Below are 72089 nucleotides of genomic sequence, written 5' to 3'. Positions count from 1 at the left end.
CATTAACCATCTACTACTTGTAGAACTTTCAAATACTTGATGCTTCAGGAAATAAGGAGAACAAGTGTCCTCTGTTTCAAGGTGCTGACTACTGAAAGTCTTTGTTTCATACATCATTAATGCTGGCATAAATTGGTAGTGCCACCAAAAGAAGTGACCCATGCATTCCACTCGCCCTCCTCCTCCCATGTGACCAAGAATGCAGAACTGATGTAGGTTAAAAGTATCTGTTGTCCTGGTCGCCAGCTGATTAATCAGGGACAGTCATGGTTGTCTGGGCTGTTTCAGATACCATGTTTAGGGAAAAGATATAAATGTGAAATACCTCCCACCCCTCAAGAAAGGCATAGTTTATTTTCCTGATAGCAATTACTGAAGAAATGCAGGCTGATGGAAACCAGGATTAATGTACCTCTCCAGCTGAGCTGGAGTTTCTGTGTGCACAGTAGGGAGATTTGGGCAGCAGTGGGCTTTTGTGGCTAGTGTAAATTAATGAAGTTTACCTTCTTCTGACTTGGCAATCTGTAGTTTACGTAAGACAAGTGAGTTGACCCACTTCTCCCTTACCTTTTTATTGCAGGTAAAGGGCAATAAAACAAGCAAACTGGCTACTGAGAACAATCTAGAGTAAGCAGACTTTTAGCCTCAGGCCACCTGGCTCATTGAAGCTCCCTAGGAAGTCACCAAATGAATACATGATTTTAAAAAGTGCACAATTAATCCTTCCTTCCATAAGGAAAACAGTCCTGACCTCCCTCTTCAGCAGCATTTTTCACAACAGGAGCTGGACTTTTTCCCTGGGAGTTCCACATTGGCAGAAGGGAATCAAGGAGTTACCTGACTCCTAACCCTTCCTTAGTGCTCTTCCATCCCTTCTTCATAATAGCCAGAGGGTCTCAGCAGCGGATGCTTTTATGGAACAGCAGGGAGGAGGTAGTTCTGATTTTGTTTCTTTGTGAAAACTTTCCCTGTCACAATTCCCTGGATGGTACACAGTGTTCTGAGCTTCTGCCTGCACAATAGCTCGTTTTAAACATTTCTGTTTAATCAAGAGTGAAGTAAATGTCAGAGATTCAATGTTCTAGATCAGCAGTTTCCAACACTGATATATCTTAATCAAGCAATTAGGTGCCTTTTTTGTTATTGTTTGGTGTTTTCCACATTGGAGAAGGGAACAGATTTGCTGCTTTGCTCTGATGACTGCTAGCAGCAGTGTTTGTTGTTAACAGAGACATGTACACCTAACCACCAGTTGGCAGGTGTTAACACTTTGTTACTTGCTATTCCCACATGCTGAGGATTGTGGGAAAGCTGTCAAGCTCTCTGTCTTGTGTAAACGCTTAGCTTTTACAACAACAACAACAAGAAGCTCTGAACAAATGCAGAAGCTCTGCAGGAATGCAGCGCTAGCAAGAGGAACAATAGGATGGATTCTCAAGGCCTCTGGCTTCAATGGGAGGTAGCATGAGGCTTTGTGGAAAGTTTGAGATATTTCCTTATCTTGGTTTGGAAGGGGGAAGATGGAGTTCAAGTGCCTTTTATATATATATATATATATATATATATATATATAATTTTAATTGGTGATGTGGTCTGATCTTTAGAAGAAAGAAGATGTACTGTGTGTGCCCCAACATTTCTAGTTTGCTTCTGACATTCATACTCATTTGTATTCAGGGAAAAAGGTATGAATACAGCATACAATCTGAGAAAATAACACAGAAAGAGGTTAGGAATGCTTTGATTTGTTTGGGGGTAATTGGCAAGCAAGAAGTAAGATTTTCTATTCATACAGCCCTCCTGGAGATCTCAAGACATGGCCAGGAAAAAAAGACCCTATTTGAACTATGGCAAATACATGCACAAAAATACTTCTTTCTCTTTTGCTTGTTGTCTTCCATGCACTCACACATACTCTGCCTTTGCAGGCACAAGGTCATTGTTCTATAGTTGAGTGATCCAAGTGATTGGTTTTGTTACTGATGAAGTGAGGGTTGATTGATTTTTTTATTTACATGAAGACAGTAAAGAAGGAGGAGTGGGAGGTGCAAGGCAGCTTGTAGAGTCAAGTGCAAAGCAGAAACTCTCTAGAGCAAGTGGGCCAAACACTGCAATCACTTAAATCAGTGATCGATCTATATGGCTGATTATAATAGGACTGTACTGCATAACTGCTCCCCTTACTCTGAAACAGTGTTATGTTGATCACTTCTTTAACCTGCAGGATTATGCCCTCAGCAAGGAGGGATTTCATGCATTTTCTTTTTGATGGGAGTGCTTCAGATGAAAGGAACATGATAAAAGCAGTGATGGTAGATTTTCTTGGATGTGGGCTATGGCTGGGTTGCATTTAGAACATTGTTTCAAGCTTGGAATCATTTTCCCAGTTGATGTCACATCCAAACTGAACATTAGCTTTGGATCAGCTTTATGATGGGGTAGGAAAGAAACCTCTACTTGTACTATGGACTGTCTTCAGGATAGGGTATTTCTGGAGATGCAACCATTCTGGCTTGCATCCACCAATGCCTGTTTGTCAAATCTGAGATGTCCCCTGACAGGTGGGTTGGCCAAGTTCTTTCCTGGAAAGGTTCCTATTGCATGACAATAATCCCTGTGGGATTTAGAGGTGGCTGAGCAGCAGGTTGTTAACAATATGGTTGCACAGTCATTGCTTTAGTGGCCTGCCCCCAGGTCTGTGTTATACAAGGCAGTGTCAACATAGCCCTGAAGTCTCTAAATTAAAGTTGATTTTAATTCTGGAAGACAGGTTTGAGACTACTCGAAAGTTAAGGGCTTAATGAAGAAATCTCTGAATGAAATTGCCTGGGCTGTGTTTTGCATTGGGTGGGATCCTGATGGATTCTTCTAACTTCACAGGTCTGTGAACCACTGCAGTAAACAGGTTTGTTTTAGTGGAGTTAACATTATTTTCTGAACATGAAAATCATTGCTGGTCCTGGGCATCACTTGAAAAAACCTTAATTTCCTTATAGCCACATCCTGTGAGCCAGTTCTGGAAGATCTGCCTGCCAAACTTTTGTGTGTGGAGGACATACTGGCTTGCATACATCTGCATGATGTATTTCCTAACTTCAAACTGCTCTTAAAATACTATTTTCTCTTGCTTGGACACAAGAAGCAAATCAGGGGAGTGACTAATATTGGTAAAATCAATATATGGAACAGATATTCATAACACTTAATGTGCATAGGCATGGTCATGAATTTGTTTCTGTACATATTAAGTGATACTTGTGTCTTTTGAAAACCTTGTGTAGAAAACTCTTGTAGCACACGGTAGCCATGGTGAAAGTAAGAGGAGGGAAGACTGGTCATTTCATGAATGGGACTCAGAAAATGGGTTTGTCTTATGCCATGCACCTCCTGTTGACTTATTTTTTTGTGCACTGTTTTTTTTTTTTTTTGTAAGTGGGAACATGTAGTGTGATAGGTAGATTTTGTATGACTTGAAAAGCATGTGCTGGTTGTTTTTGAAGTGCCCAGGTGAAAATATAGGTATTTAATGCAATGAAATTGTTGATTTGATTTAAGTGTATGGCTTCAGGCTGACAGAAAACCAAGTTAACGGACAATAAGAAGGTCCTTTTCTGACACTGAAAATCTGTCCTCTCACCTGGATGCCAGGCATAGCTGTGAACACAGTCTCATGAACTGCAGCACTGAGCAAAGTGGGTCATCTTGTTTGTGTGATGGTTATTGCCATTTCACTTTGCAGTGCAATAGGTTGGTAATGATGGTAGCAATCCTCTGTGTGCTTCTTTGTTGGGGGGTGAGATCTCCCTGAAACATGGCAGTGGCTTTGCTGTGATCATATGAGCTCATCATATTGCTGTTTTCTACTTGTACTGTGGAGGTGCCTAGACATCTACAGTGAGGACTTGGATATAGCTTTTTTGGCTGTAGGCATACACAAGAGTCAGTTCCTCCTTAAGGGATTGTCTGTCTGGAGTGCTGATCCTGGAGACACAAGACCTTACACTTAAGCTACTTGCTTATACAGATATCTGAAGGACTGGAGCTGAGTTTCATGGCATCTCAGCACCTTAGCTGTCCTAGTTTGAGTGAAGTCATCAGCATTTTGCAAGGTATTATTTGTGTATAATTTGTATTGGTTGATCTCCGTAAGTGAAACAAGGAAAGGTTTCCTGAATTCCTGGCAGGATTTCTGTTCCTTTTTTCTCTTCTTTATGAACTCAATTTGGGTTTAGTTGGTGGGTTTGGGGGTTTTCTTATTTCTTTCTTTTTCCTACTCCACCCGTTCTTAAACAGTGCTGGGAAATTCTGTACTTACCCAGCTGTACTGTCAGAGGAAAGCCAAGGGTTTTTTTTTTCCATGCATCAAAATCATAACAGTTTGAAATGACTTATTAACTCACTGAGTTTCCCAGAGAGAAGACATCAGATATTTAACTGATATGCCCCTTGTACTTAGCCAAAAGGCCAAACAAAGGTTAGGGCAAATGGATACACATGACTTCTTTATCCAAGTCTTTGAGTATTTCCCATTTGCTAACCCAGAGTTTTTTTGTTTTGCAAACAAAAATAATTAACATGGATCAAGTAAACTGGGTTAATTTATTTTCATTGCAGCCCTCTTTCTGGTGAGACTGCATTCTGTGGGCAGAGAAGACATTGCTGGTTGCTCTAATGGCTGTTTTGCCTGAAAAAAAATCAGCGATCACCTCTAATTGCTCACCTCAGACTGGGTTGTTGTTTGCAAATGCATAGAATGAAATAGTGGTAGATCAAGTTGATTTGTGTGCTAGCAAATGGATCAATAAACATTTTCTTGTACATAACCACTTACTTTGTGTTGATGACAAAATTTTGTTCACGTTTCTGTGTCATTTCATAGCAATATGATTTTTTTCTTGCTACTATTAAATGAAGTCCTAAAATGCTGCAGTTCCATGGGTTAGTACTCTCTTGCTGTGCTAGCAATGAAAAGATGTTTGTTTGGACTGGCAAGAAACAATATTATTTTATTTATTGTCCTTTTTGGTGGGCACATTATATATTCTGTGCCGTAGCACGTGATTACACCGTATATAACCCTACAGTGTTCATTCACAAGCATCTGCACCCAAATCAGGATGGTGAAACCTGTATCAGTAGAAACATTGTGACCTATGACTAAGTGTTGTATGTCTGGAGTTCCCAAAATGCCATGGATATGCTCATGCAACAAGAAATGGTGCACCAAAATAGAACCGTGCATGAGAAAGCCTCCCGGCTGCAATAATATTTCCTCAGCCGCACTGACTGTTAGGCCCTTCCTGGTGGAGCTGGACCAAATCCACAGGTCATGTTGACTTTGTCTGGATTGATGGGGTTTCAGCAGCTGTCCCCTGCTGCTTTCAGGAAGGCAGGTTGGGAGCTGTTAGGTGAAACAACTCTCTTAAGTTTAGAAACGATTGCCAGCACCTAGCTATGAGTGATGGTACAACTTGTGTCCAAAAGAATAGCGTCCAGCAATACCTACTGGGTCCATGCCGATGTTTGGTGTGTCAGAGGATTCTGTAGGAAGAAATGGGGAATATGGGGCAAATATGAGGCTTGTTCTCTTGCCATTCTGACCCTACAGAGACCTCCAGCTGATGTGGTATGCAAGTCCTGCGTCATTGTCCAGCTGTTGCCTTATGACTCTGTGTGTCCCTTGCTGGGATGAGATCTGTGTTCACCCTTGCTAACTCTGGTGGCCCAAAACCTGTCCTCCCTATTGCCCTTTTGCTGTGTTGTAGGTTTCAGGAAGGTATCAGAGAAGGGCTGAACCTGCTGAACCTACACTAATGCCAAAGAAATCTCTCCCTTTTCCCTGGGTTTGTTTGTATCTTGACTGCAACTTGCTGCCAGACCAGTGGGGCCTGGAGCTGATAAGAGGCTTCTCGTGGGAAATAGTTTTTTCAAGCAGCAGCTCTGAGCTGTAGGACTTGGGGAGTCAAGGAATGGTCTTCACTAACCAAAACACACAGATGTTTTGCAGACCTTTGGTTTGATGCTAATTAATTATATGGATTTTTGAATAGTTGGATTGTAGGTGGCAAATTCTTGGATCCAGTTGGTAACTGGTACAGATAGCAGAAAGTGAACAGCAACTTTGCTGCCTTTTTTTGGGGGGGAGGGGGGGAGAAGGAAGGGGTGTTGGTTTTGTGTTTTTTTGTTGGTTTGTTTTTTTTTTCCTTGGGAACTTAAAAATTCCAATCTTGCTGTATTAAACTAAGTCATGCAGAAATGCTCCAGATGTTCTTTGCATTGTGGAAACCAAATTCAGCATTTTGATGGGGTTTTTTTCCTTTGTTTTTGAGAGACCAGACATGAAACTATTAAATACGTTAGGTAACAAAATCTTACCTCTGCTCTCCTTCCAGTTGTTTGTATTTTCCTAGCTATCTTATTTAAGGTGGGCTCCTTCCAACTTATCATGTAAAATACCAGGTTCACCAGCAGGTAAACTGACCAGTCTTCTCCGAGAACTGGGATGTCTAGTGGCACTGGTGGACTATTAACCTTTAGGCTTCATCTTCTCCTTCACTGAATGCTCTGATGGCAGCTGAACTGACAAGAAATTTTGCTCAAGAGTTGTAGAACATATGAGCAAATAATTTCTATGGTATTTTTTTCTGTTTTTTAAAAGAGCTGTATTTGCTATGATGTCTGGTGAGCCCTTCTCAGCTCCCTCCATTTACAGGAAGAGGCAGTCTTTCTATACTCCTAAGGGAGAATCCATTGATTTTTTTTATTTTATTTTTTTTATTAATAAGATTTATGTCCTGATTTTCCTATCAATTTTCAATTGTGAGCTCTCTCTGAAATGTAAACAATCTTCATCATAGTATTTTAATGGAAGCCTATGTGTCTACTTAAAAATGAGTTGCCTGCCCTCACTTCACACTCTGTGTGTGAAACTACAGAAATGCCAAGTTTGGGAATGCTCCTCCCCCCCCCACATTAATCCCTAGAACAATGGGATCCATGTCCATTTTGGGATGCTGGCAACATATTTCAGAGTCCTGCTGTGACCTCCTGCTTATGCTGTGGTTTCTGGGTGCCTGATTAGGAGAACATCCAGAAGCGTGGAGCAGCTTGTGCCTGAGCATTTCCAGGGATTGGTCTGCACACTGTGTAACTTCATGGGATAGTCCTTCATTCCCCAAGTGACCATGGATTTTCAGTGCTCAGTTCTTTCTGGTTTAATGGAGAAGAAAATAAACCATGTCCATTATCAAATCACGCAGATTCTTTCCACAGGACCTGTAATTTCAAAGTTTCTCCTCTAATTGTTTTCAGTGAAGATGTTTGAGGATTTCCAGGGGTACTGATATTTTTAATCAAAGCCTTTTTAACTTGAAAGGTAGTCAGCTCTCAGCTCTCATGAGGCTGGAGCCAGGTGACTGGTGAAGGTCACAGCAAAGTGACAGATGCAGTGTTATCTAGCCTATTATCAGTGATCCCACCAGGTACAGTTCTGTATCTGACCATATGACAGCGCAGTAGCCTGTTTTGATCTTCGTTTTCTCCCTTTAATTGGGTGGCCTTTCTTGTTTCTCTCCCTGCCTATAGTCTTGTTAACTCATGAGCATGGAATGGACTGGCCAGGTATCAAAAAACTGGGTACTTAAAGTGAGCAAAACCACAGAGCAGTTTCTAGCAATTCAAAGAATATTCAAGCATTTGCACTTCTGATACCACCTGCTTTGTGTGCCAATGATTGTAATGGGAACAAAAAACTTACAAGGGTCAGGGGGGAAAAAAAGCATTTTTGTGGAAAAAAAATATTAAAGCAAGCCAAACAGAAGTTGTCTTGAAGTGAGACAGAAATGTTTGTCATGAACTGAGTGAACAAAGTGGATCTAATTACCGCATAACGAAACAAAGGAAGATGGCTTAGCAGTCATTTAAATTTCAGATACTTAGCACTTCTACAGTGCTACAGATAGCCAGCTCTAGTTAAACATGGAAAATGTCAGTCCAGTTCTTTTTCTGGGGTTTGCCAGGATCACAGAGGTACTAATATAGAAATCCATCAAATACTATTACCTCCATATATGTGTTAATAATATTCTTAATCTTCATTATATTTTCTCTTGGGCCTATATGCTGCACAAGTATTTCTTGGCATGCCTACAGATCTCTAATTGTTTGTATATTTGGCTTGCCTGAGGCCGACTTTAAATGAATGTGTACAGGAATCTTTGCTGTGTATGGGATTATTTCAAGTACCATTGCTATACCTGTGTGGTATTGTTTATCACGTGTCATCCCATTCAAAAAAAAACTCAAAGAAAATGCAGGAGAATCCTGATGAGGTTTTGATCAAAGTGGTATACTGGGGAATCCAGTCAGCGATATTCAAAGGTGTCAGGGCTACCTCTGCACATTTCAGACTTCAGTTGATAGAAGAAATTGTTTATACCTTTCTCCAAGGTAGGCTTGAGGGCATAAGGCTGTGCTTACAACTAATCTAGAAGTGCCTGAAGTAGCTCTAACCTACCTTGTCTGATAGCAGAGTTCAGTGTGTGCAGAAGTCTTACCTCTGACATTTGATAAATGCACAAGGGACATTTCCTCTCAGGTGAGCTTGCTTCTTAGCCTGAGCCAGAACTGAGCTATGTTTTTTGCTTGCTTATTTGGTCTCCCTTTGCTGCCCTTCTTTTGGAGCCCAGCATTAAACACACTGCATGCAGCCTTCTGTTTTATGTGCACTGGAGTGATTGAGGTGCCACTGGAGATGGGCAGCCAGTAACTTGAATACACCTGCATAAGTAGAGACTATGAGTTTCTGAGCAAATGCCAGTGAAGGGGGGGGGGGGTGGCAGAGGCAGACATAGATCAGGAAGTTTGACCCACAAGAAATATAGAGCTATAAAAATTCTTCTGGGAGGTCCTCAAACCATTGGCACATCTCTGCTGTGGTTTATGACATTTCTGGCATGACAGAGAATGACAGCCCTGTCTTTCAGTGATCAGAATTACTTATTGTGTGTCATTGCCTTTGAGCCAGCTGTTCCAGACAGGTACTTTCACGTCCTTTCCTGATTCCTGCACTGTTGCCCTGCTTTGCTGTTTCTGTGTGGTGTTATCTGCCAATTGAGGAAAACAAAAAAGAGAGGGTGAGAAAAACATGCAGGTGTATTTGCTTGATTGGCACACTGCAGAGGCCAGAGTTCTCAAAGCGTTTCTGTTCCCATGTGTCACTGACACTGCAAGCAGGGCAGTCAGGTGTGCAGAACAGAGCAGGCAAATGCCTGCAGAATTCTGGCTCATCATGGCAAACACAGTCTGATGTAGGCACAAATGCAGATTATGAGGCTTAGTGCTACACCACTGACACACTCAGAAGCGTTTGGCAATGGTCCAGACAGTGTCAGGATTGAGGTTATGGCAAAAAAGGTACTGAGTTGCATGGATTTGCCCCATAGACCATACGTGGCCCTTTGGCCAACAGCTGATCTGCCTGAATTAAATAATTCCATGGTTAGTATCCCTGACTCAGTTCCTATTGTGTATCCTCTCTGGTGGTTCAACTTGGACAGATTTCCAAACTGCTCCAAGTGGTTTGAGTGCCATAATGTGGTGAGTGGCCTGGCCTCAGTTGTGCTGAAGTGCTTTCATAGTTAAGTCCTTCTGCAAATAAGTGTTTCCAGCCCTAAAGTGATGAGCAGACTTCCCCAAAAGCAGTCAGGCGAACTAGAAGAGTAGCTGCTAACAGTTTCTCTTTGGTTCATTCAGGTTAAAACATCAGCTTGATGTGGAGAAAGAGCAGAGGCCTCTGTTGGCTGCTTTTCAAGACACTTGCACCTTCCTTTTCCTCACTTCTGCAGTGGGGAGTTGTGATTTCTTTTCCCTTTCACATACCCTTACCCCATCACAGACCTACCCTGTCTCTAAAGCTACCACATGGAACTTGTCACACCTCAGTGCCCTAACCCCAGCACCTTAACCAGCTTTCCCTGTGCTCTCTTGCTTTGTGTTTCCTTCATCTCTCTTCATTTCACCTCCTGTTAAAAGAAATCTCCCCCACAGAGCTGTGCTGGAATAGAGGCTGCATGTGGGCCAAGAGAGGAGAATGGATTTAGACACCTCTAAGCATAATGAGTCTTCTTGACAAATAATCTGGTTATTCTGGGTGAAAAAAGAGAAACAGGTCTAATTCTTAGCCATCACCACCAAAGCCTGTGCTGCTGCTACACTCCAGCCAACACTCAGTTCCCGTAAGAGGAGCAGGTCACTGGGAAGGTTTCTGTGGCTGAGCTCCAAAACTCTCCCAAAGAGTCTCTGGGAGTGTCAGCAGATTTCTAACTGAGCCAAGAGAAGGGCCTTAGTGCATCGCCTGGCTAGCTGACAGCACCTCTGAGCTATGCCTAGGATTAGCTGTTGTCACACACACAGCCTTCCTGTAAACTCAGGGTGTTCGGCTCTGCCCATTCCCTCAGAGACTGTAAAGGATAGGGGCTACGGAGGCATTTGATCTGCAGAGGTTGGTTCAGCACAGTGGTTAACGTGACATCTTTGGGTGGTGAAAGAGTGGGGAAACATTATGAAAGAGGCTTTTTGATTTTATTACTTTCTCCCCTCACCCTGTATCCTGTCTGCAGAGAGCTCTTACCAGACTCATGGACCTGGCCTGCCATGTGGGTTGAAAAAAAGAAAAAGCGGAGGAGAGCGAGAGAAAACCAAGGGAATCCATTAAAAATTGCCTTTGCTACCTCATTAATCTTTTGCAGCAAATAATACATGCGAAAGTTGGGCTAGCAAAGTCTCCGAAGAATAACATATTTTTTGGTGAGGTTTTAACAAATTAAAGAAATAAATTAAGTCACTAGCACAGCAGGGAAGTGCTGGAGGCCCTCAGGAGCTGTACATTTTACCATTGTTCTAAAAATAAAATGGGGAGGGGAAGTTTAAAAGTCTTTCAGTTGAAAAATAATATTTGCTTTAAGTGGCCGTGTTTGGGTTTTTCTCCAGCATGGTGCTTCACCACCTTCCCTGGCCCAGCAGCTAATTTTGGAGACAGAAGGTGGAAAATGGTAGGAGTGGAGGTAGCAACACTATGCGGTGAAGAGAGAGGCATGCTGGGCGTTAGCAGGAAGGATGTAAAGCAGAAATGAAAACCCCCAAGCCTCACCCCACTGCAACTCCTGAGACAATGCATGTGTTAGAGATTAGCAATTGGCTCTCTGATACCCTAGGACTAAACCAGTGGGAAAAGTTCTGGCAGCTTTGATGTGTTTTGTAGAGAGGTGGCTGGTAAATGGCCAGGCTGGTCACCTCCTCTCTTGCTATATTGTAGACTTGTCATCCTTTTAAAAGCAGAGCAAGACTTCCCAAGTTGCCAGATATCACAAGAACAAGGTCTGCCTTCTGATTTCTCTTTTCCATGCTCCCTTTTGTAATTTACAATAAAGCACCTAGAGAGAATAGCATTACCTCTCTAATTTTTTTCCCCTAAAACTGACTGCTTGCCCTCTCGTCCCAGCTGCTGCCTCATTACTTGCTTCCACTGCCTCTGCTCTCTGGGCTACCTCCACTTGTCATTCACTGCCTGCTGTCATTTCTTCCAACTCCACCCCAGTCTTGCCTTGGGGAAGAATAACTATACTCACTCTATAGCCTGTCCCAGAAATATGAACAACTGGTTTTCATCAAAGCCGGCTAGTCTGCATGATCTGCAGGCAAACAACATTCTGGAGGATGCTTTTTAAAGGTATAAATGATGGGTAGGTGTATAGTTCCCAATCAAGAATATGACCAGAAGTTAGGTATCATGAATTTCTCCTACTCTAGCCCTTGTTCATGCTGAAGCTGAGTGCATGCACATTAAAAAAGAAACTAGTTAAAGGATGACTTCAGAGTTGAAAAGGTGGTCTTGTCAATCCTGGATAATGGTTGGGCTTGATCTTAAAGGTCTTTTCCAACCTAGTTGGTTCTATGATTCTGTGACAGACAGGGCTGCTGTTTGCTGGCAGATAACCTACAACTTGTCTGTAATTGCCTCCCCATATCACCTATATTCTGCAGTAGTGGGAATTAGATATGTGCATGAACAGTATAAGGAAACATTTACTCAGACATTCTGTACAGCTTTTTGCTGCTGGATCTCTGCACTTGTTCCTCCGAATTCAGTTTCCTTCCTAGTAGAAGCCTTTCAAGGAACTTGGCCACTGATTTCATGTGGATTACCTGTGAGTGGAGTAATCAAATGTGCACAGCATCCATACACACATGCACTCATACACACATGTGCATGGCACTTCCAACTCAGCAAATGCCAGAGCTCCAGTTACCCTTGGTATCTTCAGTTAGTCCCATGTGAATGTTTTTTTTTGCTGTAGCCTTTGATTGCATACGCTTCTGCTATTTTCCCTTTCTGTCATCCCTGCCTTATTTCGTGCACAGAATTGGCTGTGCTCAATTACTAAACAGTAGCTTAATATTTAGTTTTCTCCTTACTGCACAGTGTGCAGCCCCTATCATTTTTTACTGCACAATAGTCAAGCCCTTCTTTGATGACAAAATGGTTGATTTCTTCATGGGCTTTTCTCTGTCCTCATCATTGTACATGTATCTGTGGCTACATAAGTGATTTATAGCGGAACTTGTTCTGGTACTTGTCCTCTGCCTCCCGGTGGTGCCCACTTACTGCTTTCATTCTTAGGATGGTTTTACAGTGGAAAAAAAATGCCATGGAAAGATGTGTAATTTGCCATGAAGGGAAGTAGCTACTTTATTTTGTTTGCAGCTAATGCATGTTCTGTTTTGTTATAAAAGCTGTGGGTAAGCAGCAAATATGATGGTTGTTTTGTTCAGCCTGCTTCAGTTCTGAAAAGAGAGGAAAACTGCTCCTCAGAAGGCTATGGGAAGGGCAGAATAGCTTTCACAGAGGACAGTGTCTGGCATCCCATTCTCCCTGACACTCACCCCCCAGACATGGAGTTTCCCTCATGGGAAAATCCTGAGCATGGCATTGGGCAACAAAATCCCCATGTTCTCCCTGTAGAGGATCTCCTGGGAGCCAGAGGGATTGGTGCAGTGCTTGGGGCTGAGCTGACCACACTGAAAACTGTTGGACTGAGAGAAAGATTGGAAGCTCCCTAGCATGTGAACACACAGTGGCCGGGAAGATGAAGTGAGTAGGGAGTGCTGGTGACTCGGGTTTTTTTCTGTTCTAAGATCTGTGATATCTTGTGTTTGAGTAGCCTGGATTCACATCTGTGTAGATCTTCACTCTTTTGGCATGCTTGGGTTGCTCACATTAAGGAAAAGGTGTGAGATCACCTCAAAACCCTGACCACCTTGAGATCCAGTTGCACCCTAAATGCAACCAGCTTAGCAGCAGCTGTATTTCTTTGGCCACATCTGCCTGTTGTGCACTGTTAAATCCTAATGACAGTCCTGGATCTGGAGCTCTGTAGAAAGCTTTTGGCTCTTGCTGACTGTTGTGTTAACTCCCAACTGGTTTGGGAAGGTAGGCTTCCTGTGGTGCTGGCATTTTGCTGAGGACAGAGGAAATATACCTGATTCCTGCAGGGCTTCAACAGCAGCCACTACCTATAAGGAATACCTGATCCATTGTATGATGTTGGACTCATGTGACTAACGAGAATGGTTTTTGCTGGGCTGAGGATGACAAGGAATAATCTCTCCCTGCAGTCAGCAAGCTAGCAAGGTGTTTGAAGGGACTGATGGTTGGATGGGACTTTGGCTGGATCAGTATTTAGCATAAGCCTCTAGCAGGCTGAGAAGAATGTCTCTGAGACAGCGATGGACTGTTACAAGTGTGGGGTTTATGTGTGAGAGTGGATAAAACTAGTAAGGAGGCTGTCAAGTGTTAATTGAAGGAAATGTTTTTCCATCTGTAATGTTTTACTGAGGATCTCTACGTAATCTTAGCAGAGCTTTATTTTGTGTTTTAAAGGCTAAAAAGAGTATCCAAACCAAGATCCTATGGCAGGAACGATGATTCGGTCTCTTCTGAATTGCCAGCTCTCTAAACAAACTGTATGTTACTGAAATGGAAGAATCTGTTTTCCTCTGGGACTTAAAATAATTTGTATTGAGTGCTGGGAGTTTCTAAGCTACCATATTTTTAAACTTTGTTAAACCAGAAAATGGAACCTAGAGCATAGAGATTTTGAGTCAGTGGTCTGGATCTGCTCATCATGGTCTGGATCTGCTCATCGTGGTCTGGATCTGCCCATCGTGGTCTGGATCTGCAACTAGTTTGAATGTTTGGACAGCAACATTTACCAAGTAGGGACAGAGATGCCAGTAGCTTCTGCTTTAGCACTCACCATGTAAGCAGAGAGCAGCTGAGTTGCATGCTCCTTCCCAATCACTCTGATGGTTGACTCCAGCCTTGAGTACCAAAGCACTGTAGCAACAGGTTTCTGGTTTTACAGGGAGAAAGGAGAGGAGATGGACTTGCAAGAGACTTACAAAGTCATGTCATGGTAGCAAACAGCATTTGCTTTTGTTTCTTCAACAGCACATACCAACTCCAGGAGGCAGAAAGTGTGGGAGCAATAGGACAGTTTCTCCTAGAGTGACTGTGGGATGTCTGTGGGGAGCCAGGCTAAGCTGGAGCTGAGGAATGCATTATGGGCAGCAAATTTAGAAAGATATTTAATTTTTTTTTAAAGAGGGCAGCTTGGAAGCTGTGGCTGGTCCTGAACCAGGGCATAAGCACTGTAATGGGCAGGTATGGGAATAAAAAGGGGCTTACTCAGGTAGATGATAATTCCACATCTAGCCTTGGGTTGGGTCCAATTTCTGTGATAAGAACCATCTTGAATGTAAAGCTGAAAAGACAGTATAAAGATGAAACAATTGGAAATAAAAGAAGTCTGGCCAAAATTTTCATTTACATGGGCTATGTAAACCTCTCCCTAAAGCTGTTACTGATCTGTTTTTACTTTCTTTGCTTCTCAGAGGCAAAAGTAACAACTCCGTGCTAAAATGGCCAGTTTTCTCAGCATTTACCAAAACCAGCATGGCTGGATTCAATGGTCAACATCACAGAAGTTACTTGTCTAAAAATTTAGTTTTGTAAGCATCAATGTTGTGAACAGAAAGGGGACAACTAAACCCCAGGCCCTAGATAAGTCTGGATCATTATCCACACTTGATATCTCATTATTGTGATCCAGGTTTCTCTCTGCTTGATGTCTTTCCAAGATTCCCCTGTATTTGTTTTATCCCTGACAGGCTAGTGAACATCTAAGAGCACTTGTATCAGAAGGTTTGGAAAGGGAACAGGTGAATATAATCTTCAGATGAATGCAGCATACCATGACCATAGATAAATGTTCTCTCCCATGAACAGAAACATGAAGCCTGTAGCTTTGAAAAGCTTTTGATTTCGATTCTCCCTAGAGAATAGTGAAGATCATGTTATCACATTTGTGATCTTGTGCTGTGGTGAGCTGGGCTGTGGAAACTCTCAAGGGTATACCTGCAGCTTGGCTATCCAGAGGATTTTGTCGTGCCTGTATCAGGAATGCCCTTTTGGATGGTAAGCTGCTAGGGCACAGTGGTTTGAGCTTTCCCCAGATTAGCCAAAAGAGTAAAAATGAACTGCATATTCCACCCTGAAGCAATAGAAGTATACAAACAAATGTATCCATCTCTGCTGGGCCACATTCACATGCACGTGTTGGTTCCTCGGTGCCAGATCCTGCTATGAACTCTAGCTCTGCATGCTGTTAGAAATGGCAGAAAGAGATAGATTTCTGTATCTCCACACAAGAACACACTGGGGTTTTTTTTGACCTGCAGCATATGGTGATGTTTGCTTAATCCATGAAAAACCTCGCATACTCATACATGATGTGACTTGTATTTTCTCCACAGAAAGCAAACTGGGCTGTATTAGTTACTGGACCCTCAAATCCATTTCTGCTGCATAGCTAGGCAGGTATGTTTGGTATTTCTGGTTTGGGTTTTTTTTTGCCCTTTTTTTTCAGTTTAAAATAAAAGGCCAAATAATAAAAAAAAAAAAAAAAACAAAAACAAACATACCAACCCCACAAACCACCAGAAAGCACATAACGATTCAAAACACATGCTTTGTGTCAACTGTTTCACTGTTACTATTTCTATAAACAGGGCAGAGGCAAATCCCATCCAAACAAGGAACGGAAGATGCATTGCAAAATTACGGCTGGGTCATGTGAAACAAGAATACATACACATATACATTTCTGAACTGGGAAGACCCAGCTCAGAAATGTGATGCTTGCATTTTAGTGGTTATGCATTTGAGTTGCTGAGTGCACGTACAGTAAGTCGTGAGCACTCTGGCTGCGTCTGACTTGTACATGTGCAGTCACTATTTGTCCATGACTTTGGGTGCCCAGGCTTCCAGATGTTCAGAAATCCCATGCATATGTGCTGTAACAAGCACCTCCATTGGAGGGTGCTAAACTTCTCAGCATTCTCCTCAAATTCAGGCCCATATAAAATAAGAAGTTTGGGTCACTTTTTGTAAGGGGGAAGCCAAGTCCAAGCTCTTGAAGTCAGATGGAAGTGCTCTGTTGAATTAAAAAAGGATTTGGGCTGGACCCGCAACAGGTCTCATCTTCCATGCATATATGGCAGTTTCATTTGCCTTTTCATCTTATGGGTTCTTGACTGATCAGCTGCTGAAAGAGCTCCTGAAAGTTGCTTTAATTTTCAGCACAGCTTACATACTACTTATAGTCCGTGCCAAAGCCCTAGTCTCTTTATATGGAGATGTTCCCTCACACTCCACTTACTGTGGTTCAACACTGCTGAGAGAGCAATGGTCCTTTGTAGCTGCTAGATTTGTTTTAGTAACTCAATGAGGTATATTATTTTGTATATCTTCTGACACACTAGAAGTAGACCCATCCCTATTTTACTGTGTTGATAATAAATGTCACCATCAGTCGTCTACCACTCAAGTTCTGATATGCACTGCAAAGCTAAAGATAGTGCAACAAACAAATATCCAAGGCTGTGATGTTTGCAGTGTAGAACACAGCAGGCCGCTTCAATATTTCAAAAGACCCATTCCTGGAAATTATTTATCAGCCCCTTTTTTAAAACCTATATGAAGGACATGCCACAGTATTGCAGTGAATATCCTGTCCCAGTACCTCATTTGTCTGCAGTTAGAAGATTTTCCTTATGTCCAATGTAGTTGTCTTTGGTGAACATCTTGTTCCCACCTCAGTGGCCACAAAAGCAATCATAAAAGCCTTTTATGTTCCAGGTACACAGGGGGACCCTGTAAAGAGATGCTTCTATGGTTATGAGGAACTAGAATTTTGGGGGCCTTTCTCTGCCACTTATTTCCCATCTGGCCTCAAACAAGTCTGTTAATCTCTGTATTTTGCTACCTCCAAGGGATGCTGTGAGGGTAACTTCACTGGTGTTTCCAGGGATGTTCAGATACTGTACTGACAGGGGCTATGTAGGTGAATAGAGAGAGAGAGCAGACATACATTTATTAATCTGGTAAAGGACTGATATTTAACTCAGTAGTGCTCCCAAACAAATGTCAAAGACTATATTATCAGTATGTCTCTTATCTCTGGAATTTTGTTTTCTGCTGTGCTACTTCACTTGTTGGTTTGTGGTTTGTTTTGCAGCTTCCTGGAAAAGAGAACATTAAAAACATGATCAGAAAACGCCCGGTAAGAGTTGTAACCATCTCTGACTGTCCATGCTGTGACAGCCAATAAATATCACCTGCTGATGATTTACAGATTCCTGGGAGATGTGGTGTTGAGTCTCAAAAAACTGCAGCAAGAACAACTCACCCAATATGCTTCTCAGGAAACAGTATAATGTATCCACCCGCTTCGTGCTCTCTTAATTTAGGACATATGTAGTATGTAATGATGCACTGGCCAACTGGTTATGTTGCTGTAAATCTCATTCCCCACCTTACAAAACACCCTTGATTGACCCCTTCTTTTATGAAAGCTCAGTCCTGGCTTTCCATTCCACCTCTTGGGAGGGAGGCAGATCACACTGTTTGCGAACACACGTTTCCAGAAAGAAAAATACAGTGTTTTGTTGTTTTTATTTCATTGAGCAGCCTTTTCAAGTTCTGCGACCCAATTTTGCTTCCCCTTAAACTGTGACCAGTATTTATTTATCCCTTTTTAAATGCAATAATTTAATTAAGAAACTAATCAGCAGTGTTGAAATGATCTTTGAACTACACCTCTAATGCTGAAGGAAATTTATGAATGCCTTATAGAAGATCTTATTATCTAAAAAGCTTTCTGCTGCAAGGACTTGGCATCTGAAAAGACTTGAAATTCTGCACTAGATTTATAATGTAAAGATATAAACATTATTTATAGAGTCTGAAATGTATTCCGAGTCCGACAAGTTTGGATTGCTTATTAAAAATGAAACTTTCAGAAGTGAGTTGGACATTTAAGGGTTTGAAGGACTGATTGTAAATGTACCTGTGTATCATAGGCTTTTAATGGGTTAGACTGCCTTTTCAGTCAGTGGAGAGAGATTGGCATGTTCCAGTTATGTTCCATTTTCTTAGGCACTTCAGATGGGAACTTACTGGCTGATCATCTCAGCATGGCATTAACAGGGCATCTGTAGTTAATCATTATCAGCATCTGTCAATTCCAGTTCCTGCAATTTCAGCTAAAGAGGATGTTTCTGAAAGCTACCTGGGATGTAGGCACCTTGGGCAGAAAGTGACCAGATCCAGTAAAGAGAATCCCACATGTGCAGAGCTGCTCAAACCTAGGAACTGAGCTGTTGCTGGTTGCATAACAGGACAAACTCAATGAGACTGTGTCCTCTTCACCAGCGATGTGCTAAGTGCACATCAGCACTAGAGAGCCTAGTTCATGAATCCCAAATTGCTTCTGGGGTATGAAGGCTCCAAGACTTTCGCCCAGCATAGTTAAGACAGTTATATTTCTGGACATGGTTAACAGATGAATTAAAGATGCCTCAGGAAGTGCTGTGAGGAAGACATAGTGGCTAGGCAAGGGACAGAAGATCACTTACTTGCTGTCAGGCCTCTCCATCCAAATGGCGCTATAGACATCTAACTGCAAGCTTAAATTCAGCCCTTTTTACTCCAGGGATGGACAGGTGGAAATAACCAACTGGTTCTATACAAATGCAGGTCTGGAATCAGGGTCTGATGGCTGGAATTAATGAGCTGCACATTTGAAGCCTGGTTTTCTACGGCCGTGGATCTTGCGACTGAATTATCCTGTGTCTAAGAAGGTATGAATTCTATTCCAGGATTTGGCTGGGAAATTCTTCAAAGTGATTTCCTTTGGGGATTTTCTGATGACATTAATAAGTATGAGAAAAGAATTCTTCCTTGAGGTCTCTTTTGTTGCGAGCACTACAGTTATGTCCTGTACTGCCTTCTTACTTTCACAATATTTGTGGAATTTCCTCTTTTATCTCTTAGTCCTGTAGTAAGTTGACTTGAAATGTGCCAACAGGTTCAAAAGGCTTTGGAGTGGAGAGAGAAGAGAGATAGGTACTGATATGCTGATAGGCTCGTATGCAGTGCTTTCCTGAGAGAAGTAAAATAAAAAGGGCATAGTGTCTGTCCCACGAAGCCTACTGTATCTCTAAAGGATGAACAAACCACAAAAGTATGGACCGAGGGAGTTATGGTACATTAAAGACTCTTGTCAGAAAGATTGGGGAATTATTTTGGCAACTTGATGAGAACCTCAGTTAAGTTTGCCACTGCCTACACTGCTGGGGTCTATTGACATGAGCTTGCTCAGAGTTAGGGTGCAGGAATTAATAACTTCACACTTTCCATTGACTCATTTACTTAGTTTTGTATTATATACTCCACATGGGTGTTCTGTAGGGAAAAGAGAAAGATGAGAATTAAGATGAAAAGAGACGACTGCCATTTTTTCCATGAAGAGCAGATTGCAAGAGTGTGGCATTTTTCCCACACATCTTGAATAGTTTTGGGCTTGGGCTTTCTGAAGAGTTTTTAATTAATTTATTGTTTAAATAACTGTAATGAGAAGAGCCCTTGCACACTGATTCTAATGAGGATTGCATGTGCTCTATGTCTTTCTCATTGTGGCCTGTATCATTTAAATATCTTAACCAACATGTGCTGTGGCAGATTTCACTTATATATGCTTAAATTAAAGCTTGTCAGTTTAGGAGCTAAGAAGTGGGCAAATATTTGAGAGAGATTTGACATTCACTGCTGAAATCATTGCACTAAATATCTAGCATCATTGATATTACTTAAGAAGGGTTAGAAATTCTTGCTGTGCTGTACAGGCTGGACATTCTGGACTTGAAGAAAAATGTGCTTTACTTTCTGTATTCATAATTAAGATTGCCACCAAAATTTCAGCTTTTTTTTTTCTTCTGTATTTTATCTGAGCAATGTGTGACTATTCAAGTTCCTCAAAGTTGCTGCTAGGAGAACAAACAGTACCAATATCTCAGAAGTAGCTGGAGTAATAGCACGATTCATTTGTAAAAAGAATGGCATTTCCTTATGTTCTCATCCCCCAGAAATGTAAGGGAAGATGGCACTGAGCTGGAAAATTCTGATGGAACCTTGGATATTTGAACAGCTCCAGCCACAGAAGATGAAGCTTTATTTCCCATGTGCATATATTTCTAATTCCTACAAATCACTGTAGCAAAACACAGTACTGTGTGCAGTATGTATGCCAGTGAAGAGGATGAAAACTTTTCTGTCTGGAAAGTACTTGCTTTTTGACACACAACTTGGGTGTTAACATAGAGTATTACACTTCCACATTTAATTTCAATTGTAATGTAATCATAGTGGCACTTAGCTGGCCATTACAAAAGGGTCCAGAACCCAAATATTCCAATACAAAGTGAGAGTCCTTACTACCAATTGTGGAGTTGATTTCTTTTCACAGGCAGGATCAGCGAATAAGCAGTAGGCAAACTATTTCAGTGCCCTTTAGGATTATAGGATAATTCAGGTTGGAAAGCACCATAGGAGGTCTCTAGTCCAACATCCTGCTCTAAGAAGTCATGAGATGAGACCAGGCTACTCAGGCCTTTATCCAGGTGGGCTTTGAAAACCTTCAGGGATGCTGTACCCCTGGTTGTCCTTGGGGGAAAATCATACATATCCTTATAGCCAGTCTGAACTTCTCTTGTCGCAGTTTATGCCTTGTCTTCCCACAACACACCACTGGGAAAAGCTTGGCTCTGTCTTCTTTGTGACCTCCTCACTGAGCAATGGGGTGCTCTGCTGACCGCCAGCTTATGGTGACTGAGATGCATACAGGAGGCCAAAACATCTCCTGACGTCTTAGATGGCATAAAGGCAATAAATAATATTAAATAAGTTGTTTCTTCTTTCAAAGTCTGTGTAATGGCCTGCAAATACAGTTGCATCACTCCTTTCAAAGCATTTTTTGTTCAACTTCAGAATGGTGAATTTCCTACTGTTCAAAGATTTTGAGAGCTGGGGGGAGGGAGCATTTTATTTGATCTGTATTGGTTTATTGCAGCTAGACACAGAAAAAAACCCACCCCTTCCCATAGAGGTTTTCTGTATCTTGTTTCCCACAGTTTATCCCCAATTTCTTTTAGGCTCTGACTTCTAGCCATAATAATCTGTAGTTGTAACTTGGCTGTTTCAGGTTGCATGCCTTCAATATTTCATATTTACTGTCAAACTCTCTGTAAGCAGTGGTACAAGCCCTGAGCATATCTTGCTCTGCATAATCTCATCAGAGCCATGGGGAAAGAGCCATGAACTCAGGTCCTGGCACAGCTACCTGTTCACCCTCAGTCATGTTGGCTCCAATTATTGTTCCTTGCAACTAACATACAACCCACAGTAATGTTCAGGTCACTAGCTTTGAGGGAGCAGTAACCCGCCTATCCACCAGCTAAGCTCAGCCTAGGTGAAGGTCAAATCTGTCATGAAGAGCTGTTCATAACTTGAGTGAAACTGCAAAGCAGGTAGTGGGCAGAAGACTTGAAGAAGGTGGAGTTGACAGAGATGAGCCATCTTTTGTAGCACCTGAACTTTCTTGTGTTCAGACTCAGGACAGGTCCCAGTGGAGGTGTTGTTCAATCCAGCAGAAACCATATGGAGGAGTGTGTTTCTTCACCCTGAAACACTGTGCAACTCTACCTCTTAGACAACACTATTCCATGCTGTTGATTCACTTCTGTGATCATAGAATAGTTAGGGTTGGAAAAGACCTTAAGATCGTCTAGTTCCAACCCCCCTGCCATGGGCAGGGACAGCTCACACTAAACCATGTTGCCCGAGGCTCTGTCCAACCTGAGCTTGAACACCACCAGGAATAGAGCATTCACAACTTCACTGGGCAACCCATTCCAGTGCCTCACCACCCTCACAGTAAAGAACTTCTTCCTTATATCCAATCTAAACTTCCCTTGTGTAAGTTAACCCTTTTAAGTTTGAACCCATGTCCCTTTCCTCCAGCTCACCCAGTTTCAGGCCTGCAGTAATCCCAGTTGGCAGCCTCCTGTAGCACCAGCATGCTAAGTGTTTCAGGCCAGCTGGTATATCTTCACTTTTTGAATAAGAAAACTAACATATAAAAGAATTAAATTACATGCTAATGCTCCCTGTGCTTTGCAGAACTGCTTTTTACTGCTGTCTGGGCCCCTGATAATCAGAAAGGTTAGGAGGGGCTCAGGAACTTCATACACTCAGGGTTCCTCTGCATTTTGTTCTCATTGATTGTATTCAATTAATTAGTTTCCTCTGAAGAGCTGGACAGGCTTTCTCCAGCTTTGGTGATGCAAGTTAATACTTATTCATAATATGGCTTAAAGAAATGATGAATTGGCGAGTAGTCTGGAAACTTGGGGCGTATTGCCTTTTAGACTTATGATTCTGCATATGGAAGGGGGAAGAAGCTATTGCACTAGGGCTTCTATGACCTGTTCATAGGTAAATAATTATATAGAAAACATTGATATGGAATAAATAGTCAGCTCAGAGGCCTGACGCTTATACAGCAGTCCATAAGGTTAATCTGGGAACGCTGTGAAGTCAGTCAAAAATCAAATTAATCCCTGAACAAAAATGCCCTGGTTAAGTTTTCATTTTGGAAAGTAGAAAACAAAGCAATTTTGATTGCTGTACATGGAGAAAAGCATCCTCCAGGCTTGTGACATTTTTAAGACACAAAACCTCATACATCAGATAGACCAAGCCCAATGCTCTATATATGCACATGAACAATACTCTTTTGAATGTTTAACCTCTATGAGAGTTTCCAGCAGATGAAAGACTTTAAAATGGACTCATGTAAGTCTTTGTGGCATGCTGTGTAAGCCAGCAAAGAGTCACACATGGCACCTGGGAAGACAGAGGTCTCCCAGTAATCTTTATTATCTTGGATGTCTCACTTTCTCAGCTCCTGTTTCTCAACTAGAAAATGAGGATAATGTCAATGTCAGTTTGTGTTAGATTTCTTTTTAAAATGACAAATTTGGCTCAATCACAAGCCTTGTGAGAGGAATATTGTTCCTCCTACCCTTTTTATACATGTTAAGGAGGAGGTGATTTCCCAGAAGAGGTAGGTATGGCAAACAGGGAGGAGCAACCACTCAGTAAGAGAGGTTTCCAGTCCAATGGTCAGGCTGGGAGGTAGTAGAAGTAAGCCAGAAGTAGACTCACAATTGAATGTCTCTGGGATGGAAAGAAGCTTCAGAGGAACCAGAACGGACTTTGCATGGCTCACTATGGTTCAAATATTGACTGAATTGAATGAAACCAGGCTGGAATGTATCTTTGTAAGGATGCAGTGTGCAGGGAGAAATTTATTTATGTTTCCATTTTATGGCGATTGCTTGATCTCATCAGTCCAGTTTATACAGCTTTGAGAAGTTAAGGATTTTCAATTGTATCAGTTGGTTTATGTTCAAAAACCTTTCTTATCTCTTTTGCCTGCTGAATTGGGATCTCCTAACACAAAGATGCTCTTTCTTTGGGGTTCTTGGAGTACAAAGTATCACAGAACAGTTAAATCGTAGTCATTGAACTGCTGAGTATTCACTCAGGTCTAGAAGCCCATTTTCTACACTCATGTCCAGCTTCTCCCTTGATTGATGAAAACTTTCCAGGTTTTATCCAAAATAAACACACACAAGAAAATGTACGATATAAGGTTTTCTTTCTTTTGATCCCCTTTTCTTTAGATAGTTCATGTTTTTAAAGACACAAACCTCCCTTTTTGCCCATTCCTGCAGAAGTCATATACTAAATTCCCAAAATATAGTTGAAACCCACACAAGGATCAAGATCCCAGTAACAGAATATGTTAAGTCAGTGGGAATTCTGAAAGTATCTTATCACCAAAAGACTGCTATTAATTGTAAACAATAATATTCATTCTTATTAATTACAGCTATAGAATTGTGTTGGACCCTCTCTATTTTTTGGCATTTTAGGCAGTGCTCCACACTTTGACCAACATGTAGAAAAATGGCCTGTATGTCTTTTCCTCAGAGCAAGTAAATTAATTTTTATGGAATGGAAGTGGAAGGTAGAACTGAATAAGCTAGTTGCAATGGAAATAGTCTTTGAAAACACTGGAAAAGTTAGACACTCGCAATAGCATGTGGTCTAATTTCCTGAAACTGTGAGAAAGGACATGAATTATTATATAGCTTACTGCTGAACATATGCTTGCTTCCTCATGTATGTAGAAGGCAAGGGTGGAATATGTGTGTGAGCCAGGTCAACATTTCTCATTCTGTCTCTTAAAATTTCAAAACCAAAGGAGACACTGTGAATGACAAAAAGACATGCCAAGAAGTGAGCTGGAGCAACTTAGTTTAGATGCTTCTAAACTGGACAAGAAGAAAAGTAACTTTTGCTAGCAGATGCCTTTTCTAATTTGCCAATAGCTTTTGTTTAAAAAAAAAAATCTTGTCAAATATCTGAAGTTATATTTTTTCAGCCTGTACCAAAATTATCTATGTTGTAGTTTTGTGTAAAAATCGTTATCATCTGCTGCTCCTCTGGCATGGCACTCTTCCTCCAATATTCCTGCACTTTTTTCACAATTCCAAATAAGTTTACTGAAGCTTGAAGTAGGGGTGGGGACAAAGAGGGTGCAGTGTGAGGTTTTGGGGTGGGTTCTGTATTTTTGTTTGTTTGTCTTAAACAAAGAAACATATTCCTGAGTTTAAAACTCAGAAGGAATCTTAGCTCCTTTGGACAGCATCAAGGTGGGATCCTGCAAACACGGGTTCAGTTGCCATCTAGGAAATGTAATGCATTCGCAGTTCATATTGAATTTACTGCCTTTACAAGAAAGGATTCTGGATTTCAGAGCCTGATGGTGAGGTGACATTGAATACAAGATTGTGTAGCACTTTATAGAACTTTTCTTTTATTAACAGCTCTATAATCACATTAAGTTAGACTGAAAATTTGAACTAATTATTTCCCTTGAGGCCCAGGCTGTAATAATGGTAAAAATCTGTGAAATAGAGTAAATACAATTCAATAATTATATTGATAAATAAAATGAAAATCAACTAATTGTGTCATTCAGTCAGTTTCCTACCTCTGTTGTTGCTGCCTTTCTGCATCAGCGACTGCTAAACTTTTTCTGTCACACTTCAATAAATTTAATTGTGCAGAATAAATGAGCTAATTTTTGAAGTCACAGGCTCTGTTTGCAAGATAAGGATGGTGATTTATTGACCTCGTCCAACTCTGTAAGAGTGTCACCCTCCCTTTCACTGACAACCATAAGAAGGTGTTTTGTCCCTCTTCACCCAGCACCTTGCTAAATCCCACTTTGTATATTTACCTTCCAATCTCATTTTCCTGAAGTCACATAATACACCACAATAGACCCAAAATCCCTCTTTCAGTTAGGATACAGAACTATTCCAAGTGATTAGCAGAGCTGTGGGGTATTTTATCTTTCTTTTTATGCTATTTTCTTCTGATGATCATTTCATTCTCTGTATTTTGGAGGGACGGCTGCTAAGAGGAAGTACAAGAGGCATAGATTAAGGTCATTTTTTTTTTTTCCTGGAAGCTCTGGTCTAATCTCATTCATGAATCATGAGTTCATCCACTGTACCAGGATGCCTACTCATTTCAGTGCTCATTCACATTGATAGTTTGACCATGAACACAGGAAAAAAGCAGGTATTAGGCATTGGACATGCCTCATGAAAAAAAATCCCTGCTTTTAAAACTTTTGTTGCTGTTTCTTGTTTATTGTGCCTAGATGCTGAGAAGACAAGGAGAAGATACTGGCTATCTTATCTATTCTATTGCTGCTGCAATTTTGACAATTGCAATTTTGGCTTTTTAAACTGGCATAGAATGATAGAAGTGAATAGGCTGCACCTTTTCTTTCCCACCACTTTGATTGTGAGTCAGGTTATTTTAGCAAAACATCTGCATGACAGCCACAACTATGCTTTTCCATAAAGCTGGAACTTCTGCACTGTTCTTTAAAATAATGCCATAAAATTAACTATATGCATATGAAAAGGAATGGTTAGATACCGGGGTGCAACTCAAATCAGTTGTCATGGTGTAGTAATATGATCCCAGAATCAAAAAATCTAGTTATTCTGTTGAGTCAATAAAACTCTTCAGAGAAAAAAAAAAATCAGCACCAACACATAAACTATGTCAAGAAATAGTCTCAAAGTTCGGTCTCCCTGACTCTGGCAAATAAATCCAGTAAATGACAAAGGTGGGGACACTTTCTTTGTAAAACTGATTGACTGTCTGATGGGGTACATAGGGCTATGCAAACCAGTTTTCCATGTTGGTGGAAAACTGTGTTTGATCTTCACAGTGAGATTGAATCTATTCTTCTTTGACTATGGTGCTAGGCAACATAGCAAGTCAAATATATATGAAAGCTAGCTAGACTTTGACAAACTTGGCCTCCTAGAAGTGCACAGCAAAAGGTTTTTTATGGAGCCAGGATTTCAGCTGGGCACCTAGAACACAAACTGTGAGAAACCTTTTTCTTATGTTTTAGTTGTTATATTGGACCACTTTCTGCTGTAATTTTCTTCTAAAGAAGACTTATAACCTCCTAAATATTTCCTGTCAGGTGCTGGCTAGGTGAAATGCATCCTAGGGAATTGCAGCTCAAGGAATCATAGCATCCCACATATAGAGCAGTCCAAATTTCTGCCAAAATCCTTACTGCGTCTTTAATTCAAACCGTTTGCATTCTTTGTGATTGATGCTTGTAGCAAAAGGCACACCTAAATCAGGAAAGCCTTCTGCATCATGGTTCTGCCTTTCCTCAAACAAAACCTTATGTCCCATTTAATAGCCTGCTCTGGGAGCTCCACACAAACCTAACACAGACAGCCTTTGCATGAAATGATAATTGCTGTTCCTTCCTGTTTTCAATGTGTAGTTGCTGTGCATGCCTTGGTTGCTGTGGGTCGTTTGATTTGGACTGTTTCAGGAACTTGTCACCCTGCACCTGAGCAATTACATTGATTTTTGGGGGAGTATGAAAGTAAATTTAACCTGGACAAAACTTACTGTTTGGTGAAGAAATCTTTGCCAATTTTAACAGGATAAAATTCTGCCAGCATGTAACGTTTTATTGGGCTGTAGTGAAATACTTTGGAGAAAGATTTCCAGTTCATAAACCAGCTCCAAAATGTCAATTGACATATACAGGCCATTATAATTTTTCTTTTTGCAAGTTCCAATTGTTCTGCAGATTCCTTGCAACAAGAACAAGTAGATAAAGTTTGCAATGAAGAGCTGGACCTTGTCTGGAGATATCTGAAAATGCTAAATCTCATTCAGATCAACATTCCTAAAACCATGACTGAAGGAGAACTATGTACTTCTGAGAGAGGAAGCTGACAACTCTTACAATCAAATTAATGCTCACTTTCCAGTTCAGATTGTTTTTTTCTGCTGTGACCTTTGCTAGATCTTAAGTTGTCAGAAGTAAAACACATTTTCTAATTAATCTGAACTGAAAACATTTATCATGCTCTGTAAATCATAATGCAATTCTGCCCTTCTCTATCCTTTTTCATTGGTGCTCTGGTTATGTGGGTATGACTGAAAGTTGCTAGTCTGATCTGGAAGTGACTTGGAAAAATGACATCCATTTGTTACTGCAAATCTGACTTACAGACCGACTGGAGGGTATAAGATTGTCAAAATATGTTGTCTGTAGGTGAAACCAAAGTTGGGCAACTAAGGGCTCTTCACAAAAGAAAGCCTATCTATCTTCACTATTGCTGAACATAGAAGCTGAAGTGGCCAGGCATGGAGATAAATCAGAACCGATTGCAGAGGTGAGAATTCATACTGCCTGATGGAATTTAGGTATCTTAAAATACCACGCTTTTGGTTGATTCTGCTGAAGAAATAGAACCTAGCCCAATATTGGAGCCGTGCCTTGCCAAGGCCAGGGTTGATATCTGAGATCTTTCTGTGTTCTTTGATGTTTGAAAACCAAGGTGGCGATGACAAAACCAGCCAACAATGTAAAAATGGGGAGACTGAGGGTGAGGTGAAACCCAAATGAAAACACATGGAAAACAATGTCTGTAGACAGAAGCCATTCTCTGTCCGCAGCTCACCTGCATCCCTGTATTGCCATACCTCTTCCTGTCCGCATGACAGACCTAATATGATCAGATCAGAGCATCCCCCACTTCATAAAATATGCTTACTGAAAGACACTTGTTTCCAGTTGGGATTTTTCTTCTAAAGTTGTGGTTTTGAGACTGCCTTGGAATATTTTATATAACATCAGCTACTGTGCAGATTTGTGTATTGTACTGTAATTACTTAAATAGGGGATTTTGTACGCTATAGCCAGTGATTCATGAACTGCAGGGTATCTGCAAAAACAGGCTTTCATTGGGATTATGGGATGTAAAATGCCTGAAGGTTTTTGCCTTTGATAGCAGACCTGCCATTGCATCCACACAGGGTTTGTCTAATAAATTGTATTAGTGCTTTCCAGCATCCTGATAACTTCCCTCCCCCAACTCCTTGTTATTCTAAAGTGTTTCAAAGGAAAACTGGTTCTCTGTGAATTATTTCTGTGGCAATCATTAAAGTGTGTGTTCAGCATGCTTGTATTGGCCGTGCAGTTTAACAGAGAAGAAAGTTGAAAAGGTTCTTCAAGGAGATGTAGTCACTTATCCTCCATCAGTTTAGGGTTGTGTAGCTAAATCCCCTACCTGATTTTGGAAACAATCTCAGCTACTGAAGAAACTGGAGCTACTGTTTCATTTAAGGCATTGTTTAACTTGGCATGTCAAATTATTTCAAGCCCATGAGAAGGAGGAGGACATGTTGAAGAAAGTGTGTTCACGCCTGTGTATCTAAACAATGTGTTAGACTAGGAATCCTCGCAGACACAGTTAAATCTAAAGCTTTTTTTCCTCCTATAAGATCCAGTATGAACTGGGCAAAGGGAATCAAATATATGGTAATGGCTTGCTGCCTGATAGAAAACCCTAAGTCATCCAGGGTATAGCAGGTTTCTGGTGAAACTTCCTTGCTATCTTTTCTGTCAGCCCATTTCTAATGCAGGTTTCATGCTGTAAAGAAAGAAGCAGAGTTGTTTTGTAGTTGCTTGTGTTTTAATTATAGCAGGCACAGCATTTCAGACATGCCAATGCTTGTTTTTATGTTGGGATCCACATGGCTGCATTTTCTTTCCAGGGGTTGGGAAAGATCATTTTCTTAGTCATATTTCTCTCAGATGCAGAGTTGTGCAGTTAAAAAAACAAAACAAAATTTACTGCTACTAACTCCCTCCCTTCTGAACTCATCACAGCTCAGGGAAGGAAGTTCAGTAGATATCAGATACAAGTCAGGGTAAGTAAAATTCCAGTGCATGTTTGATGCCCATGAGATTCTTCAATAACTTTTATTCCCATGCATAAGGGTCATATCAGCCATTAGCAGCAAGAAAATCCAAGGCCTTCCAATCTCCACGCTTTTGCCTGTGCCTATTTCTAGCTGCCTGGTGTACAGCAGGTTTTTTGCTCTTTTAAAAACTCGCTGAAAATATGAGGGCAGTAAGACTTGTATAGCTGTGTATGTACTGTGCATATACAGAGCTGTATGTTCTTGGCTGAAATCCTCTGTTTAGCAGAGGTTCTTTGGGGTTAGGGGGTTTGTAAAGGTTTGAGTTTGTTTTTTAAAGCCCTGTGTGTGTCCACTTGCTATTCTCAGCTCTGTTTTACAGCTCTTGGCCATGCAAGGTGATGCTCCCAAACAGGGAATCAGAGGTGGCTCAGCCCAGCAAAGCTTCAGATAGAGCAGAACTCACTGCCACTGTTTTCCATATGTTCCTCTCCATGGGGGCCTGACTGGACCTCGACCTAAGGAGGAAGGAGAATGGAAATTTAATGGAGAAGTGAATCCTGCCCCCAGGTATATGAAGCAGCCAAACTCTTTTGTTCTCATTCTCTCTAGTTTTAGCATGTTTCTGTCCAGGGGTGGTGGTGTGTGTGTGTGTGTACTTGAGGCAGCACATTCATCCCTTGCTCTGCCTATGTCCAGAATAACATCTCCTAGTGCTCAGCCTTAATTTGCAGCCCTTCAGAAGAACCTTCCCCTCTCTATATATTTTTTCTTTTTTTCCTTCTTTTTTTCCCCTTTCTTTTCAAGTCAGCTCACATTGATTAATCATTTTAGAAATGTTTAGGGTTGGAATTGTGAAACCTTTGTTGGCAATAATTTTTCCCCTGGAGTCGAGGAGACTACTCATTAGCATGACTACATGCCAGCGTGAGGGAGGGATTCACAATCTGGACGTTTGTAGTTTTGAAAATATGTCTCTATTTAGCTGATTTGAGCAGCTGAGCAGGGCTGGTTACGGAAATCAGACTAACAGGCTGTCATACTCGGGTGTTTTACTTCAGAATGCATCTATGGTGCAATCATGTATTTTTACGTAACACATTTAAACAGTATTTCAGTTGTCTGGTGTCTTCAGTCTTACTTACAAGCATTATGTGACAACTTTTCAGTGTAAACCAAACCCTTTGTTGTTAAATACCCTCTCTATACCCCTCTTAGCTTCCACACAGTGTAAAATTGTACAGGGGTCAGTATTGACAGGAAAGCCATTATAGGCCAATTACACAAATCCCTCAGAAGCAGCTAGTGCCTGCAGGACACCTGGTTGTGAGCCCAGTGGGTGGAAGGGGTGAAGGTGAGGAGCTGGGGAAGCTTATATCTGCAGGGCATGAAGTTGGCATGGCTGTACCTCTTCTTCCTGCTTTCAAAAAAGAAAACTCCAAGGAAAGAAGTCTGGCTCTCTGACAGAAAACCCTGTATTTTATATTTCACTGCTTCCCTACTGTGAGTCAGTCACTCCCCCTTTTTTCTGAGGACAAGTGAAACAATCGTGCCTCTGCTCTGCATGGCTAACAGCAGCAGTGACCTTCAGGCTTGCCACTTAAAACTGGTGTGGGATCATCCCAGCGAAAATCCAAAACAATGCTATCTTTCCTATTTCCCCCACAGTCCTTCACCCTACTCTGCTGCGTTTACTCCTCTGCATGCAGCATGGCCAGCCAGCCTGGGTGCTGGGCTGTTGAAGCACAGGCGTTCCCTCTTCTGTCTGCATCTCCCTCCACCTTGCACAAAGCTGACAGGGGGATTTTTCACCTCCTCACTTTTCTTTTTCCTCTTTGATTAACTTTGGACCAGATGGCCGGTCCCCAATCTCTCAGCATGCATTTGACTGACAGGAGCCTTTGATAAACCTCCTAAGAATGAAGTCATCTTCAGGTCACCTCCTCTGCCTGGCCTTTAACATCCCGCACATACCACCATTATCTGCTGAATAGGAGACAAAGGAAATTAGCTCCAATTCCCTATCATCCCCATTATTTCCACACTGATTTAAACAATGAGGCAATGAGATGCCCTTCACTTTCCTTGGAAAGGTACAAATGTCAGCTGTTAAGAAATGCAAACAAGAGGGTTCCCATGTTAATGGATGGGCTTCTTTGTAAAGCCATGAAGTGGTAAAATGGATTTATTCACCGCCTGCCTGGAAAATGCTTAACACACTTCTAAACAAATTCTCTAATCACTTTTTACTTTATACACAGTGCAGAGTGCTTGAGAAGCCTCATTGTTTTGGTCTGGAGATATATATGCATAATGAGGTGATTTGCCACTCTGTTGCTTTTTCCATATGCAGTTATCAGAGCTTTGTTTGAGACAGTCCTGAACTGAAATAATGGAATCCGGATTCCTTGATATACAAAAAGATTTAGGTGTGTATGAACCTGAGTACTGAGGTATAGGGAGCTACCTTCAATTTCAATTGAGGAAAGAAATTTGGACATTCTTGACAGGAGCCACAGGAGCTGAAATCAGAAGAGAATCTCACCAGAGATTAGTAAGTAGTTACCACACACCTACTTGGCTATTAACCCTTTATCTGAGAAATAACAATGCACTGTAAGAAGTGTTTGCCCAGCGGTATTTGGAGCCAGGCATGCTGGAAAATATCTTTAAAAATATTTAATTTTATGATATTTCTTTTCCAAGATTGTGGTCTTCCATTTGAATTGATTTGACTGGCAGTTAATTCTGTTTTCTTGGCAACTGAAGGAATCTGAATGTTTGGGCTCTTGCATGAAGCCATTCTCCAGATCACTGGCACACCCACATACATTGCAGGAGATTAAAACAGCAGTGATCTCCAAATTAACTCTGGGAAAAACGGGTCCACAAGCTGTGCTTTACATTAAAACATGACTTTGCTTTTCTTCTTTGTTTACTAGTCTCTCTCGCCAGTAAAGCAGTCAGGTTCTTGCCTTCAAAATAGGGCTCACTACAGAGTCATCTCCGGATGTACAGTTGGAAAGCACCACTCAATTTATCTATTTATTCCAGAGTGCAAGGATCACACTGAGAGCTAGAAACTGTGAGCTGTATTCCCATTGCCTGCTATGGAACATGGGAGCAATGACAGCATGTCAGGTCAAGAGACTGGTGAGCAATTCTGACCATGTTATGCCAAGTTGCTAGACCTTGGCTTCCTGTGCAGTCAGTGGGAAAAAAAAAAAAGTCATCTTGGTACCCAACTTAGGCAAGGTAGAGAGGTCAGTCCTGCCAGCCTGATGCATTGTGACTGCTGCTGCAAAAGGTAGGAACCTGAATCATTCCTTGCTTATTGGCCTTAGATGCCATTGAAGCATGGGTTTCTAAGTTAGGTTCTTCCACTGGGCAGCCTGAACTTGACACTGAAAGTGATGGTCTCTAAAGGCTTTTCTGTTGTTTTAGAGTCCTAGGTAGTGTTTGTCACATACTTTTAGCCACTAATGAAAGCTGACCTTTTTCTTTACACTCTTATCACAGGTACCCGTATCTCAACAGTGGCTGAGAGAATTCTGATTATGACCTAGGCTGATTTATGCTTCTGAACACACCTGGCTAGCCTCAACCGTGAATTCTGTGTCTACAGAGAGGTGGCATAATGGGAGTGTAAGAGGACATCTCAGTTTTAAATAAAGACCCTTTCCATATAAATTCAGACACACTCCTGCTGCTGCAGAAGGACATTAATATGGAAGTCAGGTAGCACCTTTCTTTTTTTGCTTTGGGAGAGTTTTTTATGGATTCCCTTACTAATATAAGAGCCATACTGTGGCGCTGCCATAAAGGATTCCCATTCAAAGCTGGGCACATAAACTCAATGGAAGTCTGCTAGTTGAGAGAGGGTTTCAGAAAAGTAACTTAAGCCTAATTAATGATAGCGTTCATTCTTCAACTGTTCCTGCAAAAATCAAAAGAAATGTTTTGCTTCTTTCGTCTTTCCAGCTGAAAAGCTTCCAGTGTGGCCTGCACCATTAAAGGACTCCAGCTGCTTTGTTATTATACCTTGTCCCTTTTCCCTCTATATTCCATCTTAAAGTGGTGAATCTTCAATCACCACAATTTTGTTGGTGCTGACTATAAAGGATGGTCTTCTCACAGTAATTCATGTTACTTCTTGAAGTATTTGACTAGCTAACATGAAAGGCCAGATGCTTCAATTTCTTCCATTTATCAAGACTCCCCTTTTTCATGCTGGTGTTGCTATCCTGATAATGACTGACAGTCACCAAGCTGCCTTTTTTTCTGACCCCTTGACATTAAGCTAGTCAACTGACTGAAGACAGGCCCTAGGCTTAGCTAGCTAGAACATGGCCTAGTCTTGGGATTTACAGGAACAGATGGTTTCTGTCCCTGTGATCACCAGCCCTGGTAGTATTTTTAAGACATCTGAAGGAACCTTTGCACTGGTAAGGGTGGGAAGCTCAACACATTTCCATGCATCCTGCTACATGCTTTCTGATCAAAATCTGGAGGAGGAATCAAGCTTCTGGCAGTAGTTATGAATTTGGCAGCCACAGATTATTTTAAAGACCCTGCCGTGTTAGGGTGCAGACCAAGGTGCAAAAACACTCCTCTGAAGAGCTTATTTTCCTTAGATAGGGAAGACTGAGTTGTATGGAGCTAACCTGTGGCAGAGATTGAAAAATGCTACAGTACTAAGTATTTTTTTAAGCACAGTTCTTTCTCACAATTTGTTTTTCACATACAGCCTGTCACCACGTGAGGTGTTTGCCTGTCCATCTCTGCAGATAAATGGACACACCAAAAAGATAGACAGACATACTAGCACCAACACAGTTTGACTTAAGTTACTTTACAGAAGATAAGCTAGTCTGAAGAAGCAAGAACACCATGAAACCTCTTATCTCAAGGTTTTGGTTTAGTTTATTAATTTTTATTTTCTTTTTTTTTTGTAAGCAGATGTATCAGCTATCTGCAATTCAAAGCAAGAGGTTGGGGAGGGCTAATGCTTCCCGTTTTGCTTATAAGAAGGTCATAGTGAAAGCTTGTGATTGAATATTTTGCATGGAACTGCCTATGACAAAGACAAAGACAAAGACAAGAGGTTTGTCAGAGTGCTATGAAAAGAGGGCAAGAGAAAGATCTGTGTTAGATTTTTTAGGTATATTTGAAAGAATGAAATAAAAAAAAATGCTTTCAAATCCTCAGGGACTTTCCAATTTATCAAGAAAGACACATTCTTCCTAATGAAAGGTTACTGACCTTCATGAATGTGACAGTTCAATTACAGCCCATTCATATGCAGAGCAGCCGTTGATAAAGGATTTAGGAAATGTGACTAGCATAGCAAAAAAAAGGGGGGGGGAATGTCTAGAAAATTATTTTTTATTGTGGAGCAAGAAATATAAATAAGATTCAGTCAGGTAGTAGAACCTTTTCTTCTGTGGCCCAGCAACCCATTAGATTTGCTTCAGTGAATACATTGACTTTTTCCTCTTCTTTTTCTACTAATATTTCTGTCTTTTTAATCCTCTGAACTACTAAACCTAACAAATCATAAAGCCCTTGGGGTGCTGAGATGCAGGGTTTCAAACATTTTTTTCCTTCTGACTGGCAGAGAAAGCTGGAATGTGTCCTAATGTTATTTTAAGTGCTTGACTAGTATTTAAACTCTTAAATGGATGGAAAGTTAAAGCAGCAGCAAATGCACATGCACATACATGTACCCCCCCCCCCCTTTCCTTTTCCTTCCACCTCTCCTCCCCCTGCTTCCCCACACACACTGAGCTTGGACTCTCCAAGGCTGTTAATAGCCAAAGCAGATATTGGCTAGACTCTCTGGAGCCAGCCTTCAGCCAATGGAGGGTGACACCTGTGAGCTGATGTTTGCTGAACTCCTCCAGGTGTAGGAAAGATGCTTGAATTGACATAAGGCAGGAGCTGTAAAAACAGGCAAGTATGTCACTCATACACGCAGCTCCCTGGAAGATCCCAAGGCCAAGTTGTTGTGAAACAACTAGAAAGAAAGAAAGAGAAAAAATGTTTCACTTGCTTTGAAATGATTCCAGATTATCTGTTTATCCATCCGCATGCACACACACTCATGGATCTAGGCCTACGCATGCTGTGTGTACATGAAGCCTGCATAGAAAATAACGTGAGGCATATGTCCCTACATAACACATGTACAAATCTTGTAATTTAAGGTGGTAGCAGGCTGAGCAGTTGTGAAGTTGGATGAGGACAATCCTTTGCTTAGTGTAAGCTCTCACAGGTGGTCCCACATGGAGTAGCTGTGGTGGAAGCCTAGCGCTCACCTACATTTATGTTAGGTTGTGATTATATGGAAGGGATTGCCTTCCACAGAGCAGCAAACAGATTCTTGACTTAAAGCAAGTGCTCACATCCAAGTGCAATCACATGGGTGTGAAGAAATGCTAAAACTGCCTGTGGAAGTCAGAGCCAAAAGACATTTCCTTGACCTCCACTCAGTATCTGTGAAATGGCATGCATGTTTCTGAGAAATGAGCTCGGTTAATTGGCGCTACCTCCGCCTGGATACAGGGCTGAAACTTTCTGCACTGTTCAGGCTGGGAAGAACTGCAGGGGCTGAGACTGTGAGATCCCTGTTCTTCCCAGAGGAGAAACTGCAGAGAGAATAGGCCAGTGCAGAATGTTTTCTACTTCTGTTATGGCTGATTATGGTTTCTGGGGAACCAGAACCACTCTCAGTGCTTCAAGCTGCTGCACTAGATGTCTGTCTTCCTTGCCTAATTACCTTCTCTGAGTAAATTTCAAGTCTTATCCCTAGTGGATATTATGAGCACCTTGCTTACTGGGTGCTGAAATTTGTGTATGTTCTCAGGGAAGTCCTGAGGGGCCTGTTTATTTGTCATGAGGTCTTTCATCAGTAATCACCCATTGGTACTGACAGCTTTTCAGACTCTCAGCCTCTGTTGGCTCATTCAGGTTTAGGTGATCATTGTAGAGGAAAGAACACTTCCTTGTCCTTAGTCTAATTTTAGATCAAGGGCTGGCATGGAATTGGGTTTGGCAGCATTGAGTGATAATGTCTCATAGTGATGTATACAAATAATCAATCTGACTTTATTGGTTCTTTTAGATGACTTTGAAATGCATAATTATAAGGCACAGAGTTATGGAAATCATGGTTGAAATTACCAGGATCCCTTTGGAATGGTCACATTCTAGCTTTTCTTTTAAGCAAAAGTTCATCTGATCAAAGGGCTTTTTAGGGCAAAGTGCTTTGTTCTCCCTTTTGTTCAGCACATACCTGAGATTTTCAGGAGGGTGTTAAAAGTCCTCAGGAGAAATTAATCCAATGCATTCCCACAAGATCTGTTTCCAAGAAATCCGTTGGTGCAGTGTAGGAGGTAACCCAGTATCTGTTTTGGACACCCTAAATTTTTTTCCATGATTCTTGATAGTATACTGCCTAGACTGCACTAGAAGCTCTGGGCAGTCTCTGATAAATATATGACCATCTCCCTGTCATAGCTTTTAGCTGTTTCGTGGCATGACAAGATTAGAATCAAGGTCCTTTGAGCACTGGAGAGGAGCTTCCTAATAGTATGTGCACCACTTGCTTTTAATGTTGGAAAGAAAAACAAGATAAAGGAATTGAAAATGTTGACATTTTTAAATCCAGAAAACCTCTTTGGAGTCTGTCTGTGCAGTTAGATTCATTGTAGGTAGGGTCCCAATCCAGCAGAACAGTTAAACTGTGGAGCTGAAGCATTATTTTATCTGAACTGAAGACTGAAACAATTATATTTAAAATGGAGAGAGTACAAAAATTCATTTAAGTACATTCTATAAAATTCTTTATGTCATTCCTCAAATATGTTTTCTGCAACCTGCTGTAGTCTATTTGGACTATGATACGATAAAAAATGTTTACTGGAACTCATCTGGGATGACCTTTCTGCAATGTTTTGTCTTTGCCTTTTGTAGATAATCCACACCATTTAGGCGTTTTGTTTTTTTTGGTTTGGGTTTTTTTTTTCTTCCCCTTGTAAGATCGACAAAACAAGACTATAAAACATTTGGCACAGAAAATCTTTATTGTCTTTTGAAATGAGGCTTACTTTTCACCACCAGTAAAATGTACTTAATTTACTTCCAATGGCCAGTGGACAATTTGGTCAATTCTAATTTCCAGATAGCTTAATTTTCATGACAGATTTTAATATTCAAATTCAATTAAAAGCCATCTTTACTGAGTGCAACATAATAAAAATAATTATTGGTACCAGCATCAAGAGAACATTTCTGATCACATTTGCTTTGGTTAAAATACAGTCTTTGTTTCCTGCTTACATTTAGTTGGCAGGGTTCCTTTAAAGTTTACTCTTGGCCCTGAGACTTGAGAGTGCAGTCAGGCATGTGGCTGAGAGCAGTCCTAATAGGCAGGCTGCATAACCTCACCAGCTAAAGCTCGTGGGCTACAAGGGGGTTGTTCACCAGGGGAAAAACACAGTCCGCTGCCGCTCAAGCTAGCGTGAACTTTACATACTGCATGCCTTGCTCATTGATTAAAAATGTAGTCATCCTTAAAGGACTTACCATAAGTCACAAATATGAAGATGGTTTTGTGTAATGTACTTTCATGTAGCACTCTTGCAGGATGAGGATTTTGTTTGTACTCAGCGTAAGTTGGTTGGTGACTTCTGTTAGCTTGCTGGTTGAGGCAGGTTCTCCTGAATCAGTTCACGTGGAAACCAAACTGCACCTGAGCAAACATTGGAAGGTGGGGAAGGAATTGCTTTCAATTCATACCCACAAAAGTTAGTGACTTATGTGTGTTCCAGTAGGGAAAACTTTCTCTCATGGCTGATTGTTTGATAAGATATGGCAGGAATTAATTTTAGTGGGCCTAGTAAACATGAATTATTGTATAGCTGGACCTTTTCTAGCTGGATTTAGAGGTATATGTGGAGGAAAATTATTAATCAGACTCAGCTGATCTGATGCTCTCAGTCAAATGGTATGAAATAGCATACAGTGAACTATTTGCATGCATATTCTATAGATAGCAAAAAGAGTAAGCAAAGGGATGTACATGACAGTCCATGTGCTTAGTAGGCTTAATGGTTTGCAATCACAGTTTCAGCTCAGCCCAGCAACAGAAGAGCAGGTCAGTGTGCAAAAGCACATTGTGGCCAGCCGAGCAAAATGGCCTTTAAAAGTGTAGTCATCCCATTGATAATCTCTGGATCAAACTGTTGACAGATTTCTTTGTGTGAAGTAAGAAAAAGTTCCTTTTCCAAGCTGATGTGATGCTCTACCAGTGCATGCTAGCAGTCCTTTTTTCACTAAGGCAGAAGATCTGAATATGGTCATACATTCTTTCAGGTGCTGCTCATTAAAACTGCGGTGAAGATAAAGGCACAGCAAGTCTTAGTATTATCCATCTGGCCTAGCATATACTCTGCATGTCAGGGTAGAGACCACTCTGTCTAGAGACCACTCTCACAACATATTGATAGTAAGAACTGGATCCAGACAGGCAATGCTGGCTTATATCCAGAAAGTGTTACAACTATATGTGTATATATCAAACTTGAAGTATTTCAACAGACCCCAACTTTGTTGTATTAAAGTGTCTAGAAAACACGTTTCTTCAAAAGAGCCTTTTCTACTTTGGAAGAAGCAAGAAAAATAGTAACAGGCAAGATATATTACAAAATCTGGGCCTCAATCCAGGAAAAGCACAAGTTTCCAAGATCCTAACATTTTTACATTATGGCCTATATTGAGGTCAAACCTTTTTAAGGTGCAGATTTTTCTTCTGGGTACTTGAAGAGGAAACAATGTGGGTTTGTTTCCATTTCATTTCTTTATGGTACGTAAAGGAATCCTGTGATATTTGTTTTTTAAAAGGTTGCGGCTTCTTTTTTATTGCTAGGTTCTATTCTTGTCTTGTCTTCTGGTTTGCAGTGAGTCTTGCTGGAGCTCTTAGATCTGAGGATTGTGGATCCCTCCTTGAAGAGAAAAGACACTGAAACTTTAACAGACTTTCTCCAACAATCTTTTTAGCAATCAAAGAAAGCCTATGAAAGCTTGAAACTTCTGAGCCTTTGTTAATTTAAAATAGGTTTTGCTTTCATTGTATCTCATAACCCGACCAGTTTTCCAGTCCTCCAGAGTCTCACTATAGCAATGAGATAAATAAAGCATGAATTGCTATTGTCTGAAAAGAAGGCACTGGGAAAAATATTTCAAAAATAATATTAATACAGGGAAAAAAACTGAAAGAATATCCTATCATTTTTGTACACAATAGGGATGGACCTTAAAAGTATTTTAGGATAAAGAAATATCCCCTCAGTGGTTTCATCTGTGCTGGCTGTAAAAGAGGTTGTAGCTGGGGGATCACTCTGCTCTAGGTACCATCCCCTTAGAGAGCAAGAGAGCAAGCTGGCATTGGCAGAGGTCAGTATCCAAGGCTGCTTTCCAATCTGTCTCCTGGGTTCCTTGAGGGCAGTGCAGGGGTGACTGCTGATCAGGACTGTGTTCAGCCTGCCAGGGCAGTTGGTCCTGCCCTACTGGTTTGTACCAGGTAAGGGTTATAACAGGTACATTGTATATTACTGTCTGCCCTTGTCTTTGCTGGGTTAACACTGATGAAAATCCTTTCTACTCATCCCCTGCCTGCCACAGTTAATCCTACACACCTATTCTTTCTAATGCTGCATGTGGATACATGCAAATGTAATTGCTAAGATGGCTTGCTTGGGTTTATTTTACTTTTTATTTGCCTTTGAATGTAAAGGAACCTAGGGCATTTTTATACTGGGACATGTACTGACCATTCAGTAGTGCCATTAAGAAAAGAGAGGTAGATATAATAGAGATGCATCTCTTTCTAGCCAGTCAGTTGCATAGTATAACACTGGTTCTACTTTCATGTGTTTCCTGAATCACTGGCAAAGTCAGCATCAGTCTTACAAAAGAAGGTAACAGTTTTAAGCAGCTGCTCTATTATACATCAGCAATGTGCATGTCCCTTGCACAAGGCTTTGTCTGCACACAGATAGTGTTCAAACACTTGTGTATATTGACACTCTAACAGATGGGCAACACAGTAGACCTACCATGTATGTGCTGTGCAGATGCCCATATGTCCATACTAATGTCATTCAGCCTGCTGACCATGTGGGTTGGCTATTGGCTTAGTGCAGTTGCATTGGCCTGACTTGACATGGGAAGTGCTGAGATATGTTCCTTGATGTGTTTAGCATAGCTGGATTTGCAGCCGAGTGAGAAGCATGTTACTGCTGTTGCTCAGGCCTGTCTGTGGGGCAGATAGCAAGCCCAGGCAAATGTCTCAATGCTTCTTTTCAGCCAGATTTCTGAACACATAAAAGAGGACATATCAGGTGAAACTGGTCCTTAGAGAAGCCTTAGTAATTTGTCTGTTCTTGGCCTCCAGTCTGCTGGTTTAAGTCACTACTTAAGGAGTCTTCTATGCAGTTCTGGAGTGCCACAGAACTGATCTGCTTTGCTCCATGCATCTATTCTCCTGCAAGAAAAATCAAGAGAATGGGCAAATCTAATAGAAAGTAGGTTGTCTCATAATCCCTGGTGACTGGAGTAGCCCTGCAACCTTCCTAGAGACACTATAATTTATAATGAAAGCTGAAGTGGTGCAAAAGAATCAGTCCTTAGCTTTCAGACTTGGACATATTTCCACACAGACCTTTACATTTCCTTGTTGTTTTCTGGCATGTTCTTGGATTAAATGGCAGCCGCTAATCTCCGTGTGTCAGAATGAGAAACATGGGAAGTCCATGCCTTTTACTTCTGCCTCCATATAAGAGCTTGTTTCATATACAATGACAATATGTATATATATATTTTTTTATACTAAAGAAAAAATGTGTGGGTAGGAAAACATCCAATCTGTCAAACTCTTCATGACTAATAAATATTAACTGCTTCAAGTCTTCTAATTATCCCAATTTTAAAAAATCTGTGGCCAACTACTTAAATATTTAACCATCTGCCAAAAAGCATTCTTGGAGGTTTATTCTACAACATACAGGCAATGTTGTTGAAAATGGAAACTTTTAAGACAGTGTCTAGATGAATACGACATTGATTTTTTTCTTAACTTGATAAAGATAGCATGTTAAATTTTGTCAGGGTCTCCACATAATGACATCCCCAGTCTCATCTAAAGATTCCTTCATTTGAACATGGCTGAAGATCAAATTGGCACAGAAAGGCTGAAAAACTCCCTGTTTTAGAATATTGAATAGTCAGTTAACCCATGTTGAGCACAATGTAGCCAGTCACAGGATATGTCCATTGCATCTTCTATGTGATGCAATAACTAAACACAGTAGGATGCATGGAGAACCAGAATAATGATCCTCATTTTCAATTCCGTCTTAGCAAAGCAGCTGTATACCAGCTGGGCTCCCAACTCCTGGTCTTCTCACTTTCACTTTCTTTTGCATTCTTTGCTTCTCTTCATCTGGCAGTGTCTGTAAGACTGATGCCTTGGGGGGAAAAAAGGGGAAAGAGAGACTTTGAAATCCCAGGCAGCAAGCAGGAACAATCCAGACAGCAGGTGATATTTAAAAGTTTCAGGTCAAGATGAGTCATAAAGCCCTGAGGCCTTATATCCCCGCAGATCCACAGAAGTCTTCTGAATTCCAGAAGCTGACTGACCTCTTTAAAGGTAATAAGGAATAATCAATACTGTATTTGATCCCTTGCATAAAGGTATTACAACAAATGGCACTAGACCTTTTGAAAGGAAGAATAACATTTTGATCTTACATTGTAAAATTGCCATGCTCAAGACTACCTCCTGGCTCATATGCTTAATTATGTAATGACATCCAGCTGGAGTACAAAGGACTCTTGCAGAAAGCCAGGCTTCTCTAAGAATAAAGTGTCTGATAGGAAATGTTTAGACTATTAGATCCTCTGACAGAAAATGATGGTTCTGAGGAGGAACCTATGTTGTATCATTTTTATCATGTTCTGCTTAGGACAGAGTGGCCAAAACAAGATTTTCTCATGACAAAGACGACTTTTTTGGGGAGATAGAGCAGATTTCAGGTCCAGTTTCACCAACACATGAAGAAAATGCCATTCAGTGATCTATGTAAGCTCAGACTTACTTCCCTCCTTTCCCCTTCTACCTCCTTTCCCACCAGTTATACTCTCCCTCCATTGTTATATTAAAACCTTCTTGTGAGGCAAAGGGTGAGTAACATCAGTATGAGCTGTCCCCTCACTAGTCAGGGAAAGTAAAAATGTCTTTTGGTTATGGAAAAAACTGTTTTGTGTTACAGACAAACACGCATGGATTTATGAAACTGCATTTGATATCCAAGCAAGGCAAGGAGCCCTGCTGAATTCAGGAAGAAGTCCTGGAGAGGTGCTGCCTCCTTCCAAGATGTCGGGGTAGTATTTAATTTCCTTTTCATCTTTTTTCAGTTTTTGTTTTGTTTTGTGAAGTACTTGTTTTATAAGTTAGGATCCTGGGATGCCTGCCATATTGGCGGATGTTTCAATCTGAATTACACTTGGGACTTGTATGACTGTCTTGTCTTCTGGGCTGGGATTTGTACATCTTTATTGGTTTTTATAACAGTTGTCTCTTGTACATAATGAAGTGATACAAGAAACAGTATGTACAGCCTTGAGTCTGGAGCTTGACACTATATTTCTACTAACAGAACACCAATGGCATACTGTAATACAAAATCCCTAGTACTGATACTGACATGAAGCTCACACCATCCCTCCCAGTAGCAAAATCCATTAGTGGAGCTGTGACTGGTTGTGTGTTGTATTAAAGGCTGAAAGCTCTTTATTCAGTGAAGAGGTGGAGCAGCTTCATTTCCCATCATATTTTGCTGAGGACAAGAATTGAATGATGCTTCACAAGCAGCAATTTCACAGGTTCTCTAGATGAAGAGTCTTGCTTTTGTTATCTTTAATTGTGACTAACAATTCTATGCTCTGTTTATGAGGTACAGCAATTACTTGCCAGTGATTTTGTTTATTTTCTATTCATTGTGCTTGGCACTGACTAGGTGAAAATGAGAACGTATTGTTACGATGCTTGTAGACATTCCTAAATTCAAATCAAGAGAGAAGAATCTATTGAAGATGATCAGAGACCTACCATTTTTTCAAGTCCTAGGGATGGAAGGGTTGACAACAACTCTGATGGAGCCCTGTTAAATCAGGTTTCAAGCATGCTCTGCTCTCCCAGTCCTACCCCTCCCCTGAGTGAAGTTTGCATTCATACTGCTATTACAAGCAAATATGTATGGAGGGAGGTATTACACGATAAGAATGGGAAGTGTACAACGACTTCACAGGGTTGCATTCTGGCACTGTTTTCTTGAACCTATTCATGCTTTTCAGCTCCTGTTCAAAGACAAAGACTTCATAGCTATTATCACTCTTCACTGACTATGCTGTAATATAAGCTTTATTTTAGCCTTTCTTTCTATTCACTTGATTCCAAAGTTATTTTTTCCCTCTATGCAAACTAGTCAGATTATTTTCTGTGAGTATTCCAGTTCAGTGGCATATTCCAAAAGGCTATCTTCCTGAAGGATAGGTATGCAAGAAGAAAACATCACAATCATAGAAACAGAGTTATGACAGAAGAAGAAAATGTGAAAGATGTCTGTTATATAAGCAGCAATACTTCATAATCAAGTATTATTTTCTTCTGTTTCTGAATATGCTATTTTATTTCAGTAAATTCACCTATTCACTGCTGGGCTTTTTGTATTTATATGTATAAAGATGTATATATATATGCATTGTGTGTGTGTCTGTATACTTATACATGTAGGGGGGTATATAGAGAGAGATATATGCTACAGTTTGCTTTAAGGTAAATTTATGGTAGTTGTTGATAGATGAAGCACTAAAAATAGGGAAATTGTTATATAAAGGAACAGAATTTCTAATGGTTCTGTAAGGCAATAATAAAGAAGCTTGTATTGTCTTTCTATTTCATAGAAAAATCCATGACTGTGCATCTAATAAACTCATGAAAGCTGGGACACTAAAGTGGTGGAATGCATTGACAATGAATGCAGCCTTCTTTCAACTGGTGATGGATTTTCTGTAGATGGTATCAGCAGGCGCAGCAGAAATGAGATGCCGCGTATTCCTTCCCTAGAAGAAACTGCATCTTCTGACTTTGGCGCCTGAAATTTTTGACTCTTTTTTGTGTGCTTGCTAGTCTGGTGATGTTATCACTTTCACAAGAGCTTTTGTTTAGGGCTGTTTTTTCTGCCCTTCTCTCAATTTTCACACCACCCCCCACTCCAAGCCCCAGCTTTGGCTGAATGTAAATCAAATTTTGTGATTGCCAAGAGCAAACCTATACATAAGCATAACCAAAGCAAAACTTCATCTAAATGTTAAACAAAATCTCTGGTCTAACCCAGAGTTATGCTCAGTCATTCCCTCTGGGGTTGTCCAGTTAGCAGCAGTGTGCCAGTTTTCCTTCATATGGCAACCACAGTGACAGCAATCTGGTACACAAGCATCCAGGAAGGTTATGGCAACACCGTCCTCAGCACATGTCAATTAGCCATACCTTTTTATGTAGTTTTGCTGAGCTCTTTGTTGACATGACTACTGTTGGTTCACAGATAGCTTTTAAGTCTACTTTGGGTATGTATTAAATAGCAGCCACCATATGACTGCACTTTAAACATAACTTCAAATACTGTCAGCAGTCTTGTACTGAAAGGGTCTTGCTGCTCTCCCATCTTCCAGGGGAGATCAGTGAAAAGGAGGCAAGGTCACAGAGAGGGAACATCTTGCCTTATGACCAGGGAGGATGTATACTTCAGTCCTTTACAAGCAAGCTTCCTCATAAAACCTGTTTAAATGCTCTGTAAGTCCAGATTCAAAGACTTAGTTATGATTAAGGCCCTCATCTACTATTAAACATCCACTGACTAAGTGGACACCTGGAAGAATCTGAAAAGCCAGAATCTGAAAGCAAATAGTACTTTTCCATGGATAATACCTTTGATTCGAGTATTTGCATCCTACTTCACTATTTGATCATTTGCAGGCTCTGACCCAGATGGGCTTGAAGGACTCTTTCCCAAGAGATAGCCTTTTCCTTCTCTGTGATTAACTGTCAAAAAATATATCAGGCTTTTCTCCCACGTTGCCTAGTCATCTCTCTAAAATACTAGACTAAAAGTTAGCAATGTACTAAAGACAAGATTTCTAGTAAAATAAAAATGTATTTTATCAGAAAAAGGTTGAAAGAGATAAAAAGTAAACCAGAGTCCATTCCAAGCCTTTACATTTTGAAAACATTGATGAAATACTTTTTCACTGTTTTACCAGCACTACTTTCAAGCTTCCTTCCCACGCTGTTGTGCAAGTTACTTGCAGAGTACACAGAGATACAAATCTTCACGAAGCCTGACTCCTAGTATCTCTGACAAATGCTCATGCTGTGAAAGAAGAGGCATTCGGCTGCCCTGGATTAAGCAGGCTGTCAGACATGCCCAGAGAAGTTACGATGAAAAGAAGCTTCTTCAAAACTTTGTTTAAAGTGAGGGCTGTTAATCAAGGCCTTGGTGCTCTCATTAGAGAGGGGAGGAACCATTTAAAGTCAGGAAGCTGCAGTATATGAAAGTCATGAAATTGAAATGAATGCATCTTTTGCCAGCTGGTTTCACACCCCCAGTTGGCAATCCACAAAGGTTTAGAGGGGGAATTAAATCCATTTTTCAGCAGAAATAACTATTTTTGTGATTATCATATAGATTCCATGAGCTACACTTTGGTCCTATCAAGACAGGCAGGCAGCTGCATGAGAGGTGGAAAGAGAGAAAATGAGATAAAATCACCACCAACAGATACTGCAGGCAGGAAGGCAGCGTTGGATCCCAGCCACAATACTTCTGCAACCTGGTTTGAATAGGCCTGATGGGATGCCATAATGTAACCTACACTAAACAAGGTATGTGGAAAGCCGTCTGACATGGGGCTCTATTTCAAAGAAAAAATACAGATTCCTTCCAGGCTTTTATTGCTTTTATTCTACTTGTTTTGCTCTTGGGGCTAAGATTGCCTTCAATAAAATGAGATTAAAAAGTAGAGCGAAATAACACCCTAAACCAGAGTCAAGCAGGAAGAGCTTGGAGAAGGGTTTTTCTCAGTGTCACTCTTTAAATTAGCTGAAAGGCCTGAAATAAATGGGTCACTGACGTGTCTTCTCACTGTATGGGGTACAGTTATGTTCTTGTTTTGGTTTGGGGGTTTTGGGGTTGGGTTTTTTTTGTTTATTATTTTGGTGGTGGTGGTGGTTGATTGTTAATTTGTTTGGGTTTTTTTTCTTCCCCAAATCACTGGCCTTCTAATTCCATTAAGCATTATTAACGTGGAAGTGATTTTGGTCAGGAGAGAGATTGCTGCCTTACTTCAGATCTGACAACTCAGCTCCCACCTTTGTCGGTTCTGGGCACTGTCTTGCCCTCCAAGCACAAGTGCTGCAACTGCATTTCCAGCTGCAAAGCAAATCCGTTTTGTGTATCAAAGGTCAGGATCACGTCCTCAGCTGTGAACTGCTGGAGTATAAACGCTTTCTGGCAATTGGACTTTTGTTGTCTGGCGTATCTTCCTAGCCAACAATTGTGGTGCCTGCTGTTTCTCCTAGCAGTTTCCCCATCCCCTTTTGGATTACTGGAAATTCATCTCTGTGCAAAGAACACATGTATCTCTTGAAGTCCCAATTTATGTCCCGCTGTGATTATTTAAGATGTGCCTGGGAGTCTTGTAGAGACTCAGCCCTGGGATGAACTAAAGATTAGTTTCTATTTACTGTAAAGTACCAGAAAGTACTCATAGCCAAACATCCCTGGCAGGAAAGCAGAGGACAGCTAAGGGTAGCACTCCAGCTGCCTCACCACTGGTGTGACTTGAGTGCTCAGAATGGTTCTGGCAGCACACACAGGTAGAAGATCAGTGTATTTCCTTGTTAAAACAGCGAAAAGGCTAAGAAGGAGAAAATAAGCTAAGTGACCTTTTTGAGCTTTCTTAGAAACTGCACTAATTTTAACAGCAAAAAGTAGGAGGACTAGACATAAACTCTAAACTTAGTGGTTACTAAATACTGGGGAGAAAAATTGCTTTTCTCTCTAGAAACGGCATGTCAGTTCTTGAAGGCTTACTAGCAGGACTCTCTTGTACCACACCATTCCTCAAATGATCCCACCTGTGAATATTTGTTCTGCTGTGAAACAGAAATAAAAATGAGCAGGTCATGGGTTTTAGAGGCTGAGCTTGGAGAATATGTTTTTTAACTGTCAAGAAGACTCCGCTGATTTATCCAGGAAAAGCGAAGAGAAATTATCCACAGTCTCTTGTTGGGTTGCTGGTTAGTGAATACTATACAAAAGCTGCAGATCAGTAAAGTAGTATACAACCTTTTCAGAACCCATGTGTCATTCTGACAACTTTCCAGGACCAAGGGGGGCAGACTTAATCTGCATACATATTAACATAAATTTACATAGGAATTGAATCAGAGATGAATGTGCGCAGTTGTTATTATTGTGTATTTACAATAAACTTCACTGTAAGTGTTGACAGCACTTCACAAAACAGAGAGGAAAACAAAACATTCTTTGAGAGTCAAAGAGTAAATGAAGCACCATTTTCCTGGAAATGGTTCCTCATGTCTTCCCAAAAATTTGATATGGCCACAGGCATCAAGGAATGCGGCTTTGAGGCTGTCAGATGGCTGCTGCATTTGCGTACATGGCAAAATACATCTGACCTTCCACAGCGAGCAACATGCTGTGGTTGGAGGGAGTTGGATTTTTTCAAGAATGGAGATAAGGTTTCTGGAATTTCTGCAACCTTCTCCAACATTGTACCTTAACGCTTGCTTTTTTACTGATCTAGATGAGTTCCACCTCTCTGAGATCTGTAGAACAAGAGGAAAAGTTTCACTTATGTTTCTGTCTACTATCTGATTAACTGTTTGCCTACTGCAGCTGGCATTTATGACTCAGAGCTGAGTTCTGAGCCCGTACTTGAATAGGGGTTGCAACACTTCTGCAGATTTGAGGGCAAGACAAGGAAAATTTGCTATCTTTTGGTATGTGAAAGTCAGTGGTGAACAGTTGGGTTACAAGTACAACTCCTTCATGGTATTTAATTCTAAAAGACAGGACCCCCTCTGAAAAGACCTTTAAATAGATGTGGTTTTGATATGGAGAAGAAGGAAAAAAATACTCTAAGGTTGATTTTTTTTTTTTTAAATTAATCAGCAATGGGCATTGACATTTAGCAAAATGGCCTGTAGCATCCCTGGCCATAGAAGATCCTGGGAAAAACTCCAAAATGCCAACACAATTGCTGGATAAGCCAGCCTGAGAGACCTGGAGGGCACTGCCAGAAGAAATATCCTCTTCAACTTTCAGCCACAGTGATGCTGTGCATTCATTAACAGAGAGGTGGAAGAACAACGTGATGTGCTCGAATAAATCATTCAATATATTTGTTTAGATCTTGGAGTTAACTCTTATTTAGACTATTGTACTCAAAGCCCTTTCACTTGGAAGTACAGAATAATAAGGAAAAGGATTGCACATGTCCAACACATGTCTCTCTGAACAGTTTTTGAGGGTCACGTTGTTCAGGATAGGGAGAGAAATGAATTAAACCTTAAAACCATACACCTGTCAATTTAGATAAATCTGATTTAGACCCAGAGTTGAATGTAGCAGCTCAGGAAGCATCTTGTTTACAACAAAATGTGTCCCAGCAGTGGTCTGCGGGTCAGATGTGGTACAGGTGTAAATCACAGTAAGCCTCTGTAATCTTTATGGGAAATGTACCACTGTGGGAGCCCAGTGATGTATCTGACTTCCCTTAGGACCTTGGGAATGAGAGAAAAGTGGCTGTGAATTGGGGCTCACAATCCTAAGCAGTTTGCCATGGCAGCCTAACTAGTCACCTTGCATCAGCTACTGCTCATGTGTGAGCTCTTAGCCTGTGGCAAGTATGAAGTAATGCAATTTATCCTAATCTTTTTTGACTCTGAGTTATCTTTGTGAGCCTAGGTCTGAAGAGGAGAGAGGAACAATGGCCTTTATAGATACTTCTCCAGCGGGCCCAAGCTCAACCTGTAACTGCACCTACATGAATAGGAGATTGATACAGTAGCATGTCTCCTCATCAATTTTTTCTGGGCTGTTTGGTTTAAAAGCTTGTCTTTTGTACTGCATGAGTCACTTTGCTATTGGCACTTAAAAACAGGAGAATGAAAAAACCCTGCAAATTCTGGGACAATTATTGGCCATCCTAAAACATGTTCATGCCTTATGTCTGAACAAGAAGTCATAAATAACATTATCCCTGTGAATCAGAGTAATCCAACTCAGGGATTACAAATCATCTCTTAAATTATTCAGTCAATTCCAATTTTGGGTGACTTTCTAAAAGAGAGTCTGGGTCATAAATTGATATATCCTAAACTAGGCCAGTGACAGGGTGGATTATATAAGGACTTTCACTGCAGAGCCCCAGGTCCTATCCCCTGCTGCAATAAATACTTGATTTTTTATGGAATATGGGACTGGAAAAGCTTTGGCTTAAAATACACTATAGTCTAGTGGTTAGAGACATTTCCTTGGAAAGACAGGCCCAGTTCTCTGGTCTAATTCAGGCAGAAGAAGGAGCTGAATCTCATCTCCAGCCACCCAAGGGATAGATTCAGCTGCGAATAGATGGGAAGGTAGTCAGATTGCTTCTAGGTGCTTTCTGTGAGGCACCTACCTAGGAGACAAGTTTTGGGACCATGAAAGTTAGGCAGAGGAATGCTTAGTCTGTAAAAGTGCAGATACAAGCATCAGACTCCTTAGAGGCAGTGCAACATGTCTCTCCAGCAATTGAATTTTAAGGTAATTCCTTTGTGTAATATTAAGCATCTGTAAAATTAGTTGACCAAATGGAAGGGGTCTTGAAGATCTAAACTTGATTTCAGGTGGCTAACATGATAGCCTGTTACTTTGTTTGTTTAAGAGTTTAGGATCACGTGCTTTTATGTTTACTATAATCTTTTCAGCTCTTTCCCCAGATTGCTATTTTGAGCTAGCCTCAGTATCCACAGAGGGCTCCATGACCCATCCTCTGACTGCTGAGCTTGCTATGAGACTAACTGCAACTCGGAGCCTGGTTTTCCCTCCCATCTGGCAGCAAAAATGAACTGCTGCTGACTGAATGACCACTGATTCTCTTGGAAGCAGAGCTATGCAAGCAGCAACAGCCAACTCTGTCACCATTTGTGAGGATTTGTAGCTTGGGCCCTGAGACATCTGGCTGAGATATTTACACAGTCCCGTATTGCACTCACTGAGGCTCTGCGTGCACATCTGGAGTCTAGACTGAGTGACTCTATGGGCTGGCCTTCAAGCGTCCGAACAGCTCATGTCCTTCTTGTTCTCTCACATTGTCTTTTGATTGCTTTATTGGTTTATTTATTTGCTGTAGGTGCTTCTGTCTCATCTTCTCAGACATTCTTGTCATGGACACTTCTGTCACAGAGCTTTAGTGAGGAACATCAGTGACTGAAAGAGACCGGGTGAAAGCAGATGGGATGGGTAGGGGAAAAAAGGCTGTATTGTTGCAAGGCTTCGATCACACAGTTACAGTAATGGGGAATGCCTGGTTCTTGATTATGCTGTTTCTTATGAGTCCTACAGCTGTGACTGTGGGTAATGACAGTGCTCAGCTGTTTGCATTCAACACACATGACAGCAAGAGGGGTATTTGTAAGCTGTTAGAGGTGGACACATCATTTTGCCTCGCAGAGAGCTGAGCTGCCCACCATCCTGGGTTAGATCCATCAGTGAGCTGCAGAGACAACTGGGGGCATCACAGAGATGTTCTACCTCAAGTTAATTTGAGTTAGTACCTATTCAATGTCCTGCTTTGAGTATGAGGAGCAGGGGGTCAAAGCCTAAAACAAAATGAACTGGTTACTATTCAAATGCCTAAACATAGAGATCTGAGGTATCTGAGATGTTGGCACAGGGCTGGTAGGTGCATCACGGGTCTTGTGGAAGAGACCTTGGGCATCTAAAAGAGACATCCAGGTTTAGGAAATTAATCCCTCCAGTCATATGCTCTCTTTGTGCTTAGCTGTGTATTGTTTTGAACATGGGATTCTGAGAGCTTTAGCCCTGTGCTGGTCCTGTACTTTCACAACAGGTGAACTCCTGCTTGATCTGACACTGTCTGTTGCAGTACTGGCAGCTGCTGCCTGCACTAGGAGCAAATCTTCCTAAATGTTGCTTTCCTTATTCCCCAGCTCACTTTATTTCTTTCCCTTGGGCTGTTCATCTGTTAGTACCACTCACTCCTCTGCCTGTCCTATAGGCTCATGGTAAGAGTTTTCCTTTGATTTAGATTCCCTGGTTGCCTAACAGCCCTGTCTGCCACTGCCAAATAAAAACTACTAGGAAGTCAAGGGCTAAGTATTGCTGACAACACTGGGGTTATTACCTGGAAATGTAGTGGAGAAACTGAATAGGCTAATAGTGAAAATGTATGTAGTGCTTGAAAAGATGAGTACTATGGATGTACCTGTTTGTGTAAGAAGATCTGTATGTATTTGGATGTAGATAAGCCAGAATCTACATTAAAGGAATGTCACAAACTCTAGAAATTCAGGCACTGCAATGCAGTTCAATTCACCCTTTAAAGAAGGGTAAAAAGGGATTTCAGATATTCTCTGTGCAAAGTAGCCAGCAACGGGATGATGGCATTTCTAGGTAAAGGCCTTAATCAGAGTATATAAAAAGACTGGAATGATGTTTGAACAACATATCCAGCTCCCAAGCATTGTCTCTTTCCTGCTATCAATGACACCCATTGTGCAATAACAACATTTGCAAAGAGATATGTCCTGTTTTGTGCACAGAGAATATATTGAAGCAGCCATAGGGCTGCATTAGCCTTAGCTAGAAAAGTCCCCAAGGGTCTGTCTGCCAGCTGCTGACTGATGTAGAGCTGCTGCTGCTGATAATAGGGTACATGTGCTGGCTTTGAGCTGAACTAGGCAATTTGGGCCACAGTCAGATGTGCTCAACAAGGATCAAGTTCAAACCTGTTTAAGAAGTTAGTTCCGTCAGTGGTGATTTAAGCTAAGTAGTTCTGCTGTGTGTTGGAAAGGACGAGGAGTGCTCACACGGTCAGCTACTTCATCTTGGCTGTCACAGTGGTGATTTCAACACAGCCAGGGGTGTCAGAAAGACAACAAACAGCTGAGATCTGTGACATCCTAAATCATGCAGACACAAGCTTCATGAAGGTGCATTTCCATTATAGATGGTTGCATGCTTGTATGTAGCAGAATTGTGCTACATACTCTACCATTCTTTCCAAGTACTTAAAATCACTAGGTGCCTAGACTTCATTGTTCCACACTGGAAATGCCTGTTGTTGGTTGAACATTGCTGATCCATTCAGGAACAGAACTGCAGCAGGCAAAATGTCAGTGTGGGTGAGGCTGACAGCACAGGTTATTGCAGAGGTTCACGTACCACTTGAGAGGAAATGTAAATTCCCACACCCTACTACTATGTGCTCTCACTAGAAAGGAAATTAAAAAATTATCACTGCAAGATTCAAGAAACATGCACTAACAATTAGGCAAAAGAGCGTTGTACATGAAATCTGTGCTCATGGTACCCAAATTTATTATCAGCCATGTTCCTCCTAGGAATATCCCACATATGCTAAGCAGGATATACTGTTGTGTGAACAGCGTTTCACAGCATCCTATGTCACAAAGATCAGCTCTATTGTTTTTTTAGGCTTTGAAGCAGAGATGTCCTTGTATCAGAGCAGTCACATTATGAAGCTGCTGAGCATAGCTCTTCTGTGTTTCCCAAAATTATTCAGTTCCCTCATCAGAAGCGTGTGCGTTGCACAGCAAGAAACACAACTAAATATCTTCCTAGTGATTATCACCTCCTGGAAATATTAACGCCATATTCATTTGCATGGAGAAACTGAGCTCCAGAACAGCAATTCAGCTGTAACTATTCAGCATTTTCCTGAGAAGTGCCCAGTGAATGGATCTTCAGGCAGATCCACAAAAGTATGTAAGATCTAGGTAGGTCCCTGAGCAACAAGTAAAACACAATGTCAAGATGGATGTGTCAAACCAGAAGTTTAGATATCGAAAAAAATAAAAGGCACAATAAGAAAGTACCTTTCTGGCATGGACAAACTGTGGTTGAAACAAAGATGACCTCTTTTAAGAATACATTTTCCTCTCTGCTAAGTGATCACTTTATAGTGAAATGACACATGAAGAAATACAAGGAAAATGGTTTAAACCTTGTTACATCCTAAGGATACCACTGACCACAACAGCATTTCACCTTTGCTTGGATTCAGAGAACAGCAGGATCTGAACAGCAGATCACCTAGCTGGGTTGTTGGTACTTCTAAACTTATAATAAGGAAGTGCTGAATGCAAATATAATCTGAATAGAGATAGCATCTCTCAAGGCCTCTTGAAGGCAATGCATGCAACATACAAATGGAAGCTGTAATGTACAATGTCATAAATCTTTTATGAGGATTATCTCTGTTATCTTGTCTGACATCAGAGAATTACATGTAATTTTAACACATAATTGCCTTAGTCATAGAAAGATCTTTTAGAAAAAGGTAGCAGAAAAGAAGTCTTGTTTGCTTTTAAGTCCAGAAGAAGAAGGGAAACTACAAATGACAAGTGGATCAAGCTAAAGTCTTGTTTGGGTTCACTCCAGATCTCACTCGGGAGAATTAGCTGAGGGAACTGAGTCCCCACTGTCTTGATTTGCATGTAGTAAGATATAGACATGCAAAAGGTGGATGCCATGCATTCTTGTGCCTCCATTTCCCTTTTGGTAGGTTCAGCTAGTCTGCATGAGCACCGTGGTCTATGGTGGAAGGCAATCAGTGATTAAACCCCATCGTTCCACATTGGCCAAACAAAAGCCTTAGATTTGAATAACTCAAGCTCAGGGTAGGATTGCTTGATTTATGAGCCTCAGATACATATCTATGTAGAAGATTTACTCCTTGCAGAGCCAGCCTAGATTCATCTTTGGTAGTTCTCTCCTACTGCCCTCACGTATTTTTTCTTTATAGGACCTTGCTGTTTTCTTCAAAGAGAAAACTGATATAGTATGATGCAGTTTCCCTGCTGTCCATGGCTTTCCTTATGCCTCCTACCTACCTTGTCTCTTTTTTTTGTCCAGATGACTGAGATTCTAACCTAGCCTTGTACCCTTGCTCTAGCTACATTATTCACCTCTCCTTCACATCTGTGTATGACCCTATTTTTCTTCCTAAAATTTCACTGTGGCTCTTTTTTAACAATAAAGCAGTTTTAGTCTTTCCCTTCTTAGAAATACGTCTCTATCAGCGTCCCTTCCCTCTCCAGTTACCAGCCAATTACCAACTCTTTCCTTCCTTTCATCTCTAATTGCATCTCTGATAGCACTGAATGTGTTGTTTATTACCTATAAGCTGGTGTCAGAGGTGCTGTCTTAGACCCTCTCTAGTCCAGCCCCTACTCTTCTTATTCATCTCAAACCACTCTCACCAAGCTTTCTATGGTAGAACAAAAAGAAAAGAAGGGAAAGGACATGTTGGCATACCTTGTAATTTTAAATACCTATTTTGTATTCTCCTGTTTGGGAACTGATTAAAACCCCACTAAAATCCATGAAGTCTTTCAACTGATGTAATGATCCTTAGACCAGGACCAGAAAAATCATATATTATGTGAATCAGGGTTCAAGAAGGAATTCCAGTATTTTCATTCATAGATGGCTCATTTCCTGTAGCTTTCACACTGTCCTTTCCACTCCACTGACCTCTGTCTGATCGCATACAATCTCCTTTATATTCCCTCTTACAGGATAAGTAGCTGGATGTGCACAGAAGAATGTTCCATTTTCTGAAAGAATTTCTTGGATTCCCTGAAGAGATTAGTACAAAATTTTAATTAGGGGCATTGGCAGAGTTCCCAAATGCTGATATATTAGGCGGTGGTTTTCATTTTCATCACCCATTTTGGTTCCTATACAATGCATAGGACTTCTGATGAGTAGTTTACTTTAAATGATGCACGTTTTTTGTGTCGTCGTGTGTCCCCCCCCAGTTTTTATCCACCCCATTGATGCAGATGAGTCATGATTAGCAGCAAAGCCTGTCTTTCCCTTCCAAAGACTAGGGAGGTTGCTCAATATTGTGAGGACAATTGGTCCAAAAGATGTCAGAGATTGAAGTGACCAGTAAAATTTCCACTAAAACTCTGGAAGGCACACAGGATGCAAGTGTCATTAATTAAGCTCTAAGAACCTACAGTGCTGTGGGAACCTGGCATAAAATACACAAGCTGAACTTTGTTTGCAACTTCCTTCTATTTAGGAATTCATTAAGGGGCTGAAGCATTTGCAGAGATTTCAGGACTCGGTGCTAGAATGGCTAATTGCTGGCTTGGTCTTTTGTATACAGTGTAACACATAAAAGGACTGTGATCAAAGAATGCAGGTGCTGCTGAGGGCAGTGAGAATGCAAGTATGGTGATTGCTTACCGGATACAATATATAAAGTTTCATTTAGCTGTGCTTTGCTTTGGTCCACAATAGGATTTTGTAGGAATTCCTGAATGACTTTGACTGAAGTGATTTAATAAATGCATTGTTTAAGCAGAGCTGAAAGTCTATACTTTCATTTTCTTGTTTTTTCCCCTCTTCTAGCACTGGAGGAAAATATAACCACTACTTCAGATCTAACTTAGATGAAGGTTTTCAGTTGGTTTCACCTTCTTCAGTACATTAGGTGTGGCTGTCAGTTAATTTTTGCTGGATTCATGGTCTTGTAATCAAGGAGAGTGAAGTTACACATTACAGACTAGCTTACCTATCTTCACAATGAAAGCTAAAGAAATCACAAATAATTTTATAGCTATATTTACCATACCTAGATTTTCTTCAGTTGCTGCACTAACTGTTCTCATCTCCACAATGTTTTCCTATATTGTTTTTATCAAATAGCAATGAGAAGTTTATGGTGAAGCTTTCTCCTTTTTCAACAACTATTTGATCTCATCCCAAAAATAGCACAAGCCATATGAAACAAGTGGAGCTGTGGACCCTGTCCTGTATAGCATGGATGAGTAATTAAATAATATGCCCTTCTGTCACCTCTTTTGCAGGGAGGGGGCTCAAAATCTATGTTCACAGGCTGAGAGCAGGTGTCTGTGATGAGATCCCATGCTGTGACATGCATGCAGCACATTCTTACATGAAAATCCCTGGCTGATGAAATGACCACAAGAAGACAACATGGAACCCTTACGGCATGATCAGAAGAAGCTTAATTAAGCTCTGTGGTTAATTTTAAAGTAAGTGTGTGCCTGTTTTGGAAGAGTATTAAGAAAAATGAAAACATTGCTATTTTTTAATTATGTTCTGGTCTTCCTGACATTCTCCAAGAAAACTGTCTTTGCTTCTTGAGTGGTCAAATGATACAGTGACTCAGAAGTGAACACACACATCTTTACGTAGATGGGATTTAGTAACTTGTCCAATGTGGTTTTAGAGTTTGTTTCTTAATTGTGGACATTTTTCCCTTTGGCAGAATCTACGGTTCCTTTAGTTGTCCTCAACAGAGTTGTTTTAGTTGTAATTATACGACTGAAAGCATACAGAGACTAGAAATTCCCTATAATCTTGTTAGGACTTTCCACACAGAAAAGTTGAATGTTTGTGTTAGAAATAAAAAAAATAAAAAAAAAATAAAAAGAGAGTACTGATGGCAATGGTCCTTTGCCTTACGTTACTGTGCTTTTCCACTGCAGAGCTTAAAATGCTTTCCTGATTTCTGTGAAGCAGCTTGAGAAATTCTTTACATGTGCATGACTATGGCTATTGCGATAGTGGTGAAACCGATGTTTGAAAAGTGAAGACACTTGCTCTAACAATGCTATAAAAATCTAGTCAGTGATGAAACTGGAATGTCAATACTAAAGCACCCGTGTCAATTTTAAAGCAGAATATGTAGTGAAAAACTGTGGCTTAGCTATATGTGGATTGGTGGAGTGATAAAAAGCTTAAAGCTTCATAAACAACCTTGCTTTTCTCAGTAGAAGAATTTGTTCTCTCTTCCTGATCTTGTTTTGTTTTGTGGGTTTTGTTTTTTCTTTTAACCTCAGTACAGGGTAGGTCCTTCTCGAACATGAAAGGCTGCTCTGTCTTGAGAAATTCATTAACCAAATTAGACATAAAATAATGAGAGGGTGAGAAGAAGACAACAAGGGGTGGGGGCAGGGGAAATGTGGAAAAGGATAGCTAGAGACAGTTCTCTGCAAGGGGAGCTGACTGAAAGAGTGGTACAGTACCTTGACTAATGTAGAACTAATTTAAACTGCATATGAAAAAAGCACTTCTAAATATACTAGAGGGAACAATCTTTCTATGGTAAATCCATCCCCAGTGAAATTCCATTGACTTCAATGGGGCTTCTTCTGGGACAAATTTTGCCTGATAACCTAATAAGTCTTTTCTGTCTCTAATTTCTAAGGACTTTTTGTCAGAAGCATAGCGAGGAACTTCAGGCTGGCTTTCAAAAGTGCAGAACATCCAAAACTCCTACTGAAGTCTCCAAGAATTACAGGTACTCAATACCCCTGCAAATTAAAGCTGAATTAACCATTTCATGTCTGCTGTGAGTTTGCTTTATATGCAGTGCCGTCACATTTGCACAACAACCTTAAGTTAACCTCCTAAGCCTTTTGAGGCATAAACCATATGCATAGAATAGGTACAACCCTTCACACAATGCAATATGGAGCTTAGCAAAGGTCTCCAAGGACTAATACAATGCAACTAATTAGCAAAAAATACAGTCAATTATAAATTCACTGTGTCCATATTTGCACTGCAATGGGGAATACATATTTGGGCTGGTTATGTATAGAGGGGACTACTTTTATTACCCAGTTTCCAATTGATTGTCTGTGGTCTGATTTGTCGGATAAATTATGTCCAATGTGTTCATAGTTTCATCGTTTTTGTGAACTTAGAAATTTTGTCTTTTTGTGACTCTGTAAAAGCCACACTGAGAAACAGTAAAAACCAAATGAATGCATCTTATTATTGCCTTCAGCAAAGAAAAAGTGACTCTTCAAGTGCTCCAGATTCATGTACTTCTAATAAAAACTTTATGTACCTATTAAATTTACAGTGGGATTTACAGTTGGCAACTTTGAGGTGACCAGGACTATCATGTAAAAACCACATCAGACCTGTTTGGAAATTTTCAGGTCAAATACAGAACATGCTTTTTGGGACATTTTTGCTTTCACTGAATTACTATTGTAAAGTCTGCTCTGCTTGTCTTCCACCATGGAAGATGTGCACTGTACAGATAATGCTAGTGTTTTAATAATGCATTTTTTTCTCTCACTTAACTTCTTGATTTTATCTGAGGAAAAAAAAACCCAAGCAAACAGATTCCCAAGAACAGAAAAACTATTTAATGAGTCATGATCTGGTTTTATTTTGAGAGGAGAATTACTAGTTTATCTATCTCCGTTACTTTAAAAACCAGATCTGTTTGATTACTCAATATTTGTTTTTTAAAAGGGCAGCTCCTGGGGATCTTAAAGAAATCTGTAATGCAACAGGGTAGGAATATAATCGATTGGTTTGGAGAAGAAAAAAAAAGCCAGTGAGGGGAAAACATAACATACAATACATTTGGTGTGAACTTTTCCCAGAAGGTTGCTTTAGCCTCATAGTTCACTTACAACCAGAGTACAGTGATGCTGGGCAGCCTGCCAGTGCTTGTTATTATAGTACTGTGTGAGCCAGTTCCCTGGTGAAGAAAGAAAAAGAGAGAGAAATACTTTTCTTTGCCTTTCATAGGTGTCCCACACTTTGCTCTCTCTGAACACTCTCCCGTTCTTTACATCGAGGTGCTTTGGTGCATGCAACACTGTGCAGATGTCATGCTACTAGTATCGCATGTGGTACTTTCACAGTTCAAGAGGACTGACACAGGGCTGTATCGCCTCACTGCACTGGAGGTTTCAGATGACAGCTCTGCCTGACAGTCTAACAGTAAGGCACCCTGTGATATGCGTAGTGAGGATGAGTAACACCTTGTCCTCACAACAGAAGTATCTCAGATGGGAACCGTTCCTAGGAGTGAATGCCAGGCTAAGTTGCATGTCTACACTGAATTTTGCAGTCAGATGTGAGCCAGGATAGCTTGGGCTTAATACCATGCTACAGATGCCAATGAGACATCTCTGAGTTGTTCAGAGCACTGGCAGACCTCCTTCATGTTAACCCACAAAACAGTGCACAGACACATATGAGTTAAAGGCTCACAGTCTGGCCCTGAACATACAGCAGAGCTGACTATGGATGAAGGAGGCCTCCCACATACTTGTATCTATATTCTACCTGGAAATTCATCCAAGAACATTTCAAAATCAGCAAACATAGCATAGAGTTGTTTTTATTCCCCCCCCTGCATATCCACACACCTCCTCTTCATGCTGATATGTTGCCTTGAACCTTTAAACTACAGCACTCTCTGGGAAGCACTTACACAGCCTCCATCAGAAGCATGCTGGGATCCCAAATGTGATAAGAAGCTGATAAAAATGATCTGGGCGTTAAAACAGCCTTAGTGGAAGAATGTTTAGCTAAATAGATACCATCTGTCCCTTAAAGTGAGCACGTCCTTGTTCTGCCCTGGGCTGACCACTATGAGCTGTTGCTTTTGTGATGTAGTCCATGTGTGGACTGGCTGTTGTTCCCAGGACCTTGGGCAACTGTTTATGCAATGTGGACTTTATGAGAAACAGTTTCAGTTGCAGGAATAATTTTTTTATTATTTATTTTTTAAAGGATTAAAGATTTGTAATGAAAACAACATTTTTGTCTAATACAGAAAAATACTGGACTGGAGCTCAGCTGAACATTCGTACAGCACATTTCTTTAGGGAAACCAAAGAGGAAAGGAATTCTAAAATGCTAAAAGAATTTCTTCCTAATAACTATTCTAAATTTCCCCTCTTTCAGTTTAAAGCCATTTCCCCTTGTCCTGTCAGTGCATGCCCTTGTAAAAAGTCCCTCTCAAGATTTCTTGTAGGTCTCTTTAAAGTAGTGGAATCTGCTCTAAGGTCTCCCCAGAACCTTCTCTTCTCCAGGCTGAGCAAACCCAACTTTGTCAGCCTGTCTTCACAGAAGAGGTGCTCCATCTCTCTGATTATCTTTGTTGCCCTTCTCTGGATTTGCTCCAACAGACCCATATTATTCTTAGACTAAAACCAAAACACAGCACTGTACCAGCCTCTAGGAAAACTAACTATTCCAGCTGAAACAGGTCAGTAGACAACATCCACAGCCTTTCCCTCATCCGCTAATCACATAGCGTTGTCAGAGAAGGAGTTCAGATCAGTCAAGCAGGGTCTGCATTTCATAAACCCATGCTGACTAGTCCTGTTCACCTGGTTGTCCTGTAGATGCCATATGATGGCACTCAAGATGATCTGCTCCACGACCTTCCCTGGCAATGAATCAGACTGACAGGTCTATAGTTATTTATGAAATAGAGATTCTCCACCTGGGGTCAGCAGTGGTACTTCTCAGAGCAAGAGTTTTGCTCCAGAGGGGAGGTAGGCACAAAGGAACTGGTTGTTCCAATTCATCTGCGATGGGCTTTGGACTTCAGTTGCCTGAACATGCCAAGAAGCAGGACACCTGGAATAAGAAACTGAGATTTGAGGAAAAAGGTCAAGGTTTCTTTCTTTCCGTGCTTCAGTATCTGCAGAGGCAAGGAGATACTGTAGAATTCAAGAAGAGGCTGTTGATAGTGCAGGTGATTATGAAGGCTTTTGGTGCTTTACTTGAGCTGTAATATTTGTGTAGTTTGAGTGTGAGGTCACTGTGCAGATCTGTTCCTTTTTCTCTTAATTACTTTTGATTCTAAAATGAATCTAACACCCTCAGGGTGGCCGGTTTTGAATAGGTTGTTTGGGCATGAATGGTCTCAGCAGTGCTTGTAAGGCCTGGAGCAGAATTGCCAAGGCCTGCACTCAGGGAAGAGCAGCCAGAAAGGAGAGTTTCACATACAAGCCGTCCTGTGGTCCAAGAGTTAGAAACACTTCATAGATCAGACACAGACCCAGCTGGTTTGGGAATATGTGAGATCCCTGTTCAGCCCCATTACACTGACAAGAGAAACTAACCAATATATATGAAAGTTGTAGAGGTTATAAATGTGTACAATTCATGTGTTTCAAAACGTGTTACAGGATGGAAAGAATATTCTGTAGTTCTGAATCAGCAGGTGTTTCTGGTGTAAAGATCACAAGAACAAAGTTCAGAATTTGGATATTTTGTTTGGTTTGCGTTTCCATCACCACATGTTTGCATGTGCCACTAGCCTTCAAACAGCATGTTGCAAAACAGCCTGCAAAAACACTGCAAACAGTAGGCACTGCAAAAAAAAAGTGGTCACTGATTTACACACAAAGGGGAGCAATGGCAGTGATGTTATTCAGAGTACTACTTTGGTTAAAGTACTCCTTTCATTAAAGCTCAAAACCCCAGGTCTTGTGCTGGGGTGCAGAAGCTGAAACCTGCTACCCAGTTGACTATTCATACAAGAAAAACTTTAAATGTTCATAACTATAGTCAGAGGACAACCAGATATGAGTATAACTCAGTTCTGTTACTTGAAATTTTCAGGATCAGACCTTAGTGAGCACATTTCAACCTGTCATATCATTTCATATGACACTCCTCTTTGATGGGTGTTTCAGCTAAGCCTTTATGAGCTGGTTAGAATGGCTGATCTTAGGACCTGGTCTATTTTCATTGCATGTGTTACACAGATTTCCTTAAAAAGTAATCTTGTGCCTTAGCTAGGAAGATAAATAATGAGAAGAGATCTGCTGTTTAAGCTCTGGACTGACCTATAAATCTTAATGACATATGCAATCCCAGAAGCAGAAATCATCTACAGACTGTAAAATTCTTTCACTCTTTCTTTTTGGTTTTTCTGTTATTCTCTTTATTGGTTTGGGGGGGAAGTTTAAATAATTTTGTTCTTGTTGTCCCTTTAGTTCCCATTATTTTGTGAGCTGAAGTGTTTCATTATAACTGATAGGAGCTGCTGAGAAGAGGGCATGACAACTACAATAACACAAGAAGGATGGAACTGACACCCCCTACAAGGATCTGACAGGCAGGGAATAATGATAGAGTAGAGGATGGATAGCTAACAGTTTGGATGATTTATTCTTCAGAAGCTCTGGAAGGTGGGATGCTTCTTTGACTGTTATTTCAACCTCACATGCTGAAGAAATGTGTTTTCTTAGGTGCTTTAATCCTTTGCTGCATTTTCTCCTACCAGGGGATGGGAACCTTCTCCTCTCTTCACTGTTTCCCTGTGGCCTGCCTCCCAAAGATTGCTGCAAAGAATAACAAGGGGTTTCTCTCTCCTTTTGCCTCTAGAGCTGCAAAAGAAGGGGCTCAGAAAACATGTACAACAACTGTATCTGTGATGACCATAAATTAAAGAGGCTAGAATTCAAAATGCTGTGGAGAAGGTCAGGTTCAGTATTCAGAGCAGGATGTTAGTGCGAGGCAGGGATCACCTGCAGCGTGAGCAAAGATAAGGAAACTCTCACGGTGAATACTACATAGAAGTGGAGGGTCTTTGATACAGCAAGTCATTATTCTATCTGCTGTTTACTGCAAGGTCAGGCTAATTTTATTCTCCATTTCACATTGCTTTAATCTAAACATTGGGAGAGGTGATGTTGGGGTAGAAGTCTCAGGAGATTGTGAGCAGCATATGGACTCTTGATAAATCATAGAACCATCTGCCTGCAAGTGGGCAGGGATGAAGTAATTCTTCTCCCAAAGCTGTTAAAAGATTCTTGCATCTCATGAGCCGGTATCCTTGGTCTGTAATTTTACAGACCAGTCTGTGGGTAAGATGCCTATGGAAAACATTCACTTACCTGTTCCAGACTGGGACAGGATGGACAAGTAAGCTGAGATGGAAACTCAACCATCTTCTGGGAATGGTGCTCCCAGGACAGAAATTACCTCATTCTGACTTACAGTACAGAGGCATGACTGCAGTTCTGGCGTGGCAAGGCTGACACTCTTCAGGCATACAAGAAGACTAAAAATAAGATAGTATTTTATGGTTGAAACAGCAATTCAGGGAGTGAAAGCTAAAATTAAACACATGGTGATACTCAGTTTTGTTGTTTCCTGTGCCTTGAACACCATCTGCTTGAAAATCAGGTGAATCCAAGTGTTATTCTGAAGGCTGTCCATATTAGACTGAGATTTCCTTAAAGTGGAGAAAAAATTTGTCTAAAAGAGGAAATAAATAGGAGTAATAAATAAATGCAGAAGAGTGCAAACTGATCAGTAATGAGAAGAGGGTGAATGGGTTTGACTGACATCTGGATTAAAGCAGTGCTGTGCTCTTTCAATTACAGGTATGAGACTGCTACAAGTGACTGATTAAAGGTGTTCACCCTAATCCAAAATTATACTTACCCCAGTCAAATTGACCATTGTGTCAGCTTCAATTTGTTCAGATACGTCACCCACAGTGACTGATTGGGCTGATTCACTTGCACACTCTTTGACAAGGTCCCCATTTTGTGTTCACTACTTACTCTTGCTATTTCCCTTGTCAGACACACTCTAGAGGCATTTCCATTATCTCTCATGTAGCTGTACCTCAGAAATGTACTGGACTGGAAAGAAAAATCCTCAGGCCAATTATTCTGACATAAACTCTACTTACCAGAAAGCACTAGAATATGAAGCAGAAGTTGATATAGCTCAAAACTAGGGCACGTACACATGCACATACACACCCCAGGTGGACACCTAAGTAATGCTGAGCTCAGAGTCTCTGCCATGACTGAGAATGGATGAGCACTTTTAAATAAGAAACAAACCAAATATTACTTCAACATCCAGACTGAAAGTCCCTCTGAAAACGGAAGTGCTTTAATTTAAATCAAAACCAGCAAACTGTTTGTGCAATCTGTATTTTTTCTGTTAGAAGCAGAAGGACTGTACTGCTTGGAGAACAGTTACTATCATCTTCCTGGCTCTTTGAAAAAGGAACAAAAACTCACAGCATTTACAGCTGAGAACCATGCTGGTGCTGATGTTCTTTGGGTGAATAAACAGGGAAGAGGAGATGAGTTGCATTTGTTTTCCACAGGCTGAAGGAAGAGCAGGTACTTGTCTCATAAGTGTAAAGACATGAAGTGGCATTCAGATTAGGGAAATTTAGCTTTAGCCAAATTCATCAGGTGGGCTCTCCCTTATGAGCCAGAGTGCAAGCATGTCACATCCCACTGCTGAAGGCTCCAGTGGGAAGATTTTAGAGAGATTTTAGTGGTGTACCTTAGTTTTCTGCCAGAGGATGGGCAGTTCTGCAGACACCAACATGCTATGGCGGAGAGGGTGGCAGGGTGCAGCCTCACGGAGTGCCACCAGAATAGTCAAACTCAAGGCAATGCAAAAGAGATTAATTTGATTGAACTTATCTCCCTTGAGCTTCATGTGAAAAAAAGAAAAATCACTTCTTAGCTCTGCATGCTAAAGGTACATGGTAGGGTGACTGGCACTTAAGTTCCAAGCAGGATTCTTGTGGAAACTTCACTTGAATCTTATTTCAAGGTGATGTAGATGCATGTATAATTAATTTCATTGTCCTCTCAGATTCTTTTGCATCTCTGCTAGTGTTTTGGGGTGTTTGGTTTTGGTTTTTTTTTTCTGTTGTTTTACCTTTTGAAGTCATCCATGGACATAAAAATGAAATATTTCTGATTAGGTTACAAATACATAAAAATGTCCAGTGTTATCTATCTCTGTAATCCATCTGTCACACTTTCATACACAGCCATTAGTGGAGTTGCCAGGCACTGCAATATATAACATTTAAAAGAGATACTACAGCCAGAACAAACATTACTTGCCTATCCACAAAAAACGCTTGCACTAAAGCTGAAGGAAGTTATTTTCCCTCTGCTTGCAATAGGAGTGCTGAGTGGGATGAATGCACAGGTTCTGTGCATCCTGCAGGACAGTGGCATGCTACATAGAGTTATGAAGCAGGACATAAAGTGATGACTTTGATACCACTTGTTATCAGAGCTAGAAAATCCTTTGCTTTACATTCTGGAGACTCCCATAGTTAAAATACTTTTATCCTACAGGGCATTTGCAGAATGTTTATCATTCTGTCAACATTTGTCTGAAATGTTACATATCCCTTGAAGGACCCAGAGTGAAGTTGCTGGATTTTTGGTTTGTAATAAAGTTTTGAGTTATAGAGAATGGGGGGTGGGGGGGAAGGGGGGGAATGCTCTCTTCCTGTTATATTTTTTAGGCAATTATAACACGTTAGGGAATTGGTGTAGATGTTTGAACTTTGGCACACACATTATCCCTGACCAGAGCCGTGCCTTTGGGTTTTCTGAGTAGTTAGGGCTATCAAGAAAGATATGAAATGTGAAACATAAGAGCACAGCAGTACCTAGTACTGTCTATTTATCTAACAGTTTCATTTGCCTCTATGAGGTCCTAAGAGCAAGCCTCATACATACCGTTCAGTATTTGTGTACAGCAGCAGAATTTGCTTTTAATTACTGATTTTGCAGCTTTCTATACTCATGGCTCACATTACATGGAGGTAAGTAAGACAGAAACCTTCCCTTCTATCTTGTTGGGTATGCTTGCAATCCTTATGCATAATCAGGCTGAGTGTATGCTTTTCATTATGATATATGGTCACATAGGATGCAACCTGTGAGGGGAAGTCCTGGAGCAGCTAGAGTCCTTGCATATTTGTTGACTGCAAAATCAAAAGGTACCACTGGAACCATTTATGTGACGCAAGGTTCAGTTTTCATGGAGATGAGCTGTAGCTGTCACTCCCACTTTAATCAGAAGGTGAGAGATTTTTTTATAAACAATTTAGCCATGCAAGGGAAGAAGGCAGAAACAAAGAGGGACCACAGAGGTGAGCTTGTTGAGTCAGTATCAGTTAGTAACAGTTTGAAACAGAGAAGTAAAATCATTGGAGATTCAGCAGGGGGAAAAAAAAGCAGAAAAGCATCATTGGCTTGTCAAGATGTAAAACCTTATGAGAAGCAGCAGAGACGAGGAAGGCAGAGCATCAACAGGACTGAGATCAGCCTGTTCTAAGGAGATACAGAGGTTGACATATCTCTGCTTGATTGACAGCACCTTGGCCAGCAGAGACTCGCAAGGTGACTGCCCCATGGATACTGAGCATATGAATGCTTAGCCTAATAATGTTAGTCCTGGCCCACTGCTGTGTGTGTTAGCAATAAATAAGAATATGTTTATATATGTATAATCCTGGGTTTGGGCCTCTATGCCAGTAAAAGATGTTCAAACCGTTAAGGGTTACATTTAATGTGATCTCCTGTATTGTGCAGACTGCACTACTGGCCTCAATTAATTCCTCCTTGAATTAAAGCATATCTATTTGGAGGGAAAAAAAAAAAACAAAAAAACAAGCCAAACCCACATTCTCTTTTGATGGAAAATTTTTCCAATGATGTATACTCTGTTGTAGCCCTTGAGAAATAATTTCACTGTTTCATTATCTTCAATGTTAAAAACCTGCATGTCAGTTTTATTCTGAATTTGACTGGTTTCAACTTCCAGACACAGAAAGTTGTTATATAACTGATAAAATGAAAACCCCACACATTACCAGGTTTCTGCTTTCTGTCTTAATGGTGATTAAATAAGTCTTTTGCCTTTTCCTGACATGATAACCACACTCTCACTTTCAGGTCTGTACCTTAGTCATGTGCCCCATGCCCATCATTCTCGAGTGGTTATTTTCTGAATGCTCATCAGTGCTTCAGCACCCAGAAACAGACCTGACCATGCCACTACCAAATACATAGGAGATCACTGAGTTGCAGGAGAAACAGTATTTCCTGCTAATATAACTGAGCACTCAACAGCTGATGCATTACCCTGAGATGCCATTTACCATGTCATCTATTGTATCTCTGGGCTCTGACTGTTGGGGTAGCCTGTGCACCCCTTCAGTGTCAGGAATTCTCTGTTGGCAGATATAGACCTGTACCATCAGGTATGTAATTTGCTTGTGCCTGATTTAGCAAATGCTCCAGACTGGTAATCTGCAGTTTTTATCACTCCCACTGACTTTTTCTGTCAGGGTAGACTTATTCTATAATGGAGTTATGTTTCCATCCATGTCATTCATTAAGGTGTTGGATAGCAAAAAATTAAGTTGTAGGGGAGCTCACCCCAGTCTCATCTCCTTGACTGATGTTACTCTGCTCTCATTCTTCTGAACTGACTCTCATAGTAGGCCGTTCTCTGCTTACTCAGGTTTTTATACAGCACAGACAGGTATGACTCTTGGAGCAAACATGGAACCATGACGGGATAGTCCGGGCAATGCAATGCGTCACATTAGAAGCCAGATGAAGTCCTGCCCATCTCTCACACCAGACCAACATGCTGTCATTGGATCTGTTTCTTCTCACTTCTTTGATGCTGCTGCTCTAATCCTTACATTGAAATACAGCTATGAGCTGATTCTTGGAGAGATCACTCATAACTCATCACTTAAGTGAGTCTAGCTGCTCTTAGGTTCACTGGTGTCAATAGGCTTGTTTCAGGGTTGTCAGCTTATGCTCATGGGGCAAATGGTGACAAAGTCCTGACTTCTCACTGCTTGTTTTTGCAATATCTATGTTGTTATGACATCTGTTGTAAAACCAGGATGATACATAAATGTGGAAGTCATTCCTATAAATCAGAAAGCAAGATAGCAGACAATGAAGTGCAGAGGATTATGTGTATATCACACAGGGAATACATTGCATTAATTACAGACAAACATACATTTCTTGGGTTTTGTCTTTTGGAATGAGAACGAAGGGGACAAATCAACAGAACAGGGATACCCCAGTGAAACTTCACTGAAGTCAATAGTGTTACACCAGGGATACATTTGGCTGATTCTTTTGCTAACGGCTGTATGAAAGCCTTAATATAGACTTTCTGCATGTGTGAAGTGTATGCCAAGACAAATGCAATGTGTTAAATGGAACCTCTTGATGTATTTAAATAAAAAATATGTTACAAAAAAACAGTGGATAATTGGAGTGGAATAGATCCAGACTGGAATCGTCTGCCTCATGTCTCCAGAGTGTCTGAGGGAGGAGCAGTAAGGAATATTTTACTTGTATACCTTAAGCAATGCAGGATATGCAGATAGCAGATAATTTCTTGAAACTGCTAAGATCCACCAAGGGATTTAGAGCTCTTTAGAAGACAAAAGTTGTAATCAGATGTAAACCAGCACTTTTGGCTGCAGCTGATATGGACTAAGAGATTACCAAACACATCCTGTTCTCAGCTGTTCATTAGTTATCTTCCTCATAGGAATTTGTCTCCCTTTCTAGTTCAGATCTGCCACTCCCCACCTGGCCAAAATGGTCTAAGTATAAAAAGGAGTAAAAAATGTTAAGGCTAAACAGGCTTGTTTTGCCTTAACTGGGTTGGAGTATATCCCTAGAGATGTGCCATGGATGTGGTAGCCAAACAGTCATGCCTGGGGCTGGGCTAGGAGAGGCAATATCTTGGTGTGAATCAGCAACAGGCTAAATAGAATCTCTGAGCATAGTCTAACTTCAGTGTTTTAACATCATGGACTTTCTCCTTAGAACCCCTAATTGCCTGATAACTGAGGAGAGATGATCTTTTGAGGTCCCTTCCAACCCATGGGATTCTGTGATTCAGTGATTCTGCTGTGCTGAACTGCAAAACTATTTAAGCCATGTAACTGTTGACCTGCTCAGAGACCTACCTCACATACAGTCTTGTGGGTTTCCCAAGCTCTAGATTTCTCTTTCCTTTAATACCTGGTAAGCCACATCAAACAGGCGCTCCCAGAGCATACCTAACTTGCACTTGAGGGCTAGTGCTGGGAGGAGGTAAAGGGAGAAATGAACACCTATCCAATAACTTCAGATATGAGAGACCCAGTTTGGAAGGAACACTAGAAGGAAACCTCATGCTCCCATGTACACTGTTGGAAATGATGCAAAGAAGCTTCCTCAAGATATGTTCTACTTAGCATGAAATAATTATGCAAATGTCTCTGGGAAGAGGTCAGAGTAATCATAAAATGTAATGCCCATCTTAGCAGTGCATCAGGTATTTTGAGTGTCTACAGTTCCTATGAAGGAGTACAAGGTTTTAAACCATGACAAATGGAATAAAAATCCTCAGCAAAGTTTTGAGCTCAGATGGGTCACTATTAGGAATAATAAGGCAGCTTTGTGTCTACATATGCATTCACTGCCAGTGGCAAGCTATTTCAATTTTAGAAGATAAGAAACAACCAGCAAAAGGAGAGTGATAAACTGGAAAGAAGCTAAAACACTCCAGGAAATTCCATCAATCCCTGGATAGACATTGTCTCACATGTTGAGAAGTGTGATGTTGCATCACTGAAAGAGTTATCTTGGTTACATGAATATTGCGGTATTACCGAGTTTGGTGAAAGTATCTGTTAGAAAAGCAAGGAGTGACAGTGCTTGCATAAATGTATTGGGATAGAAAATACAAAAATATGGACCAGAGAAATAATTAAAGGTGGGATTTTCAAAACTAGTTTTAGAAAATTGACACTCAATTCTCCCTTGTTTCTAGTGAGAAAAGGGTATCCCAATTGGACACCTTTGAAAATGCCTTCTCTTTTCAAAGGGATATACATCCATTTTAATTGGTTTGTATCCTTCAGCTGTTTAAGCACTTTGGAAAATAACACTATGAGTCAAGAAAGATGTGCTAATCGATTACATCACTGAGTTTAACATTAGCATCCCAGTATTAAATTAATCCCTCAATTAATTTCTCAAGGTTTATTATATAGCTTCTAAAAGAAGCTGTCTTCTATTACACTGGGTTATATGAAAAATAGTAGTAACCTTAGTGCTGTCAAATCCAAATGCCTTGGAGCAGTGTAAATAGCCTGACATCCTGAAGTTTGAATACTGACACGTGAAATCAAAATGTTCTTTCACAGCCTGATCCAGAGTCCACAGAACTCAGACAGAAAATTTCTGATCACTCCAACAGGTCTTGACTCATGCTTTTGGTACGGCTTTTTCCACCCTATTTAATGTGTGACCTCATGCATCTTTGTTCCTGTAACAAAATTCCCAGGGAATCTCATTCAGTCCAGTACCTTATCTTCTGCCTAGTTTCTTAGAAATAGCAAGGTCATTTGCTAGCATTGTTGAACTGAGATCAAAGCCTAAAGGCTGCTGAATATGTAGTTTGTTTAAACACATACATATCTACACAATAAGATTTTACAGAGTATAGGATTCATCGGGTTTTGGCTAATACTGGGCAACTCTGGTGAGAGGGTGAGAGTTCTCAGTTCCAGTTCCAGTTTGTGAGACACAATAACCCTTGAACATCTTAAAACACTAAATAAGTTTGATGCAAAATGAGGCCAGTAGTAACTTCTGATGTTGAGAGCCTGTCTTGTAACCATCCTCTGTAGGGAAGAACATTGCAGTCCAGCAGTTAATATACTAGACTGGGCCCTTGGATCTGTGTACTCTACTCCTGGCTGACAAACCACGTTGTATGAATTACTACAACTCTGCCAGCCTGAATTTTTCTCTGTTTAAAGGAAGAGAATGATGGGGCTTTTTTACAAAACTCTTTGGTAGGTGCTTGCTTTGTTTGATTAGGACCAGTTTGCTTATTATTACACACACAGCAAGAAAAATTAAAAGAAGCAAGAGTTTTCTAGAATGTGCCATTAATATTTTTCCTGGCATGTTTTGCATTTGGTAGTGTAACAAACTGGAAAAAACACAACTCTCTTTGAACCTCACTTTCTTCCTGCACATAGAGTTTCTAAATTTCACAGTGCACCACTGATTCCAGAGGAGGGGCAGAGGGGAGAAGTGATTATTTTGGCAGCAACACCATTATGATTTGCTAAAATAGCAGCTTGGCAAATCTGGTTTCTCGAATATCTCATGTTTTGTTAATTACTGACAGCCTTG

The 72089-nt window shown here is 40.8% G+C and overlaps 1 long non-coding RNA gene across 2 annotated transcripts; it reads left to right on the top strand.

The window, feature by feature from the left end:
- The first annotated feature begins 30254 nt into the window (after window positions 1-30254).
- On the top strand, window positions 30255-69096 carry LOC115946643 (uncharacterized). Of its 2 annotated transcripts, XR_004080692.2 has the most exons (6): window positions 32357-32411; window positions 33377-33502; window positions 43189-46859; window positions 57132-57320; window positions 58499-58591; window positions 68380-69096. It is a non-coding gene; the product is annotated as an uncharacterized lncRNA (long non-coding RNA). The 2 variants fall into 2 exon arrangements; XR_004080693.2 differs by lacking the exons at window positions 32357-32411; window positions 33377-33502 and adding an exon at window positions 30255-30427.
- Window positions 69097-72089: the final 2993 nt, after the last annotated feature.

This window comes from Melopsittacus undulatus, chromosome 1 (assembly GCF_012275295.1).
Source record: "Melopsittacus undulatus isolate bMelUnd1 chromosome 1, bMelUnd1.mat.Z, whole genome shotgun sequence".
NCBI classification, from domain to species: Eukaryota; Metazoa; Chordata; class Aves; order Psittaciformes; family Psittaculidae; genus Melopsittacus; species Melopsittacus undulatus.
The sequence above is the reverse complement of the archived record's forward strand: the minus strand, read 5'-3'. Positions and strand labels throughout refer to the sequence as shown.